Source organism: Cynocephalus volans, chromosome 16 (assembly GCF_027409185.1).
Source record: "Cynocephalus volans isolate mCynVol1 chromosome 16, mCynVol1.pri, whole genome shotgun sequence".
NCBI lineage: Eukaryota > Metazoa > Chordata > Mammalia > Dermoptera > Cynocephalidae > Cynocephalus > Cynocephalus volans.
Window position 1 is genome coordinate 38,966,281 of NC_084475.1, and position 72,089 is coordinate 39,038,369.

Consider the following 72,089-nt stretch of genomic DNA (forward strand, 5'->3'; position numbering starts at 1 on the left):
TGAGGTTCAGAGAGGCTAAGTAACGTACCCCAAATCTTACAGCCAGCAAATGGCCACATAGCAGGGTTACCAACCTGGAGCTGTATGACCCTCAAACACTTAATCTTTTATCTCTTTTAAAATATCCCCCATAATCCACTGATGTCCACTTCTCTGTAAGTTTGTTCGAGCTGTGCCCTCTGCCTAGAATGACCTTCCCTACCTAACCTCTACTCAGTCTTCAAGGCCAAGTGCAGATACTACTTCTTCAGTCCCAACCACTCCATGCAAAATTTGTAATCACAGCACATGATTTTGCTACTAGTCTAGCACCTATCACATATTATTGTAATTATTTGTATGTATTTCTCTCCCACGGGAGGTTTAAAAAACCTTGAGGGCAAAAGTTGCTTCTTATTCACTTTTGAGTTCCCAGCACATAGTAGTACACAGCTTGGCACATAGATTCCCACTCAATAGGTTAACTGGTGGCAGACCTAATGACACATGCCAGTATGCTGTAAATTAAAAGGACCTCTTAAAAAATGACAGTACCAATCCTCCTGTCTTTATTTGGGAGCACATTTTTTGCCTATTTTTATTTGCTTTCTTCATCGGTCTGTTTTAAAGACCCTCAGGGGTGTGAATGCTACAACTTGTTCACCTTCTCTGTTTGTGATTCTTCTAACAGGTCATTCTAGCCCCATTCTTGCATGTTTTCTCTCTCTGAGAACATTCTGCCTTCTCATATTTTCAAAAACACAAAATGGAATTTTCTCAAACTCTGTCTTAAATTTGCACATTTCCTGGATAACTGAACTGTATGTGGCACAAAAATGTATCTCTGGATTCTCACCACAGATATAGGCTTTTTCCATGCCTGTGATAAATGTGATGAACACAAGGGTATATATGGGCCCCACAAGGAAGGAGCAGACTGAAAGAAGGTGCTTGGTATAGCGAGCCCTTCAAACAGAAAAAAATGCATTTGCACTGATTTGTATCTTCAAATCAATTACCAATGCTTTATTTTCCTGTATGAAGAAAAGTAAATGCTTTGATTCTCATTTAACAGATTGGAATATTAAGATACAGAAAGAGTAAATGATTTGGCCTAAACCTTATGGTCCTCGAGTTTGGAATTTAATCCAAAATTTTTACCTTCCAGACTGCACTCAAATGCAAAACCAAATTTTCAGAAAAAGGATTGCTGCTATATTATTTTCTCTATCAAGTTAATCAGGTCATCCCTTTAAATAACTCCTTTTTGCTTTAGGCGTAACATTAATATACAATTATCCTGAAAGCTTGTATGCAAAACAGGCTAATAAAAATATCTGGCTTTTTGTTATTTTTCTGAAGTCTTTACTGAATAGGGATATTCACAGATAATTGGCAGTGCTGTCTGGACAGAGTTACAGCTTCATGGTCTAAAAACATAGCCTGCTTGTCCAAATTCCCATTTCTGAGAGGATAGGCCAGCTGCCAGCTCTTTAAGGGAGAAAAATACACCCTCTTAGAACATGAATCATTATATATCATATAAATCATGTGCACACACAGACGCTTTTTAAATCATTGCTCAAGACTTTCCAAAATATCCCTTCACCACACATAAGGTGCCCATCTTGTCGACGAAGATCAGATGTCCTTTTCTTAACCATGCTATTTACTAATATCATTGCTACATGAGAAGGCTCAAGATGTACTGTAAACAGGGGTGCCAAACAGAGCAGATGACTCAGAACTGATTTTAGAGTGGAGGATACACTTGTAAGTTGAACTTAGTGCCTGCAGCTGGTTATTTGTTGACCCTGTTTTAAAAACAGATTGGTTGACCTTTATGTTTGTAACTAGTTATTTTCTAAATCCCAAATCTGTGAGATAGAGAAAGTGTTTAGAGAAAGACAACCTAATCAATGCTTTTGTCATAGGTGGGCTAGAATGACCATTCTCTGGAAAGGTGAATTGAACATATGAACAAGGACAGGGGTGAGCCCACCAAGCAGAAACATGAGACCAGAGGCAACATGACCTGCCAGAACTGAGGGCAGACATTTGGGTGGCCCCCATCCATGTGGTCACTGAGTGAGGTGGGTGTCTTATTCCTATTCTCAACACTCAAAAGTACTGAGATATTACAAGTGGACAGATAGTTAACAATTGAAATGAAATTAAAATAGTTCCAGAATCTAAAGGCAAAGGAATCCAGATGTCTCAACATACTTCCCTAAAAAGCAAGTTTAAAGTAAAGTACTGAATAAAATATAAAAAGAAAAGGGCTTTGATTTACAAGAATAATTGATTGATTTGCTTTTTAACTGACTTGGGACAACAGATTCCTCAGAATAAGTAGTCATATTTATTTTTCTATGTTATCTAGAAAATGAAAAAGAACTACTGAGTTGAAACAAGAAAGACTGTTTTCCTCTTTATAAAATTTTATGATTTCATTATAAATGTTATGGTAACACTGTCCAAGGATCTCAGAGTTGAACCTGTAGTATTTATAGAAGTCAATTTAACTGGGTGGAACTTCAACTTCCAAAATCATTTTAATATTGGAAGAATATTTGCCTATTTTATACTACATTTTATAGGGTTTGTGGGGTTTTTTGTTTGTTTGTTTTTTTAATAAAGCACTTTGGAAAGAAAATTTGTATGCCTTTTTAGGCTAAAACTGCTTTAAAAAAAACTGAAAAAAAAAAAGTAAATGCAGACAAGCAATTAAAAATAGATACTTTCCTTATTTGAAAAACCACAAACTCTTGTGTGGTTTACCAGTGAAATCAAAATGCATTAAAATTTACAATTTAAATTATCTGTAGGTATCTTGCCCCCACTGTTAGAAAGCCATGGGATAAAATAATGTGATTGTCTGATATCGAAAGCTGCAATTCCACCTAAATACACTGCAACACCCCTGAAATGCTGGGTGCTGAGAACACTGGTTCCTTAGATTAGTTCCTGTGAAAGACCATTGTGCTGGGTTTTTATAGACAGAGAGATGTCTTTTTGTTGGTTCGTTTTTTTGTGGGGTGGAGTGGGGTTGTTGTTTACGAAAGTGGTTAACATTACCTTATTTATTAATACAAATGCCTTTAAAATACAATGAAGTCAGAAAAGATAAAAGGTCAAGTTACAACCATAAACTTAACTCTTCCCACTATCACAGTTCTAGGTAATTGCACATTAAGTGAGATTTTGCTGCTAAATCAAAAAATCCTTGAATCTCCTTATTTTATCCTTCTCAAAGTTCACAAAGTTATATGAAAAGTTGCAGAGAAAAAAGAGAGGATTTTTGACATTTTACTGAATATGTAAAATAGTTTCAATAATTATTTAAGGCAATGTAAAATAACCCACTCAAAAATTAAAATTCCTCAAACTAAGTTAACTCAGCAAATAAATTTGTTTGTTTATAATCTTGGTGTCCAGTCATGTATTAGTCCATTTCTGTTGTTTATAACAAAATATTTGAAACTGGGTAATTTATAAAGGAACAAAATTTATTTCTTAACAGTTTCAGAGGCTGGGAAGTCCGTGGTCCAGGGGAAGCATCTGGTAAGGGCTTTCTTCTGAGTGGGGATTCTCTACGGGGTCCCCTGGCCACCAGAGTGTCACATGGTGAAGATAGCATGAGCAAGAGAGATCTAACCTTCTCCCTTGCCCTTCTTATCGATCCATCAGTACCACAGCCATGACAGCTCAGTAAGCCATCAACCCATTACTCCATGAATCGTTCAACCCATTCATTAGGGTACAGTGAGGACAACCTAATCACTTCTTAAAGGCTCCACTTTTCAAATACCATAATTAGATTTCCTACCTCTTAGCACTGTGACAATGAGGGTCAAGCTTCAATGAGTTTTGGAGGGACATTCAATCCACAGCAAGTCATATAGAAATTTTTAAAATATAAAGATGTAAATATAATGTGATGGTTTTTCTTGATTACAAGATTAATAAGTATACATTATTTCATAAGACAAAACAGAGAAAAATGCTTTTATAGTTTGCTTGGGATCTTATTTCTGAATAATATGTGTATCAATTTGGAGAATTTTTTTTTTTTTTTTTTTTTTTTTGGTAGCTGGCCAGTAAGAATTTTCTATCAACTTTCTGTGACTACAAACGACAATTTAGCTCATTACACGACTCCTCTACATCTCTCAATTTTTAGCAGTTACAAAACTATTTTTAGTTTCTTTATTGTTACCTTTATCATTTAAGTAATTTCCCTAAACTGCTAATTCCTTTTAATTTAAATCCTCGTTTTGGTTTGTGAAATGTCACACATCAAGAAAATACATGCATAGGTGTACTCTGAAGCAAACCTTCCCGGAGTGGCTGCCCAGGTCAGTAGAGCAGTGCCGGCCCCCAGAAAGTCCCTACGTGCCTCTCTAAGACATAACTCACTCCCTTTTCCTTAAAAGTAAAAGTCTTCTGACTTTTGTGGCAATCTCCTCCAGCTTTTCTTTATATTTTGCTTTCATGAATGCATCACTCAACACTCAACTCAATTTGGAATTGCTAGGTAGCAAGGTATGGTATTTTTAATTTAGCGGATAAAGCCAGATTGCTTTCCAAATGGGTTAAACTAGTTTCCACTCCCACCAGCAGTGCATGACAGTGCCAGGCGCTACATTCTTGGCTATCCTTAGCATTTTGGGGTCTTTTTTATTTTAGCCATTCCAATGGGTATGTAGTGGTATCTCTGCAGTTTTATTTTTTTTAAAATGAAACACTTCACAAATTTGCATGTCATCCTTACACAGGGACCGTGCTAATCTTCTCCATATGGTTCCAATTTTAATATACATGCTGCCAAAGCAAGCACCTCTTTGCAGTTTTAATTTGCATTTCTCTGATGAGTAATGAGGTTGAGCACCTTATATGTTTATTAACCTCTTATATATTTGCTATTTAGAAGTGGTTGTTTAATCTATTTGCCCATTTTTCTACTGGGTTGTATGTTCTTATTGAGTTATACAAGTTCTTCATATATTCTGGGTATGGACCCTTTGTTAGCCATAACCAATAACTATTAAATGTGTGTTCCAAATATCTCCAAATCTATGGCTTGCTTTTTACTACTTTATTTTTAATATTCTTAATTTTATTGTAATCAAATTCAGCAATTCTTACCTTTCAGTTTGGTGCTTCTTAATATTCAGTATGTTACAAAATTATTTCCTCATATAGAGATCATGAATCTATTTTTCCATATTATCTTCTAAAGACTTACTAATTTGCCTTTCATATTTAAAGGGTCTATAATTTAGCTGCAATTAATACTTTTTTTTTACAGTGTGAAGGGAGTTAACTTCTTTGTTGTTGTTGTTGGGGTTTTTTTCCCCAGATAGACCATCCTCTTCTACACTGCTCCACAGGGTCGCTTTGTCATCACTATTTCATTTTCACATCAATTTTCAACAGATTCTCTTGACTCCTCATGTTGTAAAATGAGGGTATTTGCAACCTTCCTCCACGTACTTTTCATCTCCCAAAATCTGTCAGCTAGAACTTTAACATCGTTAAAGATGAGAGTGTTTATTTTTTGTTCTTAATCATGATTAACTCCTTCAAGCTTCCTGCATGGGTTTATTTTAAAAGCTGCTAACCAATAAACAAATCTTACATTATTATAGCTATTCAGCACATTATTCTTCACAGAGCTAGAAAGTACTAATAATTACATTTCCTTGCCTACATTTCTGATCTCATAATCCTGTGCCACTAAAAGCAAAATGCACTAGCAACAAGGTTAAATAGAGTCTCCTCTCTTACATGTTACCAGTTGCTAAAAAATAATCATGTTTTAAATTGTTTCATATTTGGAACATGATATTCTGGTAAAGTGTTTTTACTTATCTACAGTTTCTAGTTTTTTGTTTCTTTTTTACCTTGTTATGAGATTCATAAGCTTGTTCTGCCATATTCTAATATCTTACAATTTCTCATTAGCAGCAGCTATTATCTGAAATACATTCCATTTTTTCCTTGAAAATATTCTTCTGTATGTCTGCTGATCTCTATCCTAAATTAGACCAATTTCTTTCTTGGTCTACAGCACAGCTGTCATATATGGACGCTAGTTCATTAATCCCGTAAACTAGCACTACTGTTTGTGCAGCCCTGACAAAAGTTAGATAACTGTAAAGTTAGAGGGAGCACAGCCCACACAAGACCACCTTATTTGTGATATTAATTGCAAGTTGGGGGGGTTCTCCAAACCACCCTCAGTTTTAATAATTTGCCAGAAGGACTCACAGAACTCTGAGCCATTATATGGATGGTTAGGATTTACTGCAGAGAAGGATATAGATTAAGTCAGCCGAGGGAAGACATGCATAAAGTGGAGTCTGGGGAAGGACCAAATACAGAGCTTCCATTGTCCTCTCTCTGTGAAGCCAGGACATGTTACTTTTACAGCACTGATATGTGATGATGAGCACAGACCATTGCCAACCTGGGAAGCTCAGCAGAGCCTCCCTGTTTGGAGTTTTTATTAAGGCTCCATTATGTATTCATGACTGACTGCCCACATGGTTAGTTTTAGTCTCCAGCCCCTCAAGGTGGGACTCAAAGCACCCACCCTAAGTCACACTGTTAACATTTGGTTGGCATAAAGCCCCCCACCCTAAATCACATTTAGGTGGATCAGTGATCCACCCTAAATCACATTGTTGCTGTCTGGCTATCTGAAGGTCCCAGGCAAACAAAGACACTCTCATCAGGCATGACATTCCAGGGTTTTAGAGATGACCTTCCAGAAGCTCAAGGCAAAGGCCAGACTTCTTTTGGGACAAGGTTACATTCTTTAATATCCAATCCCACATCTTCCTCTTTCTTGACTTTCACCCTCATTTTACTGGCATATAACCTCAAGTAAGGATGCGTGGATGTAAATTCCCATCTTAAATCTCTGGTGTTCATATAACCTCAAGTAAGGATGCGTGGATGTAAATTCCCATCTTAAATCTTTGGTGTTTTGAGATTTTACAATGAGGTCCTTAAATATGGGTTGCTTTTCTGTTTTTGTTTTTGTCTTTTTATCCTACTTGGCTTTTGCGGGTCCTTTGAATTTGAAGATCTCCCTCTAGCTCTGAAGATGGTATTTCTTTTTTTCTTTTTTTCTTTTCTTTTCTTTTCTTTTTTCGGTAGCTGGCTGGTGCAAGGATCAAACCCTGGACTTTGGTACTGTCAGCACCATACTCTAACCAACTGAGCTAAGTGGACAGCCCCCAAGATGTTATTTCTTTAACAATTCTCTTCTCTGTCATGAGTGCTTTGTCTTTCTAGAACTGCTACTAGTTGGCTATTGGACACGTTAGACTGATGATCCAGCTCTGAGTCTAAAGCTTCTCCAGGGTTCTTCAGGGCAATTTGGTGACTTCTATCCTTTCAGTCTCCATCTGTCATATTCTGAGGTGCTGCTTCCTCCTCCCTCCTCTCTGGTCCCCTTATAAATCTCTTAGAACATCTCTTTTCTCTCTTCTTAAATGCTCATGACCACCTACAGTGCTCTTCATTTTTGAGAGCTAAGTCTTCTTTTATTCTTCTGAACTTATTTTAAATTAGTCCCTCGAAAGGGGAATAAATAAGTGCTCACCTTGCCATCTCGAACTAGAAGCCACCCCTATGAATTTAAAAGGTATTTTTAAGACAGGTGGCATTCCCTTGTCTGTGTGTTTCCTGTGACTGCATCTGTAGTGTGACAGCAGCCGTGAATGCATTCCCTGAGCCTCAGCAGCACAATTCAGGACAAGAGCATCTTAGGAGAAGTATACCCATAGAGGCTTATAGACACATCTCCCTTCATCATATTACCTGTACACGGTACCCAGGTATGACATATTAAAAAGAAATAATGACCCAAGTGACTTTATATAAAAAATATATTTTCAGAGCTATTTCTGCCTAAAGAGAAACAAGAAATAAAGTAAAAACTCTTGCCAGGTTTCAGATGGCAGCTGTGGTGTAGTAGAAAGGACACTGGTTTGGGCATCAGAAGACCTGGGTTTGTGGCCTGGCTCTGCCGTTGTTGTCTCCATAACTTTGGTTGAGTCACTAAACTCTTCTGAGTCACAAGTTTCTCATGTATAAGCAGAATGATATAATACATGTGTCTCACACTGTTGCAGGGCTGAAGAGAAATAACAGACATGAAAGAACTTTACAGACAGCAAAATAAACAGAAAATAAAACACATTCTCCAAATGACTCCATTCTCCAGGGGAGGTTTTATGCAGAAGTCAACAGAATCCTTCAGAGGAAAATAAAGTTTACATCTCTACAACTGTCTTTCCCAGACAAGAACAAAAAAAAATCAAACAAAAACCACCTGAGTTTCCCATGGGTTCCACCAAATGGATAAACATGCCCATTGAAGATGACCATAAACATAGTCACAGAATCTAAACAAGGTTTATAAAACAAATTCCTAAATCTGTGTTTATTCATTTATTCTCTCCTTCAGCAAATATACATTGAATGCCAAGGATATTCAAAGCATTTTAAGAATTAAAAAACATCAATTAGACTCAATACTTCCACTTTCTCAGAAAGCTTCCTGTTTGTAGGGAGATCATGCAGGCACCCACATTTCCACAGTACAATATTGAGTATACCAAATGATACATGCCTGATACAAACTAATGAGAAAGGTACTTGAGGTAAGCTTTAAAAAATGAGTACGGTTTCAATTGGCTAAGGTAAGTGAAAGGACATTCCAAGAAAAGAGAACTGTGTTCACAAAGGTTATAGATAGGTAAAAGTTATAAAAAGGTTATAGAGAGGTAAAAAGATAAGAAAAAAGCTTCTCTTCTGAGAATTGTGAAAAGCTTGGATTGCCTGAAAAATAGGTTCCACATGGAAGGTATGGGGCATAGGCCGCATTGGAGAGGATGTCTTATAACAGGCTAGTAGCATGTGGATATTATTCTGTAGATAATAGGAAGCTTTTGAGGGTTTTCATTATGTAGATCAGTACATAATAAAATAGGTCTTAATAACAATAATATTTTATTTTGTATTGATCTTTACTCTTTATAAATTGTTTTTACATACATGATCTCATTTGATCCCCATGACAATTTTATGGTGGAAGTGTTACTACTATTTGTTGGTAGAATAAGCTTTAAACCAGACTTAAAAGTCCAGGTCTTCTGATTTTAAATCCAATCTTTTTCTAATCTGTTTCTAGAAGATGCTGCAGAATCTGCTGGCTCTTCATCAGATTGCCCTGAGGGCCAAAAGCACGCAGGCATTTTGAAAATAAAGTTCCAGAGAAACAAAAGCTGTTTCAGGAGGATAATGGAATTCCAGTAGGGTAATTGATGCCCTTTTGTACAGGACCACCATGGTTCTTACAGTTGGTGGAACAGCATATGCCATAACATCAGCTGGCTCCGGCTTCGGTTCCCAAGAAGCAGGATCAACTTCAATCATTCCAGCAATCACTCAGTTCAACTTCATTCAGCTCTCTATGGACCAGTAATTTGATAAATAACTGAGCCCGTTTTGGGGGATCAATATTTATTGACTTGTACTAACTGTGACAATAAAGCAGTCTTTACCGTGAAAAAACAAACAAAAAGTAAATCTACTTCTAGTGACTTGTTGAAGGTGTGTACAAAATACACTAAAGTGAGTAGATCCTGAAGACAAAAGGTCAGCTCCTGAAGAACATCAGAACTGCTGAGACAGAGTTGAAGTTTAGGAGCCAGTGTTTAGCACAATAACCCAAAAATGAAAAAGCTTCTCTCCTAACAAGTTTGACTCTGCCAAGAGGCAGCAGAAACAGGATTATGTAGATAATCTCACATTTATTTAAAACGCCCCCTTTGTTGTGGTACTTAGCTTTGTGCTAGGCACACAGCGTCACCAGATAGGTGACTAGTGCATTCATTCCCCTCAACTGGTCACTGACACTAGCTGTATGTTCACAGGATTGTTGGGGAGTCGCAGAGACCAAACTAGAAGTAGATGCCAAGGACAGGGAGTACCTTATCACTACTACTTGATCTGAACTGTACTAAATGCTCCCAATTGCCTAGTTCAAAACCAGGATCACGCCACTCCAAACAGAATTAAATTTGATGCCTTTCCCAACATGACAACGGTACGTTTGTTTAAATGACAACTGTAGGATTCCCCCAAGGACATGTAGGCCATGGGAAAACTGAACACAGAGCTCACAGCTGTTCATTTCAACAGTCAACAGTAGACAACTGTTAAAAATCCAATTTTTTATTGTTCAAATCTTGAGTGCTGTTGTTTTTTTAATAGCTTCCCTGCTAGTGAATGCCAAGATGATCTCGAATAATAAGGATTTTTCAGGAAAGCTCTTACCTGTGTTAACAAAGAATTGAATTTGATTCAACATCTCTAACACTGAAATATAAAGTGATTAAGATGAAAATTTCTAAAATAGGATTAGATTTAAAGGTTATTTTCTGAAATAGTTAAAACATTTAACTTCTCTTTTCTTTTATGGTCCTGTTTCCCCAACTACCCACTTCCCGCAGTGCCTGTATAGGACTATGTTGAGTCTTTATGAGACTCCAGGGCTGACTCATTTACATAGTTCAGACATTTCTTCCTGCTTACTGAGAAATTATGATCAAAGTGATAAGCAAAGAATTAACCTCCTTTACCCTAATCCCTGAAAATATTGCTTTTCTTTTTCATGTTTTCTGGCATTTGTTTGTTTGTTGTTGCTTAGCTTATGAAACCCTGTCTTTACAAGAAATCTTATGTGGAAGCCCACTACACAAATGCTAAAAACAGAGTTGCTGTAGTTGAAGGAGAGAAGAGGAAAAGAGGTAGGAGGGGAAAGGAGACCGGGTCCTTCACCCTCACCCATGGTATAAATCGTTTTCTGGACACAGAATAAAACTATTGACCTTGAAGGTTTCTTTTGGGGGGTGAGCGGCTGACCAGAATGGGAATTCGAATCTACGACCTTGGTGTTATCAGCCCTTGACCTTGGTGTTATTAGCATCAAGCTCTAACCAACTGACTTAACTGGCCAACCCTTAATCATTGTTTATTTATTTACTTATGTATGTATTTATTTATTTATTTGGAGGCTGACTGGTACGGGGACCCAAATCCTTGACCTTGGTGTTATAAAACTGTGCTCTGACCAACTGAGCTAACTGCCCACCCCCATCCTTGAAGATTTCTGAGGCCACTTAGAATTGGATTCAGAATTTTCAGGATTTAGGAGCATGAAAACCCTGACTTACACTACCCTTCTGTGACTAGTAGAGCAGTGTATTTGACCACTTCATTCATTCATCCTTTCTATGATCGTTCACCTAATGTCTGTGATGTGCCAGCATCGTTCTAAATACCAGGAATATAATAATAAACAAAAAAGACCAATTTTCCACTTTCATGGAGCTTACATGATAGTGAGAGAAGACACTGAAATAAAAATATATGTTTGATGTGATAAGAAAAATGGATGTGAAGAAAAGTAGAATAGAATAAGAGAAGAGTGAACAGGTGTGAGTGTGCTTGTGTCCATGTGTGTGCGTGTGCATACACTTTCACGAGGTGGATCAGGGAAGGTTTCCCTTGTAAGGAAGACCTTCAAGCAGAGAGTAAATTAAGTGAGATACCTGGAACAAGAGTTGTTCCCATGGAAGAAATAATAAGTGCAAAAGTGCTGAAGCAAGAGAGTACTCGGCCTGTTTGAGGAACAGCACAGAACCCTGAGTGGAAGGGACAAAGTCAGCAAGGCTAAGAGCAGCAGGAGGCCAGATCCTCCTCAGCATTGGCCTCCAGGGGCCAGCAGCAAGTTATGCAGTAGATATTCAATAAATATGTGAGATGTTCAACAAACATGAGAATCAGAAAATCCATTGTTTTGGCAAACAGAAGGCATCAAAGAGTGTATCTTATTTCTTAGTTCTTCCATCAAAAAGTTTGAGGTGGCAAATTTTGTAATTTATTTTCTTGATTATAGTTCACAACATTCCTGTCTTTTATGGATAGTGCTGTCTCCCTCCCTTGTGACTCCTGCCTTAGGGACAAAGTATCCTGGTGTTTTCAGGGCCACATCTCCCACCACTTTCCCAGTGTCAGTTTCTGATGTTCTTATTGCTCAGATTACATAGGGTGGTATGTTCCAAAGAAAATGATGACTGGCAAAGGATGAATGCCATTAATAAATTCAATCTCCTGGCACATAAAAATCACTTTTTGTTTTAAATCAGAAAAGAAACAGCTGGCAAGCTGCCAAACCGAAAAAAAGAAAAAGAAAGAAAGAAATTGTTGCAAAATCAAAGGCCTTGCACTATAGCCCTGAGCTTCCTAGGACTTCTGGCAGTAGAGTTTTGGTCAACGACATCACTGGTTCTATCACTTAGTACTACATTAAGTGCAATTTCAGAGCTAAACTGGTATTATGTTTGTTTGTTTGTTTGTTTGTTTGTTTTTTAAAAAGATAATCGGTAAGGGGATCTTAACGCTTATGGTGTTGTCAGCACCACGCTCTCCCAAGTGAGGCCACTGTTAGCATCATTTCTTAGGCTGAGCAGTTTGCAAGTGAGATTGTTTTTACGGCGGGCTTTATAAAGTCTTAGCAAATAGGCCTATGTCTTGTGTTCCTTTCTGTGAGTATGGCACTGCTCCCATTGGTCTCTCTCTTGGCACCAACCATCTGCTAAGAACATGACTGATTCCTGGTTTTCTGATCACCCTTACCATTTGCAACTGAGTTGGGGGGGGGGAAGGTTGTTCTATTCACAACTCCAACTATGTCAAGACTGTCAAACTGTTCAGGAACAAAAAGCAATCTTTGCTTTTAAAAAATTTTATCTTAAAGGGACATTCTATCTTTAGGGAAATGAGGTTAATTCCAGATCATTCACACACACACACACACGCACTCACACATGCACAGACACAGCCTTAAATCTGTGCGACATTGATAATGCAATAGCTTGGACTGCTGGCTGTAGTTGAAACAAGGAAAGGCAGGGTATTTCTTTGCGTCTAAGGATAGATGCAAGACACTGCATTTAAATTGCCTGACATATCACAGCCTTGTAACACCAAGATCAGGGGTTTGGTTCCCTGTACCAGCCACAACACCAATAAATAAATAAATAAATAAATAGCCTGACAAAAGTCTAAAAGTATTGGCACTCTTGCTGCCAGGGAATTTGTGTGGTTAGGTCCCTCTTGAGCACAGTTGGTTCCCTGATATATTAGAATGCAACCTACGCAGTAGGCCTCTTCCCCTTTTAGCCTTTTTTTATTTTTTTTTTTCTGGCTCACAGGGAGTAGTACCCTTGTGACCCTGTGGAGAAGGGAAGTCAGCACCCTTGAACTTGCTATTTATTGGCTGGATTTATCAAAAGATATTCACTTCTGCCGTTCACGTGAAGGTCCTGCTGACATTCTTTGAGGACCACGAGATAGGGGTAGCACCCACCTGCTCCAGCTACATTCTCACCCACCTTTCCTCAAAACAAACAATGCTTGGATAAGGGTGACCAACCAGTTAGGTTTCCCCAGGACTAAGGGATTGACTGGGACATAGGACTTTCAATGCTAAAGCAAGGAAAGTCCTAGGCAAAGCAGAGGAGTTGCTCACCCTCATTTAGACCCCATTAAGTACGGCGCAATTCTTGACTGGAAGCTGTGGACACTGGGTCTTGATAGAGCTTCTCTGCTCCCTTTTAGCACTCAAAGGGTAAGGCCCCAAGGTCCAGGCCTTTGAGATACACCAGGAGGAGCTTTTCTTGCTTTTCCACTCTCAGGGTAACCTCTGGCAATTTCCACATTAGCAAAATGGGGATAATAGTTGTACCTACTTCCTAATTCTCTTATGAGCATTAAGTTAATATTAATATGTGTAAAATGATGACAACAAAGCCTGACACTTAATCAGTGCTTAGCAAACGTTGCCCATTGTTACCACAATCATTAGCTTATGGATAAGAGATAAATGGCACAGCACTTCCCTGCTCTGTGGTTGAGTCTCTTCCAGGGAATCTTTTTTTTTTTTTTTTTTTTTTTTAAAGATGACCAGTAAGGGGACTTGATGTTGTCAGCACCACACTGTACCAAGTGAGCCGAGGGCCGGCCCTCTAGGGAATCTTAAACATTTTGCATGAATTATCTTTTCAAAAGTTAAAAGAGAGAGAGAGAAAAGAAGGAAGAAAAAAAGGAAGGAAAAAAGGAAGGAAGGCAGAAAGCCCAGTTAGCTCAGTTAGTTGGAGCATGCTGATATAACACCAAGGTCAGGGTTTGGATCCCAGTACTGGCTAGCAACCAGCTGCCAAAAAAAAGATTAAAAATTACACGCAATTAAGTCAGTAAGATTTACTTTCTTTATCAAAAATTAGTTCTATCCACAGGGCTAATATCTGAGCAAAGCCCACGTGAAAAAAAATGTTTTTAAAATGCAAATATTTAGTGTTAATGCACTCTGCATTTTCAGGATAAGTAACTGCTCTTAACAACATTGTTTATCATAGCTAAGAAATGCAAATAACCTAAATATCCATCAGTAGGGTAATGATTAAAATAATTATGTTACACCCATACTCTGCAATTTGTTAAAATGAATAAGGTAGATTTATATGCAGGGACATTGAAAGATCCCCAAGGCACACTGTTGCAGAACAATATATATAGCAAAATCCCATCATGAAACAAACAAATCTCAAAGATATCTCTCTCTGTGTGTAAGTATGTGAATGCACAGAACAGGTCTGAAAGGACAGACACATAAACACCTAAGGATTTTCTATGGGGAGAGCAGAAGAATGGGTTGGGGGTGGCTTAAAAAGGAAACTTTTGATGTCAAAAATCATGTGTTGCTTGAAATTTTTACAAGGAGAGTATAGTCATATACTATTAATACTTTGTAATTTTTAAAAAAGCTAATAAAACAGGTATAGGAAAGAATTCCACCCAAAAATTCTTTTGTTATTTTGTTCCTTCTCCTTCTCCCCCAAACATCCGTCCAAAAAGGGAAAACAAATTTTCCATAAGTGCCAAAGTATCCAGATTGCTATAGATAAGGTGTAGAGGGTATAATTCAGTAACTGATAATGAGAATTGACTACAGAAAAGTGTCCACAAAATTACACTCTAGAAAAAATTGAAAGAAATACCTGCACTGTTGAACATGATTTATCAGTAAGTTTTTATTGCTGTTGTTGTTATTGTTGCTGTTGTTTTTATTTTTATTTGATAGGTTTTTTTATTGAAACATAATAGTACATATTTGTGGGGTACAGATTTGAATATCAATACCTCTGTACAACATGTGGTGATCAAGTCAGGATAATTAGTATATTCATGTTTACAAAAGATAATCCATCTTTGTGACCCTTAACCAATTTCTCTCTAATCTCCCTCCCCTCCCCCCTTTCCCACCTCTAATAACCACAGTTCTCCTCTTTTTTTTTGGAAAGTTCAGCGTATTATTCTGATTATTGTGTCTTCCTTCTTTCTTTCTTTCCTTTTGCTTCTTTATTTATTTTTTATCTCCCACTTATGAGAACATGTGGTATTTCTCTTTCTGTTATTTCACCTAACACAATTTTGTCTAAGTTCATGCATGTTGCTGCAAATGGCAGAATTTCATTCTTTTTTTATGGCTGAGTAGTATTCCATTGAGAATATATACCACATTTTCCTCATGTCTGTTGATGGACATTTAAGTTGGTTCCAACTCTTGGCTACTATAAATAGAGCTGCAATAAACATGGGAGTGCAGGTTTCCCTTCAACATAATGATTTCCATTCCTTTGGGTATATACCCAGCAGTGGGATTGCTGGATCATATGATAGTTCTATCTATAGTAATTTGAGGAACCTCCATATTGTAATGCCTGCACTAACTTACAGACCCACCAACAGTGTAGGAGGGTTCCCCTTCCTCTGCATCCTCATCAGCATTTGTTATTCTCTGTCTTTTCGATAATAGCCAGCCTAACTGGGGTGAGATGATATCTCAATTTGGTTTTCATTTGCATTTTTCTAATGCTTAGTAATGCTGAGAATTTTTCTCGTGTGTCTGCTGTCCATTCATATATCTCCCTTTGACAAGTGCCTATTCAGCTCTTTTGCCCATTTTTAAATCAGGTTACTTGTTTTTGTACTATTAAATTATTTGAGTTCTTTGTATATTCTGGATATTAATTCTTTATAAGATGCACAGTTTGCAAATATTTTCTCTCAGTCTGTAGCTTGTCTTTTCACTCTGTTAATTGCTTCTTTTGCTGTGCATAAGCTTTTTAGTTTGATATAATCACATTTGTTTATTTTTTCTTCTGATGCCTGTGCTTTGGGGGTCATATTCACAAAGTCTTTGCCCAGTCCTACATCCTGAATTGTTTCTGCTATGTTTTCTTTTAGGAAATTTATAGTTTCGGGTCTTATATTTAAGTCTTTAATCCATTTTGAGTTGATTTGAGTGTATGGTGAGAGGTACGGATCTAGTTTCATTCTTCTATATATGAATGTCCAGTTTTCCCAGCACCGTTTATTGAAGACTTTTACTCAATGTATGTTCTTGTTGCCTTTGTCAAAGATCAGTTGGCTGTAAGTATGTGGGTTGATTTCTGGGTTCTCTATTCTGTTCCATTGGTCCATGTTTCTGGTTTTATGCCAGTACCATGCTGTTTTGGTCGCTATAGCTTTGTAGTATAAATTTGAAGCTGGGTAGTGTAATGCCTCCAGCTTTATTTTTTTTGCTCAGGATTGATTTGAATATTTGGAGTCTTTTTTTGTTCCATATGAATGTTAGAATTGTTTTTCTATTTCTGTGAGGAACATCATTAGCATTTTGATAGGGATTGCATTGAACCTATAGATTGCTTTAGTAGTATGGACATTTTCACAATGCTAATTTTTCTAGTCTAAAAACATGGAATGTCTTTCCATCTTTTTGTGTCCTCTTTAATTTCTTTTAGCAGTAATTTGTAGTTGTCATTGTAGAGGTCTTTCCTCTCCTTGGTTAAATAGATTCCTGGGTATTTCATTTTTTATTTTATTTTATTTTATTTTATTTTTGAGTATTGTAAATGGGCTTGCTTTCTTGATTTCTTTTTCTGCTAGTTTGTTATTGAAATACAAAAACTCTACTGATTTGGGGGTATAGATTTTGTATTCTACAACTTCACTGAAATCATTTATCAGCTCTAAAAGTTTTTTTGTAAAATCTTTAGGTTTTTCTATATAAAGGATCATGTCATCTGCAAAAAGGGACAGTTCGACTTTGCATTTCCCAATCTGGATGCCCTTTCCTTCTTTATCTTGCCTGATTGCTCTGGCTAGTACTTCCAATACTATGTTAAATAGGAGTGGTAAGAGTGGGCATCCTTGTCCTGTTCCTGTTCTTAAAGGAAAAGCTTTTAGCTTTACCCCATTCAGGATGATATTGGCAGTGGTTTGTTATATATGGCTTTTATTGAATTAAGATACTTTCCTTCTATACCTAATTTGCCAAGAGTCTTTATTATGAAGGGATGTTGAATTTTGTCAAGTGCTTTTTCTGTGTCTATTGAGATTGTCATATGGTTTTTGTTCTTGATTTTGTTAATGTGGTGTATCACATTTATTGACTTGCATATGTTGAACCATTCTTACATCTCTGGGATGAATCCCACTTGATCATAGTGTATAACTTTGTTGATAGATTGCTGTGTTCTGATTGCTAATATTTTGTTGAGAAATTTTGCATCTGTGTTCATCAAAGATATTGGCCTGTAGTTTTCATTTTTTGTTGTATCTTTGTCTGGTTTTGGTATCAGAGTGCTGTTGGCTGGCCTCACAGAATTAGTTTGGGAAAATGGCCTCTGCTTCAATTTTTTGATATCAGTTAAGTTTTAAAAAAATAAAATGTTAGCTTTTTTTTTTTTTTTTTTTTTTTTAAAGATGACCGGTAAGGGGATCTTAACCCTTGACTTGGTGTTGTGAGCACCACGCTCAGCCAGTGAGCGAACCGGCCATCCGTATATGGGATCCGAACCCGGGGCCTTGGTGTTCTCAGCACCGCACTCTCCCGAGTGAGCCACAGGCCGGCCCAATGTTAGCTATTTTTAACCAATATTATCTTAATAGTCATGGAACACATTTAAATGGAACATTAACATTCCAGTTTTCTGAGGTCTTTGCAAACTGGATAAAGGTAATAATCTAGATTAATTCTATCTTTTTTTTTTTTCAGTAGCTGGCCGGAAAGGGGATCCAAACCCATGAACTTGGTGTTATAAGACTGCACTAGATTACTTCTTATATCATGATTTTAGGGAGGTTGGAATGGATTGGCCTTATGAGCAACTCCTTTCACAGTATTAGCACAGAATCTGAATACTGGAGATGTTGTGTAGAAGACTTCTACACTCAGTGGAAGACTGGAAAGGATCCTCTAGTTTTCATTCCAAGTCTAAAATTCTGCAAGTGTCACTGGCTTAAGAAAGGTACTTGCTACATTGGAAATAATTCAAGTTTTGAAGTCAGACTGACCTGAGTTTGACTTTATTCTTAGGTTTTAACTATATGATTTTAGAAATGTTACTACCTTCTGCCTCAGCTTTGCCTCTGGAAAAGAGAATAATATGGGGTGGTTGGTCAGCTCAGTTGGTTAGAGCATGGTATTGATAACACCAAGGCTAAGGGTTTGGCTCCCCTTAGCCTACAGCTAGCCACCAAAAAAAAAAAAACCCACAAAAAAAGCGGATGATCACTATGTTTCAAAGGATAATTGTAAGAATTAGAGATACGGTATATGTAAGCACAAAATAAATACTAGATATTATTTCCATGTAACTCATATAGTTCCTTTAATCCTTATGCAGTTGCATTGTTATATTGGTTTTTCTTTTAAATTAATTTATTATGAATTTCTGTCTTTTTACTCTCTTTAAAAATTCTACCTTAACTATAAGGTCAAATAACCACAAAAGAATGAAACTTTTTAAAACATTAAATTAACTATACATTTACTCATTTAAATAAGCACTCAAAGAAATCATGGTGTCTTATAATTGCCAAGGGCTTTGGAAGTCATCTAATTGAATCTAATTCCTATTGCAGGAAACTTTTATTTCACCTTCTCCTCCTGAAGCTCAAAAAAGAGTGTGCTTTTTAACCTCTTAGCCAGAAAAGGGTAGAGGAAGAAAAGTCCTTCTGAAATGAAGGAACTGGACTAGAATAGAAGCTACAAGTGCACCTGGGGAGTCAGCATCTCTTTCTAGCAGACCCACTGCACCTTGTGGTCTTCGGGTCTCTATGGGCAGCAGGTAAGAAAGCAATCTTCTCCTTTTCTCTGATCTGTTTGGGGAAGGTGGGGGAGAACTGTTATTGTGAGGTTCCTCTGTACCACTGTTGAGCACCTTGTAGTATATGGTTGCAGTCTAGCCCTTACCCTAAGATTATACTCTTTTTGAATCTCTGAAATCTTCTGTGATGTCCATTGAACTCTACTCCTATTCTCTTGTCTGCCGGCCTCCCTCTTCAATTGCCTTCATGAGGTCTTTGAAGACATCACTTTCTGCTATATAATTGGGAAGCTCAGGGCAGCTTTCTCTCAAGCATCAAAGGCTTCAGGAAATCTTCAAACAATGTAGGTTTAGCCTTCAACACGTTTCAGAAACAGCATTATTAAGACCTAATAATGTCTTATTCTTTTCCAATTTTACATTATCTAAGCAGTTAGTAGACAAGCCTAATTCTTTTTTTAAAAACTGTATGAATTGAGAGCTGGCCAGTTAGCTCTGTTGGTTGGAGTGCAGCCTTATAATCTCAAGGTCTACGGGTTTGGATCCCCGTTCTGGCCAGTCGCCAAATAAATAAATAAACTTGGCAAAATGACCCTAAGTCAGGGCTTGTCTGAACCTGAGAGATCCAGGTTTTTGTTGTTTCTTTCAATGAACTTTATATTTTAGAGCAATTTTAGGTTCACAGCAAAATTGAGAGGAAGGTACAGAGATTTCCCATACACCCCCCACTCTCATGTATGCATATTCACCCCATTATCAACAGCCTCCACAGAGTGGTACATTTGTTACAACCAACATTGACACATTATTGTCATCAAAGTCCATAGTTTACATTAGGGCTCATTCTTGGTGTTGTACATTCTTTTGGACAAATTTTATAATGACATGTATTCATTACCACATCCTACAGAATAGTTTATCTTTTCTAAAAATCCTCTGTGTTCCGCCTATTTAATCCTCCTTCCCCTCTAACTCCTGGCAATCACTTGATCTTTTTACTGTTTCCATACTTTTGCATCTTCCAGAATGTCATAGAGTTGGAATTAACAGTATGTAACCTTTTCGGACTGGCTTCTTTCACTTAGTAACATGCATTTGTTTCTTCTATGTCTTTTCATGGCTTGATAACTCATTTCTTTTTTTTTTTTTTTTTTTTTTTTTAAAGATGACCGGTAAGGGGATCTTAACCCTTGACTTGGTGTTGTCAGCACCACGGCGAACCGGCCATCCCTATATGGGATCTGAACCCGGGGCCTTGGTGTTATCAGCACCGCACTCTCCCAAGTGAGCCACGGGCCGGCCCGATAACTCATTTCTTTTTAGCACAAAACAATATTCCATTTTCTAAATGTACCATAGTTTATTTCTCCATTCACCTACTGAATGATATCTTCGTTACTTCCAAGCTTTGGCAATTATGAATAAAGTTGCTATAAAGTTGGTTTTTGTGTGGACATGTCTTCAGCTCCATTGGGTAATGCCAAGGAGTATGATTGCTGAATTGTATGGCCGGAGTATGTCTAATTTTGCAAAAACCACCAAACTGTCCTCCAAAGTAGCTGAACCATTCTGCATTCCCACCAGCAACAAATGAGAGTTCCTTTTGCTCCACATATTTGCCAGCATTTGATGATTTCAGTGCTCTGGATTTTGGTCATTCTAATAGATGTGTAGTATTATCTCATTGTTATTTTGATTTTTATTTCCCTGATGACATATGATGTGGAACATCTTTTCATATGATTATTTGCCATCTGAAAATCTTCTTTGGTGAGGCTAATTAATGTCTTTATTTTTGTCCTGCTTCAATTTGTTTTATCACTTTCAATTTTGTAGAAAAAGTATGATTTTTCTTCACATTTTTCACATTTAGAGCTGGTCATGACGTTGTAAATTACCCTACAAAAAAAAAATTTAAATCAGACATATACCAATAACAAAAGTATTTGCTCTGAAATGCTAAGATTCTAATTTTTTTTGAGGGGGGGAGGCCACTCTCAAGCCACTGATCCACAAGGAATAAATATAAACCCATCTTTATTGCTAGGTCTTCCCACTTATTCACAATTCAACAATGGTAGCAGCTAGCTTTAAATTTCTCATCCAGTGACACAGAATAACATCAGTTTGCAAAAAAATGAAAAGTTTTTTAGTTAAATTGAAAAAAGCTTTTAAGTAAAATTTTAAAACAGATAAATATTTGTAAACAAAAAATTTATAAATCAAGCCTTTGTAAGCTAAGGAATGAGCACAGGTATCAGCTAAATATGTGGAAGTGGATAAAATTACTCTGAGAGAGTGTGTGCAACACAGAGTGAGAGAGCTCAAGGTCTAGACTTAAGGAATGCCAACATTTAGAAGCCGGATGAAGTGGGAACCAGCAAAAGAGGCTTAGAAGGAGTTGCCTGTTAGAGAGCTTCTTCTATTCTTTATTTTTATTTTTTGGCAGCTGGCCTGTACAGGCCCGAACCCATGCCTTGGTATTATAAGGCTGTGTAAGAGCTTCTATTAAGGGTAAGTCACAGTGCTGTGTGAGATGAGTGATATACAAGATAAGGGTGGTTAGGGCTGGCCAGTTGCTCAGTTGGTTAGAGCACAGTGTTATAACACCAAGGTCAAGGGTTCGGATTCCTATACTAGCCAGCTGCCAAAAAAATAAATTAAAAATAAACTAAAAGGAGTAAATGCTCCTGGAGAGGCAGCGAAACACTGAACCAAGGGACAAAAGACTATACTCTTACTAGGTACATGACAATGGACAGAACACATAACTTCCTCTTGAGCATCAGTCAGTCAATTCCTCCACAAAATTGAGAAATGATAATACTTATCTCAATGACCTGTTGTGAAAATTTATCAAATTAATGCACTTGGATATACACTATAAGTGGGAAAACATTAGAACTTCCTTTCCTCCCGGATGACAGCCCAATCTGCCCACTTCTCTCCTGCCAGTACTCTGCCTGAATCCTGACCTCCCTGATGGTATCTACCCGCTTTCTGTGATCTTTCTCTGCTGCCTGATACCTAGGATCTTAGGGCCAATTGCCCCACTGTCCAAACTTTATACCATCCTACTGGCTGGGTTTTGCTCAATCAATGACCCTGTTCCTGACTATCTTCCTGGACCATCCCACCACCCGTGAACCCAGGTTATGATATGATCCAAAGTGTTGTTTCTTAGACAATCCCAGAGCTAACTGCTGAGATTCAGAATACATACTTATCCCACACCTCATTTGTTTATTCAATTACAAAGATTTCTTAGAGTTTTGAGATCAAAGTGTCTCATTTCTTAAAAGGTGATATGCACAGCAACATATATATTCATATTAAATAATCAATTGTCTTCACCTTAAGTTCTCAATTTGTATAAATAATAAACAGTTTTGTTCTTTCACATATTCTCAAAAATTGATTATGGCTATGTTGACAGTATCTTGATTGCGTCAGAAAGTCTTCTGTAATCTGGTAAGATATTCATGCCATTTATCTGAACAACTTTGATCAAGTTGTTCTCAGTGAAAATAAGGATGGCTTTTAAACTACCAAAAAGTATACATAATAGTAAAATTCCTACTTGCTTTATCTGTTTCTTAAAAAAAAATTCAGCCAACCACTTGAGCTGGGTCCAAACACAATCCATTACTGGACTCACTGATACTTTAACTATTATTTAATTATTAATTATTAAAGAGGAAAACATTTTAATTAAATAACTGTATGTTGTACTTTGTTTTGTTTTGTTTTGTTTTTTTCTTTTTAAAAGATGACCCGTAAGGGTATCTTAACCCTTGGCTTGGTGTTGTCAGCACCACGCTCAGCCAGTGAGCTAACCGGCCATCCCTATAAAGGATCTGAACCCATGGCCTTGGTGTTATCAGCACCGCACTCTCCCGAGTGAGCCATGGGCCAGCCCCTTGTATGTTATACTTTGAACTTTTCAATCAGTTGATCTGCTCTAAATACAATGTTATAATCCTTGTGGCAGATCAATTTGAAAATAAAAAAAAAAAAATTGAGTCTCTTTACCTTGATTTTTGAAATTTGGGAAGGGGCTAGGGAAGGAAAGAAAGGAAGGGCACTATCTGAACATCAAATGACACCCAAAAGTTTTTTAAAACCCCAGCAAAGGCTTTGTGCTTCACCAAGTTATACTCAAGCAAAGAGAGAAAATGAATAGTTACCCACGACAGGGTATTACAATAATGCCATAGAAGCAATTCTTGCCTCCATAGTGAGAAGTACATGTCAAGATAAAATAACTCCAAGTCTTTTACATTTTACAGTGGTCTAATAACTTATATTGCTATTTTCAAGGGATGTCAGTTTCCACTTTCTACAAAATTTAATTACATTTGCTTTTCTCCAATTACCAATCCCCTTTCTCGCCTATTTCTATTTTACAGAGAAAAATGTAAGTAAATGGGCAATGACTTCACCTGAGTTCTTAATACAAACTGTTGCAATTTTCTCATAGGTTATCAATTTTAAGGAAATAAGCCTGGCGCCATTGGCAATGGGGATTGTTGGAACTTAGACCCGGGTAATTTTTTAGATCCATTATGATTGGTTATATGCTCCCATAGCATTCTATACCTTTCTCTCAAAATATTTACCAGTTCATAATTACATATTTGAATGATAATATTAACATCTTTGTTCTCCACATGACAGACAGTAAGATCCATGAGAACAGGATAATACCTACTTTTCCCACCAATGTATATCCCAGCACCCAGTTCAGAGGGCACCCGGAAAGTAGTGAATGTGCAAAATATATTATATGAAAAAATATATAGAAATATTAACAGCATTGTTTTCAAGGAGTACTTAGGAAATGGATCGGTGCTAGTCACTTGGTATGTTCCATGTAATGAAATTCCACAAAAGGCACTTTGAACAATTGATTGGTAATACCAAATTTCAAGCACACCCAACTTTTCCTGTTATCTTTTTGACAGAGATTGGTTTCAGGCTTTTTCTGATAACTACAGAGTTAAGTCTTTTTGCATGTTATATCAGAAACATTCCATTATGTATTTTGTGTTTTATAGTTTAGTTTGTCTTTAGAGTCTAGTTGAAAATTTAGAACACCAGAAAACAAAACAAAAACAAAACCACCTTAGAAGCATATCCCTTAATCTGTTATTATACCAGTAATATAGACCAATTTCCTTTTTAAAAAAACAAACAAAAAACCTTTCCCCTTCACATGGTATAAGCCATTTGAAAGAAAGAGGGGTCACCTGATGGTATGGTAGGAGTAAGTCAATAGTTTTCAAACTCAAGCATGCATCAGAATCATCTGAAGGACTTGTTAAACGACAGATAGCTGTGCCAATCCCCAGTTTCTTATTCCATGGTTTGGTGTGGGGTCTGAAAATTTGCAGGAGTATTTCCAACAAGTTCCCAAGGGATGCTAATGCTGCTGGTCTGGGGACCATACTTTGAGAACCTCTAGGAAAGAGTTGCTGAAAGGAAATCTTGCTATGTCTAGGTTCAATACCAGCAACATTCTTAGTTGAAACAGTCTCATACAGACAATTATAAATGGTAGAGAAGATGAATTATCAAAAGGTGCTACATATCACATATTTTATGGAATATATTATTAAAAAACAAGTTTGCCTTATTACCCTTAGATTTTTTTTCCCCCATATGCTTCTTCAGGAATTACCTTGTTTCACTTATAACTAAAATTAGGGGGAAGTGTGGGGGCAGGGATCTGTTATTTTTGTCTTCAGTAATAATCACCTCCTGCTGGGTTCAGATCCTCTTACCCACCAGCCGCAAAAATAATAAAATAATAATCATCATCATCACCTGATTGCTTCATTAGTCATTATTCCTTTATCTTTAGAAATGTACATGATAATTGTACTTATCTCAGTGAATTGCTGTGAGGTTTAAATGAGATCCTAAGTAGAAAATACTTGGCACTGAAAGTGGCCTGTAAATGGTAGCTGCTATGTTTTTACTAATTTATCTAATAATCTCAGGAAATAAATTCCAATGGTTCTAGGATCAGTGACCCAAACTGCTTAAATGTCTAATACACTAATAAATCACAGCAATAACCCTGAAGTGGTTAAAAAATAATAATGTTCAGTTACATTCCAGGTACTCTTACTGCAGCAGAGAACAGTTTGTTTTGGTAATATTGGCACAGGACACCTGAGTAGCATTCCCCCAAATATACAAGATTATGAATAAGAATCACCTGAAGCACAACTTACACATACAGCATTCCTGAGCTCTCAAAACCACATCCGAGGCAGAAGCCTACGAATCTTTAAATGATCACTTCAGGTGATTTTTCTTCTGATTAGTGGCTTTGGAAAACACTGAAGGAGCCTCTCACTACATTCTAATGGTGGCTGATATAAGACCTAAACATCATTTCTATGTACTTATTAGACCATTGTTTACCAGAAAACTTCAGAAATCCCTTCTGCCTCAGTCATTTTGTTCTTTTGAGTTGAACTGAAGTCACTTGGAGAGGTCAGTTGTTACTGGGGTTTTCTGTTTGTGCTTTGGAAAGGTTCTCGATGTTTTAGGCTAACTCACCCTTTCACACCAGTCTGGCCATGGGCCTCATTTCTGAATCGCCTGCCCGATACCTCTCCCTTTTGCACTTCCTCCTCCTCCCGCCTCATCTCCTTTTCTGATCTCCGCCTCAGATCGAACTTGTTTGTCCCTTCGCTGTATTTCTAGAGTAGAACATTTTGTGCTTTCCCAGTTCACGACGCTTTGCTGGAATCGACAATTTCCAGGGATTTTACAGGTTGGCCAAAACAGTGTGTCCAGAACAGCGACGCCAGGGCCGAGGCCTGGCAGCCAGTGGGGCGAGCGTCTCCTGACTGCACGGCCACCCGTGACCTCGGGCGGGCGGGGCAGCGGGGCCACCCTGCTCCTTCCCGGCGGCATCAAGGAGTGCTCAGGCGGGACTTTGGAACTGAAGAGGAGGGTGGGGAAGCTTCGTACACAGAGAAAACCCAGAAGCCATAAGGAAGTTCCTCTTCTCCGGAGGGAGGGGAACAGCTGCCCAGGGCTGGAGACAAAGCGGGACTGAGAGCATCCGAAGGAGAGAGGCTGAGGGCCGACTACTGGGTTAAAAATAGAAACGCATCATCCTCCACAGGACCAGCTCCTTCCAGCTCCACCCAGGGGCCGGCCAGCGGAGCAGTGACTCGGCTCTTGGCGATGGCAGAACCGCCAGGTTCGGCCGCGCCTTCCGGACCCGCGACTGAAGGCCGGGGGCGGGGCCCTAGGCCCGCGACGTCATCGCGCTCGCCGCCGCCGGGGTGTTCGCTGACGCACAGGCCCCGCCCCCTCCCCTCCTTTTCCTCACCGCCCGAGCGCCGGGCGGAGAGCGCGTCAGTCGGCCGGGCCGTGGAGCCGTGTGCATCTTTGCTAGGGGCTCGCTCGCTCCCGGGAGCCGCGCAGCTTCCCTGGAGGTGGCCGAAGCGACGGAGAACGCCGTTATTGGGCCTTCACGGCGCCCAGGCCTCGCCGCCCGCGCTCCGTTCGCTCTCTTAGGCGGCCTCGCCCGCCACGCGTGGAGGTGTGAGGCGACAGGGGGCGAGCGCCCCGAGAAGCGTTAGCCGCCGCGGCCTCCGGTCCTCCCTCCGCCTCCTCCTCGGCCCCCCCCCCGCTTCCCTCCTCCCACCCCCGAGCTCCGGCGGGTCCCGGCCACGCTCGGCGCTGCTGCAGGAACAAAGGAGGACCCCGCGGCGGCGGCGGCGCCACCTCCGCCTGAGGCTTCTACCCGCTCCCGCGGCGGCGGCTCCAGGGCCCCCGGCTCGCCCTTCCTGGAGACCTCGGCCCGGCCTCACCGCACAGGCGTCTCGCGCGAGCCCCGTTCCTGCATCCGGGCTTCTGCAGGGTGAGTGGTGTGGGGCTGGGAGGGGAGTGAAGGGACCGGGATGCCGCGGGTCTCAGGCGAAGCCCGAGCGGGCCGCAGATGGCGACGTCCGGGGGAGGGGAGCCCGCCTGCCAACTCAGGAAGCACAAAGACGGAGGCGTCGTCCTGTCGTCGTCGCTCGAGGCCCGGCTCCCTGCGCCCCGGGTTCACTCGCACACGCACGGTCGGGGGAACAATGCCTGGCGTGTGGCCTCCGCGGGGCCGGCCTCCAGGCCTCAAGCGTCGGTCCCGGCCGCCCTCAGCGGCGGCGTCCGGCGTGGGCAGTCCGACCTGCGGAAACAAAGAGGCCGAGACGGCGGCCGCGCCCGGGCTCCCTGCCTGCTGCACCGTCTAGCTGTCCCTCCCCTCCGGCGAACAGTCCGGGGTCGAGGGTCGGTGCGGGGCGGGTGAGGCGAGCGGCCGGGCCGGCCTGCGGAGCTGCTTGCTGATGTGCATGACTCAGTGGTTTTTGGAGAAGGCCCTGCTAGGTTTCCCTGAGTGAGGCTGTTTCTTGGAGGGGGATGGGAGAACCAGTGGGACTCAAACTTGTCCTAAAATCCGCTGGAACAAGGGGCCGAGGGTGTCTGTCGTCGTGTTTTAGTTTTCCAGACGTCGCTGCATTTTTCCCCCAAGGTGTCTTTCATGGAGGAAATGGAGCGCCTTCCCCTTTGTTCCGCGCACTTAGGCTGGTGAACGTGAAATTTTTTGCTCGCTTTCCCCGCAGTCCGTGGAGTTGTGTTTTGGGGAAAGGGTCAGGTTATTTTTATTGATTGGATGCCTGCTAAGAATATCACCAAAGAGGATATTAAGATAAGCTAGTATATAGGTTACCGAGCCCCTGTTCTTAAACCTGGGATTTGGGTAATTTTCAGACTTCTGAAATCTAAATGAGTTTTATTTTACTCCTTGCTTTTAAGTTGTTTTTTGTTTTCTGCTTTTTTTGCGTGTGTTTTTTTTGTTTGTTTGGCAACGAGCCAATATCAGATGCTTTTTTTAAAAGTAGGATTTAAGAATTCAATTGGTGAAAATATTGCAATTTTATATTTCACGTTTTTTTTCAAATGCCCCCACACCTCAAATTTAAAGATTTGTTGTAGTTTGTTTTCCCTTGTTTTCTGTATCCCAGGCCCGATGGTAAGCCTGGAAAGGAGCCTTTAAAAATCAATCTACTCCATTTGGCAAAGAGGGAACTAAGATCTGGAGAGTAAGGACTTGCCCAAGGTTACTGGCTTAGTTAGTGGCAGATTAGAGATTAGAACTCGGGCCTCAACTCCCAGGTGAGAGGGCGTTCTTGCCATCTTACATTTTGTGCACCTGGAAGAACTACATTCCATGGGTGTAAAAGCCTTTTGTTTATATTTAGGGTTGAAGAATTTTCAGTTACATATCCAGGTTTTTTTTTCTTTTTTTAAAGCTATGAGTTAGAAGCCACAAACTATAAAAATGTGTTCCATTTGTACCTGACAGATCTAAAACATGCATGTTCAAGTTCCTAATAACTTTAAAAACACTAAACAGTAATGGTATTGTATTTTTCTAAAATATCAAGTAGGTGGGAAGTACAGTACCAAATGGCGAACAGTCACATCCCCCGCCCCTAAAATAATTATTGCCATTAAATGTGAGAATTCGTTATACTTTGATGTTCCCTTCACTATGCTTAGGTTTTTTTTAAACAGCCCGACCATTTTGGCTTTGTGGGTGATTAATGATGCATGCCTCTTCTAGATTGAATTTGAGATTGTTCTCTAGTCCTCCCTACACTAGAAAAAAACCCAGCAGCCTTAATAACATTTTGTTTTATTATGTTAGATATATGAACGCTGCATCCTTAGTTCTTGGGGTTGTGTAGGAGTTGGCAGGCTCTGAGATATAAATAGAAGCTGATTTCAGAGGCCCCTGTTGACTAGGCTTTATGTGAGAGCCTCCATCCAGCTCAGCCTGTCACATTGCAGCCTTGTGACAGGCTGAAGCGTTCTCCCATGTGATCTAAGCCTCAGAGAAATATCAAGGCAAGCTATGCACGTGTGATGGTATTTAAAAGCTGGCTTTGTAGGGGGAAAAATCTAAAAGATGGAAAGCTATGTGAAAGATTAATATCCGGGTGTCTCGTGTGTATCAGAGTTGAAGGATATTATGAATTGAAGGTAGATGTGTTCTCTGAAAAAGGAAAGATGGAATTCTCTGTGCATCAAAGTGGGTGAAATCATTAGATGGGTCTCCCATTTTATTTAATATAAACAGATTTGAAGAATCGGATTAAGTAAAATTACTTAATGTGGGTTGATGGGTTGAGTTTAAACTTAGGCCAGTTTGCTTTTAAAGCCAATATCAGATGACACTGGCACTTACTATATAGAAAATGTGAACTAACATAAGTCTTTAACTGGCTTCAAGAAATGGCCCAACAATGAATAGGCCAAAGATTTACATGCTTTGTGCTTGGGTGGTATGCAAATATAAATACATAATTTATTGTTTGAATGTTTTGCTCATACTCAGCATTTAAAAACCCAACTGAAAGTGTTTATTAAACTTCATAAATGATGTTGAAATGTTTACAGTACCCTGTTCCAAAGTGAGTCAGCTAAATTCCACTTACTATTTAAAGAGACAGTATCAACTAAATTAGTACTATTGTTCGATTGAGTTGTAGAACTTGGTCACTCTCCATACCAGCTTGAGTGGCTTAAAATATTTGTCTGGTGTATTTTTGCTTAACAAAAGGAAAGATCACTATCATTTAAATGTTTTAGGGAGGGCCGGCCCCGTAGCACACTCGGGAGAGTGTGGTGCTGATAACACCAAGGCCACGGGTTCGGATCCTATATAGGGATGGCCGGTGCGCTCACTGGTGAGCGTGGTGCTGACAACGCCAAGTTAAGGGTTAAGATCCCCTTACCGGTCATCTTTTTAAAAATAAATAAATAAAATAAATAAAATAAATGTTTTAGGGAATAATTGCTAGGATTTTGGCCAGGTCACAATTGGTTAGCGCCACCTCCACCTCCCTTTTTTCCCCCATAATTTTGGTATAAATAGTTAACACTTGTTAAAACGTTTTTTAATAACTCATTAGGAATGTATTTTAGTATGTGGTAGTTGGGAAAATGACAGTGACCATAAATTTTAGCATGCAGTTTTCCTTTAATCAAATGCTCTCAAATTTGTTTTTTGTACATTTATACATATTTTAAGATGACATGCAAAAACCCTGACTTTTTTTAAAAGTAATTTTTATTAAGTGATGTGCATTTTCTCTTACCCAGAGGAAAACTTATTAGCACATTACTATATTCATGCTAATTTTAACAAGACTTCTGGAAAAGCAGGGCTATATTTGCTGTATAAAGTTCTTTCTGGTAACCTAACATTAAATATTAAACCGTCACTAAAGGTTATGTATTTATATTGCTTTAAGTTACTATATTGAATTTGAGCTTGGTAAGGTTTCATTATTGTCTAGTATCAGGAAGACAAGCACTTGTTAAAATTGATACAGCCTTTGGCTGAGAAATCTGGTTGATAATTTTTGTGTTGCATGTTTCTAGGCACTGGCATTAAAGTACTCTGAAACAGATTTTCACAATTCAAATGTAGAACATGAAGAGTTTCATAAGCAGCTGACCCCTCAATTCTTGGGGGGGGGGGGTGGCCTGCACAGGGATAGAACTGTGGACCTTGGTGTTACCAGCACAATGCTCTAACCAGCTGAACTAACTGGTCAGCCCTAACCCTGAATTCTTAGAGCTTCGCTTGTTGGTGCCAAGGTAGCAGGAAGGGCTACTAGCTCTCTTTTAAAATGTTTTCAGCCAGTGAAGTAAAAATATGATTTGAGATGGTCTGCCTGTAGTGCAGGAGAACAGAAAGTGACTTTAAAAGTACCAGTGTCCCAAAATGATTAAAACATAACTGATATCCAGCAGACCTTTTCAGAAATTGAAACCAGGAATAGTGACAGGTAAAGTAATACATTTTAATATTTAATGATATAATTTTTTTTGGCCCTAAAACAATTCCTTTTATGGCTTTTGTTTTATAAAGGCAGCAAAACATTAGTGGTTATGTCTGCCTGCTCTTTTTAATGATTAACACTTTGGGCTTTTGCTAGAAACAGACTTAGTGTTTGGAAATAACAAAGGTGGTGATTGTATAATACTAGTTTTATTTTGGTGATATGCTAATTTCTGAAATTTTGTTTTGTTTGTAGCAGAAAAATATGGCTCAGGAGACTAACCAGACCCCTGGGCCCATGCTGTGTAGTACAGGATGTGGCTTTTATGGGAATCCTAGGACAAATGGAATGTGTTCTGTTTGCTACAAAGAACATCTCCAGAGGCAGCAAAATAGTGGCAGAATGAGCCCAATGGGTAAGTTGTTTCCAAGGAAAAACACATTCGAAGAACTGGTGAACAGAAAATATAGAACCCAAGAATTGGGGCCTGAGACTGAGAATGCTGAAAGCCATAGGAGAGAAGACCTGACAAGAGCTTGAAATTCAAGCAGCAACCCAAGTACTTGACCTGACTGCATCAGGAATGAATATCTACAAACATCTAGTCTGTTCAGTTTCCCTTTTTGAGGTTTTGTTTCATACTTGTGTTCACTGGACATGACTTACATAGTTTTTGTTTGGATACTCACTTAAGTATAGGATTTGCAGCACGGTGAATGAAAGTGCTTAAATCACTAACCTAATTAAATGCAGGTATTTGTTACTTATTAGTCTTGATACTAAGTGAGTTTTTGTAGTGCTGAATTGTTTCTTACAAATCCTTTTTTGAAATAGGGACAGCTAGTGGTTCCAACAGTCCTACCTCAGATTCTGCATCTGTACAGAGAGCAGACGCTAGCTTAAACAACTGTGAAGGTGCTGCTGGCAGCACATCTGAAAAATCAAGGTAAGAATGAACATTTTAGAGTTTTTGATACTACAAAGAAGAACTTAAGATGTCTGCTATTCATGCAATAATACAGACGTAATATATCAGATGCCCTTGGCTTTGCATGTGTTGCACAGTCAGGTGTTCCACTGTCCTTTAATATTTGACTCTTAGGTCATTAGTAAAGATATATATTACACCCTACTCCATAACCCCCTCAAGGATACTGTGCTGAAAATGCTGTGCTTTTCTTTCCTTGTAATTAAGGTTTAGAGATTACAGAGAGACTGGAGAATATATTACAGTGCCACACAAGGTGTTCTGACAGAGCTGTCCCTTTTGCCCTTAAACACATTACAGGCACAGCTAAAAATCTGTATTTGGTTATAATATAGGTAACCTATACAAATATGCAGCCTTGAATTGATGAGCCATTTATCAAATTGCTTTCTTTATTAACCATTTATGCTGAGCATCCAGTATCCTTTTTAAAATTTAGTTTATCTAGTTCCATTTGATCATGTTGGAAATACTATAATTTAAAAATTGAACTGACAACTTAAAATTTCAAAAATAAGTACCCTTAACATCTTTAAAAATAATTGTTTGCTTGAACTCAAATAGAAATGTGCCTGTGGCTGCCTTGCCCGTAACTCAACAAATGACAGAAATGAGCATTTCAAGAGAGGACAAAATAACTACCCCGAAAACAGAGGTGTCAGAGCCAGGTATGCTTTCTGTTTAATACTAGTTCAGTTCTGAATTTGTTAGTGTGAGAAAGGGTTGGTGGGGGGATTCTTTCCTTCACATCGAAGGACCAAAGAGGAGGGAGAGCTGTAAAGTACAGACCAAGCAAAGAACTATCTTTTAAAGTACCTTGAAGTTAAAATATTCATACTCTTTACTCTCTTCTTTCTTCTCTACCCATCCCCCCACTACCCTCACACCCACAGATGAGCAAAGTTGTAATCTAGAGACTGGATGTGTTAAGAACTTAATGAACTTAAATTTCAGGGCCATAAAGAAAAGTTTTATAATCAAAAACAGTAACAATTCAGTCTTGATACTGTCAGTGTTGGAAGTGTAGAACCCCTATCTTATGTTTTACGGGAGTTTAAAACTCAGTTTGGGAAAGACATTTTGGTTTTCGTCAGATAGTGGCTTTGAGACTGTTTAGCACAACCAGAAGTGCTCTCATGTTGCAGGAAAACTGACTTGCTTGAATTACCTACGTCAGGCCCTTGAAAGAACAATCTGTGTACTTTATATAGTGTGCATAGTTTATTTGATCTTTCATCCTTGATATAGTGACTACATTATAAAACTTGAGGCTTGTTTTTGCTAACACCATAGCCAAGTTTGTGTACTATCTGTCCTATAAAGTCAAATTCTTAAGTTTGGCAGGTGAATCTGAATATTTGGTATTTTCAAATGAGTTCCATACTTCTGTAAAAATTGATCAAATTACTCTGTGTGTGTGTGTGTGTGTGTGTGTGTGTGTACGTGTGTGTGTGTGTGTACGTGTACAAATTTACTCAGACCTTGGAAGAATAGTCTTGGTTTAGATTTATAACTAGTCTCTGCATTTATTATTACTTAATAGGCATTCTGTGGTTCGCTGCTATTTGCCTTTTCTGTATAGTTTTTTTCTTATCCCCCCTTCTTTCTTGTATGTCTTAGGAACCAATTTCGTATTTTTCAAATATAGCCAAGAAAGTGGCTGAACCCCCCCCCCCCCCCCCAATTAATCTTTACCCTCGTACCATCATAGCATCAGGAAAGTTAAGGTTGTCATAGTAGCTTATTAGAAATAAATAGTAGATGGGATATTATTCTCTTAGACTAATATTATGCTGTTGATCCCAGTGGGTACATTGCTAATGTTAAATGAACTATAAATTTGTAAAGTTTTAGAGTAAGCTGTTATTAAACCAGTCAGCTCACTATAGAAGCTTGGATATAAGCTAATAGCATTGGTGCTAACATATTGTTCAGGCAGTAATTAGCATTGCATACATAAATTTGCTATTCTTAATATTTGGATTAACATTACAGCTTAAGTTTATATTTCAGGTGTTGAATTTTACATAAGTAGAAGTAAATTTTGGTATTTGTTTTAAAAAACTAGTAGTAATCTGTAATTTTTGTTCATTAGGACAAATTCTACTAATGTCATAGATGAACTGAAAAATAAAAGCCTTTTTATTTTAGGTGGAGAAAAGGTGGGACTTTTTGTAAATCATATCTCACTGTCCAAATTTGGTACCCATTTTAAATGATAAGTTTCACAAGGGGAAAATAAAACATGTACTTTAAAAACTCATGTTCTCCTTATGGAATCCTTAGAAGTCTAAAATCAAAATTTCACAAGTATTTCCTGGACTATGTTCGTTAATCTTTCAAAAGAAAGTTTTTAAAAAATCAGGTTTTTGTACATATGACAATATGGTACACTTGTGAAAGTGACAAAACAATTATTTTGAAACTTTGGGATTTGAAGTTGATTTAGGGATTTGGGTTTTGTCAAAGTCTGGTTTTATCTATAGGGTCTTTTTTCTATCGGCATAAAACCAAAATGACTTTTATAGCCAAGTATCTCAAAAGTTTGTGAACTTTATTGGGAAATAATGAACTTGAACTACTGTAATTGAGCGGTTTGCATTTAGGAAATTGCATTGTGGTGAAACAGCATATGATCAGCATCTTCAGGGTCTTTTTAACACAGAATTAGGATTTTTGTTTTCTAGTACTAGCTATTAAGAGTGAGTTTAAGGGAGTTTCTCAAGTAAAGTGATCATTTTACAAAATTCAGAGAAGTGAGTATAATGATTGGCAGGAAATTCTTAGATTTGAAAGAAATTCTGATAGTAAAATAGATTCTATTTAAAGTTTATATTTTTAAGAAAAGTTTCATCTTTCTTACTAAGAATCTATTTCTCTTAAATGTTTTCTCTTTTGACTTAGTCAGCCAGTGAACTCTTAACAAATTTCTAATACTGTTTTTCAGTTGTCACTCAGCCCAGTCCATCAGTTTCTCAGCCCAGTGCATCACAAAGTGAAGAGAAAGCTCCTGAGTTGCCCAAACCAAAGAAGAACAGATGTTTCATGTGTAGAAAGAAAGTTGGCCTTACAGGTATTAAAGATCAGATAAGAAAAAGTGTATTTTACTGCCCATAATTAAGGAGCTCTTGGACACTTTCTAAGGGACTGGTTGGTCTTACACATTTTTTTTTTTTTTTAAAGCCTGCCTTTCGGGAATAGAAAATTTCCAAAGAAAAGAGTGGGCAAAGAAGGGGGAGAAGGAGGTGTTGGGGAATGAAATAATTGGGCTTAATTTCCATCTGTCTTCTCGAATCATACGAAACCCTTTATTAACTTCAGGCACTCTGAATTATTTTCCTTTATTGGATTGATAAAAATTAATTCCATTTGATTTCCTTTGTACTCTTGGGGAAAAAGTAGCTGGAACAGTTACACCTCCTTTGAGCTAGGCACAAAATGTTCCAGATGCTTTCCCCACCCCCCCGCACCCCTCAAAAAAAAACTTTCCTTTAGGTCTCCAAGCTTCATTGTTGTCTTTCCCTGGTTTTCACTTGAGGAAACATAACCTAGTTAACATATGGTAGAACTATGTTTTGAATCCAAAGTATCCTGACATTAGAACTTTTGAATTCTACCCTGCATAGTATCTACGGGAGTTGATGGAAGGAGAGCACAGGGTAGAATCAGCTGGCAAATAGCCCATTTTGTTTTCTTTATGTTGTTTGGCTTATCAAGTACTTACCCTCCACAATCCTTATTTGCCCTTGGAGGGCAGGACAAAATATAATTATTTGAATTTTTCACCATGTCAAAGGAAGTTAAAAAGTTCTTTCACAGTGTAAAGTAATAGATTCAGGGAGTTGATTATCTTTTGTGTTGCAGAGCAATGAAATCTGGTTATTTTTCTTTAGTGACTAAGGCTTTTATTGTTGCTTCTTTTAATTTCTGCAAGTTCCCAAGTGACTCTTCCTCTTGTTTGTACAGGATTTGACTGCAGATGTGGAAACTTGTTTTGTGGACTTCACCGTTACTCTGACAAGCACAACTGTCCATATGATTACAAAGCAGAAGCTGCAGCAAAAATCAGAAAAGAGAATCCAGTTGTTGTGGCTGAAAAAATCCAGAGAATATAAATTACCACTTGTGAAGAGACTGAAACTTTGTTTTTATTTTAATATATCGTAGGAAAACATTAAAGAGCAGATGCATGGCCATTTTCCTTTGATGTTCTCCAGAGTTTTACTTTACATTTGTCTGTCGTATAATTGATATTTTAGGATGTTCGCGTGTTTGTTACAGGCAGAATTGGATAGATACAGCCCTACAAAATGTATATGCCCTCCCCTGAATAAAATTGGATGAAAATCTGCACAGCAAATTGAAATACAGATAATAGGGACAAAATTAGTTCCCGTGTGCCAAACAAAATAAATGAAATCTCTGCATGTTTGCAGCATATCTGCCTTTTGGGAATGTAATCAAGGTATAATCTTTGGCTAGTGTTATGTGCCTGTATTTTTTTTTTTTTAATGGTATACCAGAAAAGGACTGGCAGTCTACTTCTACCATCTACCATAGTTAAACTTCACCCTCTTAATTTTCACATGTTCTTTGGAAGCAGGAAGAAAGCTTTAAAAGAGGATCAGACCTTTTTCATGAAACCTATATTTGGTGCCATATGTAAGTCTGATTAAATTGGTCTTCTAAAAGCTGTCAGATAAGACATTCTATGAGGTAAACATCGCAACTGGTTATAAGTAAAACTATCAAGCCAACAACAGGGCCTTGAGATAATCTTTGAAGCTTATTGTGCTGGCCTGCACCAGAAGATGTCTGCATTACTCTTGTTGCTAAAAATGTGTAGTACAGAACTGCACTAGGATTAATTTGTTTACAAGAAGAAATTAAAACTACGTTTGGTTTTCACATACAGCAGCTCTGTTGAATAACATGCATCTGAGTTTTACAAAGGTATCTGAACAGTTAATTTTTCATGTGCATCTTTTGTTGAATGTTTTGGTTCAAGAAAGAATGTTTAAAGCTTTTTAAAGACTTCAGTTCTTAATGTAACTGTACCCTTCTGCATGGAAAATCATAACCAACATGGCTGCAGTAGACTTTTTAGTGGTATCCAGCACCACTTGCGGAGGGCTGCTTTATCATATTGTACTTGGGTGTAGGACTCTAGTGTTCTTGGGTGTATTGCATGGGCTGCATTATCTACAGCATTGTACAATAACAACTAGAAAAGGCAGTATACTTCACTGATGCTTGTCTGGTAATATCACTTCTGTGTTATAATGGAAGGTTTCTTGTGATGTATGAAACTTGTGTTTTTTATATATAAATGAGTATAGTTAGAATAGTGTTGTGATAATGCCTGTTTTCATCTGTAAATAGTTAAGTATGTACACGAGGCACTACTTCTGATTTATTGCAGTGTTCATTCCTAGTTTTTACTTTTATTAAAGCATTCAGTTTTGCTTTCAATTTTATGTACCTTAGTTCTGAGTTAGATCTGCAGATGTGTACAGATAGTTCATATTTATGTATTGCACATAATCATTCTATTCAGCATCAATGCTATATTGTATTATGTAAATAATAAAAGCCATGTACAGAGGGAAACTTCCACTTGTCCATTGGGTTTTTAAGCCATAGTTAGAATCCTAAAAGGGAAAAATTAGAAATGTTACATGTTCAACTTCATAGTTTATGTGGACTTTGCATGGCTATATTGTAAATTTCTTTTTTCCATTACTGTCCTGAACTCAAGGGACTTCAAGTGAGAACCATTGAGATGAGTTTTTTGAAATATAAGTATGGTATGATAGACGACTTTTTTTTTTTTTTTTTTTTTTTTTTTAAAGATAACCGGTAAGGGGATCTCAACCCTTGGCTTGGTGTTGTCAGCACCACGCTCAGCCAGTGAGCAAACCGGCCATCCCTATATAGGATCCGAACCTGTGGCCTTGGCGTTATCAGCACCGCACTCTACCGAGTGAGCCACGGGCCGGCCTAGGATAGACTACTTCTGAAGAGTTGGATAAGCACCTTTAGGATCTGGACAGTCTTAAAACTTGAGAAAGGAACAAAATTTGAGCAATCACGGCCTATCTCCCTTTTCCACGTTTTGCTTTAATAGATGGCTTTTATAAAAACCCTGAAGAGGAAAGTAGACATGACTTTCTGCATACAAAAAAAGTTGTTTTATTTCTGTTTCGGGTTTGTAATGTAGTGACGGATCTGTGGACTTGGTCTTTGCTGGTGTCATGCCAGGTAATAAAGACGAGTAACAGTACATGCCAATTTTGCCCACAGGGTAACAAGCCAAGAGCGGAACCATTGCCTCTCAGTGATGGAGTTTGGGATGGAATACTTACCCTGGTTTACTTTTAACTGATACAGTTCTTTGCATGCTGATACTTTTACTGCCTGTGAGGGCAGATGAGTGTAGATGTTTATATGCTAAGATAAGGTTAGTATCTCCCCAAATACAAAGGGTATTGGGGTATCACAATTGAGTTGAAAATTATGGTATTTAGAAGGGGAGCTTGATGAATTTTCAAGTTTAAAATGAAACATTTATTCCCTCAGCGCTACCTGGCAATAGAATGTGGCTTTTTTTTTTTTTTTTTTTTTTGGTGGCTGGCTGGTACAGGGACGGAACCCTGGACCTTGTCATGTTATCAGCACCACGCTCTAGCCAACTGAGTTAACCAGTCAGCTTGCTTGGTAAGTTTTAAATCTTAATAAGTTTTGAAATCAAAGAGTAGTATGTGAGAGAGAAGACTTGGATGGAAAGGTGATGGCTCCTCAGACCCCACTCATCTGTGAAATTCTCTGAATAGTAGCAAGGGACTGGTAATGTTTCCATGATCACTTTTCACAAACCTTAATTTTGAGTGGATTTCAACTTGAGTTAATTTGTCAGGAACATCCATTGATTGGGGAGAAGGGAATTAAATGTGTAAGTCACCTAGGAAGATTCAATTTTACCCAGATTCTTGCACTCCAACTTCAATGTTTTTCTCAGTCCAGACTGAGTGGGCTTTAACTGGAACGTACACTGAGATATTAAGCATTTTAGGAATATACTGTATTCCCCATTACATAAACAGACAAATTTTTGCATCCGCACCACCCAAGAATTATTTCGTCAGGACAGGCCATGATATGAATTCTCTTTTTCAAATCTAATCTTAAGTGGGTCCAATGTGTAAAACTGGGTTTTCAGATTTGATCTGAGGTGGGCTTCCCAGAGCATGGATTAGTTTGCAAAGGAAAGAGCTCTTTTTGAGCTGTAGGATGTAATGGTTAAGATCACAGATCCTGGAACCAGACTGTTGTCTTGGGAAAGTTACTTTAGGCCCACATTGGACTGCTTCATCTGTTAGTTGACAATGGAAACTACTTCAGGAGTGTGAAAATACAGCACTTAAATAGTAAGTATGGTATTCGTTACTGTTAATTTTTTTTTTTAATTTTATTTTGTCGATATACAATGTGGTTGATTATTGTGGCCTTTTACTGAAACCTCCCTCCCTCCTCCCTCTCCTCCCTCTCACCCAACAATGTCCTTTCTGTTTGCTTATCGTATCAACTTCAAGGAATTGTAGTTATGTCTTCTCCCCCCCCCCCCCCAGTTTTTTGGTTTTGTGTGTGTGTGAATTTATTTATTTATTTTTAGCTCCCACCAATAAGTGAGAATGTGGTATTTCTCTTTCTGTGCCTGACTTGTTTCACTTAATATAATTCTCTCAAGGTCCATCCATGTTGTTGCAAATGGCAGTATTTCATTCGTTTCTATAGCTGAGTAGTATTCCATTGTGTAGATATACCACATTTTCCATATTCACTCATCCGATGATGGACGTTTGGGCTGGTTCCAACTCTTGGCTATTGTAAAGAGTGCTGCGATGAACATTAGGGAACAGGTATACCTTCGACTTGATGATTTCCATTCCTCTGGGTATATTCCCAGCAGTGGGATAGCAGGGTCATATGGTAGATCTATCTGCAATTGTTTGAGGAACCTCCATACCATTTTCCATAGAGGCTGCACCATTTTGCAGTCCCACTGACAATGTATGAGAGTTCCTTTTTCTCCACAACCTCACCAGCATTTATCGTTCAGAGTCTTTTGGATTTTAGCCATCCTAACTGGGGTGAGATGGTATCTCAGTGTAGTTTTGATTTGCATTTCCCGGATGCTGAGTGATGTTGAGCATTTTTTCATGTCTGTTGGCCATTTGTATATCTTCCTTAGAGAAATACCTACTTAGCTCTTTTGTCCATTTTTTAATTGGGTTTCTTTTTTTTTTTTGTAAAGTTGTTTGAGTTCCTTGTATATTCTGGATATTAATCCTTTGTCAGATGTATATTTTGCAAATATTTTCTCCCACTCTGTTGGTTGTCTTTTAACTCTGTTAATTGTTTCTTTTGCTGTGCAGAAGCTCTTTAGTTTGATATAATCCCATCTGTTTATTTTTCCTTTGGTTGCCCATGCTTTTGGGGTCGTATTCATGAAGTCTGTGTCCAGTCCTATTTCCTGAAGTGTTTCTCCTATGTTTTCTTTAAGAAGTTTTAATGTTTCAGGGTGTATATTTAAATCCTTAATCCATTTTGAGTTGATTTTAGTATATGGTGAGAGATATGGGTCTAGTTTCATTCTCCTGCATATGGATATCCATTTATCCCAGCACCATTTGCTGAAGAGGCAGTCTCTTCCCCAGTGTATAGGCTTGGTGCCTTTATCAAAGATCAGATGGCAGTAAGTGTGTGGGTTGATTTCTGGATTCTCTATTCTATTCCATTGATCAGTGTATCTGTTTTTATGCCAGTACTGTTAATTTTAACAGTAATTTCCAGGACTTGACAATCTGAAACCTAATAGGATTTGTTATATTAAGTTGTATAGGGAAAAGGTAAAGAGTTTGCAGATGTTGACATTAAATGAAGTTCTTACCAAGTAAAAATGTCTATCAAGTAATGTAATAATAGGAAGATGTTAAGCATACTACTGTTACAATTTTATTTTTGAATTGGCAATACATTCACATGGTTCAAAAACGAATTTATTGATACACGCTGAGAAGCGAAGGCTCTCATCCCATCTCATACCCTTTGTTCCAAAGACTCACATGCATCTTAGGTATCCGGTTGTTTGATCTTTTCCACATGTAAACATCTGGCTATGTACAAAGACTTAATTTGCCTCATCTGTCTGTTTGAATGCAAAGTTCTTATGTGGTCTTTGTCCATAAATATTAGCTTATAATTTTGAAGAGTGATGGGTATGGTTGCTGGTATGGTTAATTAGAAATAAGATTATGTAGCCTTAAACTACCCAGGAGAGTTTCTGTGGGTATGGCAGCAGGCTTTTAATGAAAAGAAGCTTAAAATTTCACAAAGCAGTTTCTGGTGTTTGTACAATCTGCTTTAAGAACAAGTGTATATATACGGCAGAATGCAAAAGTGTCATTTAGTACAGCTATTTTCATGCACAAATGCTGGGTTTTAATTTACATAAAAGTAAAGCACTGTTTCTGTGTTTTCCCCCAGACTGCATTTCTGTTACAGTCCTGGAAGTAAAAGTTAACATTGTTTTATGGCAGAAGTGTAAGAATTCATTTTGTCTACAATGTGCTATTTTTGTATGGGTACTATTGTTGCTAGGTCATACTTCACATGTGGTACATCATTAACAGCAAGATGAAAAAAGTTATAGATTATTTTCTAGCTGGTTAATCTGTTTTGAATATATTTTTTCCTGATGATTTTGATTAGCACTGTCACCACATAACCTCAGGTTGTACATATCTAAAATGATAACCAAGGCTGTTCAGGAACTGGGATAATCTATAAGTCTACTCAAATTAATAGGAAACCTAATACATTCTTAAATTTTAATCAAGTTCAAAAACTGTTCATAAAATAACATTTCCTTAAGCACTTACCCTTAAGAACTCAGGCATCAGCCAGAAAAATATATAAACTAGCCTAGATGAGCTCAAACACTAGTGTCTAAGAAGTTTACTCAGCCTTTGTTCCATTTTAATCCATGGCAAATGTTTTAAGTTAGCTGGTCCTAAATATGTAATATGCTTTTGCCTTTGTCCCTCTCTATCACTAAAAGTGTGTTCAAATATGCAAATTAGAATGCCATGTAAACGTATAGATTTTCTATTGTGTGGCACCACATCTACTCTTACAGAGCCTCAAACGTTTCTTTCAAGAAAACTCATGCATTCTGGTGATCTGGTTCCATGTCCACCCCTATGAGAAGAGTACTTCCTTACTAGGGTGACATTTCCTGAGGACCCCCACCCCAGACGTAGGCCATTGTAGGTCTTAGTAATAACACCCACATACTAAAAATATTTGGTTTCTAATGTTGTTTTGCACTGATAATTGCTATTGTAAGAGTAATTCTATAGTAAAAAGTTGTAAGACTTAAATAAGAATGGTTAATATGTCACTGCATCCATTAGCCTTAAACATTTGTGTTAGGTTTTAATGCCTGCTATAATTACCCATGTTTAAACAAGTTTCATTTTTGGCCATACTGTGGCTTATTTATTTTGTTGGCATGAAAATTAGATTGTTTTGGATTTCTGGGACAGCAAAACCAGTTCTAGCAGTGACTAGATTGTATCAGATGCCAAAAATTAGGAACATGAGACTACAGAGGTGTAATAAAGCAATGGTATCTGTTAGAAGCAAATGCAAGCAACGGGCATTAAAATATGTGCCTTCATATTCAAGCATAGCCCTTTAGCATTCAAGTGATAGGCATGTTTATTGGGGTCTTTGAAAGAAAGGCTTTTAGGGGCCGGCCCGTGGCTCACTCGGGAGAGTGCGGTGCTGAAAGAAAGGCTTTTAAAACTGACTTGGTTAGCGAGGGTCTGGTAACACCGAGGTCAAGGGTTCAGATCCCAGTACCATCCAACTGCAAAAAAAAAAGTTTTTACTTAATAAATTGGGACCCATGGTAGCATAGCAAGCATCCCATTTATCACAACTGTGGTATCCACTCAGTATAGAAGATACAACCATTATGTAACTCAATACTAAAAGGAAGATTACACTAGTAACACTAAGTTAAAAAAATATACTAGTAAAAAATATGAAGAAAAGGATTACACTGGTAAAGATTCAGGGTGTGAAGTCAAAGGAGAGAAGATTAAAGAATAGGTTTACTTTTATTTGATCTCTTTTGGGATGTATCTTCCATGGTAATTATTTCTAAACTCACATTTTGGTGAGAGTTTTCTTAATACAGGTTTTTCATGATTTTAACAAGATAGTATGAATCCAAAACTACTTTTCATTTTAAGGTCATAATTTTCTTTTTTTTTTTTTTTTTTTTTTACCCTATGGTTCTTAAACACAGTTTCACAATTTACTTGATTTTATACAACACCTACGAAGAACAACCTAATAAAATTAAGCAAGGTCTGGTTTAGGTTTAACAAAATTAAAATGTGTTTAAACAAAACCTAGAAATGGTATGAGTATGCTCCTAGCACGAGAAAGGTGTAGCACTCCAATACTACAATTCGTTTATTTCATTTGTGCTTTTTTAATTACTGCTGTTAAATTGTTTGAGTTGATTATACATGGTTATTCCTATTTGGCTTTGAGGTGATCGAGATAACACATGGGTTTTTATAAAACAACAACAAGATATAGTCACTTTATGAACATAAGAAACAAGATGGTTAGAAATTATTCCTAATCTCTCCAGGCCAGAAACACCACGAATGCTCTAATATCTGACTAAATGCTTACTAAGATATCTCAAACTCTGGTTTTTGTCCAAGCTAGAGGAGTTTTTCCTGACAATTTTCTGGACTGGGGAGGGTATTTTTCAAAGATCCCTACTAAACTCAGAAGGGAATCTAGGAAAATGGGTAAATTAATCCCCATCTTAATACACTGAGATACTAAAGTTATACAAATGATAACATATTATATAAAATCAATTTACCAAAAATAAAAAAGTTTAATCACTTCAAAATACTATCAGTGGTTCTTGTGTCAACAGCTGGTACTTTAAATTTTCTACACCAGTGCTGTCCAACAGAAGTTTAATGCAAGTCGATATGTAATTTTATAGTTTCTAATAGCCCCATTTTAAAAAGTAAAAACTGAGTAAAGTTAATATTAATGTATTTTATTTAGGCCAGTATGTCCAAAATATTATCATTTCAGCATGAAATCAATATAAAAATGTATTGAGATATTTTACATTGTTTTTCTGTACTATTTTCAATTTCTTAGAGCACGTCTCAATTGACTAGCTGCATTTCAAGGGCTCACTAGTCATATGTGGCTATTGGCTACTCTATTACATAACATCACCCTCAACTCTAAGAAAGGCATCTTTAAGGACCCTGAACAATGTCTAGCTAACCAAATCTGCCCAATGATATACTTACAAAGAAACCTCCAGACTGGTTTGAACATAGTACTTGGTACTGATTACAGCATTTCAAACTTTATAGTGAAGTTACTCAATCCCTGCGCCAGCCAGCTGCCAAAAAAAAAAAACAACCCAAAACCAAAAATTACTTTATAGTAAAATTAGTTGTTCAGTAGTATGCATTAGCAAAGCTAAGGATCAATAGCTGCATTTTACAATGAACTAGAGGTATGATATGTAGTAGAAACCAAATGAAACAGGCGTTTTAGTTGTTAACAAGAGGGTTCTCATGGTTTGCTTCTGTGGAAGGCTATGTCATCTCCTGGGAAACCATTGAGAACTGAGAGGAGCAAACCGATTCTTGTATTTGACACTGAGCATCTCCCTATGGCCTAGTTGTGCCGTGTGTGAGCAGGATAAGTGAGGCATACATGGTTTCAGCTTTCAAGATCTTGGACTAGTGCAATAGACACAAATAATCTTCTTAATTACTGAGTTGGCTATGTTGATTCTAGAACTGAGAAAGTAAATTTATTTGAGTTTTGTGAGGATGGGTAGTCAGAATTAATATTGGATACTATTAGGTATAGATCATTATTTGAAACCTCTTCTCCCAGTGACAATGCACCTTACAAAATTCGTAGCTGTTGTAGGTGGGGAGCAAATTTTTCATTCCAGGGTGGGAAGGCAATGGTGGTTAGATACTGACTTTTAAAGTATGTGACTCAAAAACTGTGACTCTGGCCAGATTCTGATTTGTGAAGTGTAACAGTCATTTTTTAATCAACTTAAATTCATTTGGTGGAATGGAAATGAAATCCCACCACTAGCTTTTCTGTAAGTCTGACTGTTCTTCTTAAGTTGGGGTCCATAAATCCTTGAAATTGCATGCAAAATTTGGTGTCTCTGTTTCTTAGAATTTTCAAAGTGATCCGTGACTCAAAAAAAAATTCAGGATCTCAATGACCTTCCTGTGAAGATACTTGAATACTTTAAGGAGGAACTAGGTGTTACACAGGCCAGGAATACCAAATCTGCCTTATTTCTCTGAGATAATATTAAAAGAAAAGTAGTACTTTTTCTCCTTTTGTTAGAGCCAGCAACACTGGTTCCATGAACTGAAGGAGGAAATAAATTGGTGAGTCACAAACATAGTCCTCTGACTGATCCTTTAAAAAGTAACCTTGCCTCGCCATCTTAGTTTGCTTTTTCCTGATATCCCCTTCCTACTCCTCCTCTCAAACACAGACCAGGATCTTATGACATCATGCTTTGCAGATGCATGTATTTGCAGGCCAAGAAATGTGAGTTTCAAGTGTGTTATCTTACATAGTGATTGTCTCAACCTTTTAGGTCCAAATGTCTTGTCATAGCCCTGGCTGAATTGTCAGGGTGCTGTTCTGGGTGGTGGAGAGAAACCAAACCATCTCTATACTGTTATTTCCAAGGCTAAAATAGTAGAGAAGTTAAAATTTAGTCTGAGTCTGTTCAGGACAACAGCACTTTAGTACTGACTGATCCCTCTTCTGGTGTATATTTTCTCCCTGAACCTATATCCCAGCCTGCTATCACTGGAAGGATATTTTAGAATCAATCTTTGAAAATCTTCTAATGCTTATATAATCTCTCTCAAACCATTGATCCAGACATTGAAAATAGAGTTGCCTGAGTCATGCGTAAGAGTGGAAAGGTAGCCTAAATCTTTTAGTGAAGCCATTTTCATACCTGTTGATCACCAAAATCAACTGGAGAGTTAAAAACAAACACACACACACACACACACACACACACACACTTGGGTCTCGATTCATTTTCACTGAATCAGAATATGTAGGAGAATCTGTACGTTTAATAGCACTTCCCTAAGTGATTCTGTTAATTGGCCAGATTTGGAAAGCACTGCTTTGGAATAAACATACTTCTCTCCCACAAACTAGGCCCATACAATAAAAACAGAGGTGAGATTGGACAGTCCATTGGTTCACTTACTTGAACTGTTGTAAATATAGCTTTCTGTATCTATGTATTATCCCATTTCAAAGTGCAGGTGTACATGGTCTCATTAGAAATTTTGTGTTTATTGTTTTCTGTCCACTGGACCACGTTACAGTATTTTGCAAAATACTGACATAGAAGCAAACCCACTTAAATTTTAATCTTATGACTCCTCAATATGTAGCTCAGACTTTTCACCTGAAAAATTCTTCCAAAAAGTAACCACTTATCACATTATTCTTTGAAGGTCAGTGAAACTCAACAGTAAAACTCAAACTCAGATGGGTATTTCACCCATTTTACCTACTTGTTCATGGATACCCTCTGATTTACTATCCCAGAGGGAAAGCTCCTCAAAGCTATAGTCTCACTTCCCCTACTCTGGAGAAGGGTTAAGGAAAGGCAGTGGGAATAAAGAGCCATATTTCTACTGCGTTATGTGAGTTGTCTAGAAAATTTGAGCAAGAAGCTAGGCCAAGGAATTCAAACAGTTACAAGCATACCCACTGTCACCCACTTGTACAACTTCAAAATCTGGTTCAAAAGCATTTTCAGAAAGGTGGGCACCCATTTAATTAAATGTAAGTACATAATTGAAAGATAGATAAAACTATTTAGTTATCACTGAGGTCTTGGCCTCATATCCCCAAATGCAATTCAGGGCCATATGAGCATATACTAAGAAATTTCAAGGCTGGCTGGTTAGTTCCATTGGTTAGAACGCAGTGTTATAACACCAAGATCAAGGGTTCAGATTCCTGCACTGGCCAGCTGCCAAAAAAAAACACAAAAATTTAGAAAAATTATTGGGATGGCTTTTGGGTTCCAAGAGATATAAGACAGTCATCTAGAGAAGTGTGCCCCACCATCTTCCCAGGAACATGGGAAGGTCACTAGGGCTGGAGTGAGGCAGAGGTGACCTTGACTGAAGAGGTTGGGCAACATTGAGTAACTGTCTCCAAGAGAAATGTAGTAGAAAAATCAAGAATTTTGAAATTACATTGGACAGACCTGGGCTCAAGTCTTTGCTGCAGGTTTTCTTTTTTTTTTTTTTTTTCTTTTTGCTTCAGTTTTCATAGCTACGTAGTTTGGAGCAAGTTATTTAATGCCTCTGTTTTCTCAATAGAAAAGTGGGCCTAACAAGACAACTTTACAATGTTCTTATTCCAAGTAATTGAAATAACATCTAGAAAGCTGAGCACAATATTTAGCACAGAGTAGGTACTGATGCTCAAAACTATTTGCACACTTTGCCATCTCATCTTCAACCTGCCCTCCCTGCCCCAAGCTATGTTAGTCTAGTTAAGAAAAATCATAGCTGGAAAGCAGTAGGAGAGCCATCAAACCCAAACTCTCACTGATTATTGAGGAAGCAGGATGGTTCATCTCCCTACTATGGAAGGGAAAGGGTTATAACCATTGATGTAAATGGTGGAGATGAAGCCCCTCTGGTTAATACTTACCTAAGCGAGATAACCTGTGTTGCTAGCACAGGTCATCAGCTGTAGCCCAAGATGGGTAAAGTTAGGGGATCTAGAGGAGATACAGATGTCTGCAAGGTGTTTAGAAGGAGGCCTCTCCTGCAGAGACTTCAGAAAGTGGCTCACATGGTGGCAGGTGCAGACAGAGTAGGCTGAATGACCATGTGCCTGTGATAAGAGTACTCCTTGAGATGAAATGTAATGACTTTAGGACCTGGTGAGGGGTGGCAGGGCTGAGGGGTGGCTGACATGGCTGCCTGCAGATAGTAGCTGACTGACTTATAGTTTTCTCTCCTTGGTGCCTTTTGACCTGAGTATTTCCTAGGTGCTGGGCCATCTTGTAATTTGGTTTTACAGCACCTCAATGGTGACTTGTGTTACATGGGCTACAAAGAACTTCAGTGTAACCTGTTGCTGTAAATGATCTATTGCTGACCCCGCACACATCCGTGAATAGAGTTGAACTAGATTTGACTTTATGTGCCAAATGAGGGCCAACTCATTAGAAAATTCTTTGTCTTTTTTTCTTAGGGAAATGCATCACAGTACATAAATATTTGAATATAATATTTTTTTTTTTTTTTAAAGCACAGGCTTTTATTTATTTATTTATTTTTATTTACTTATTTTCAGTGGGTGGCCAGTACAGGGATCTGAATCCTCAACCTTGGTGTTTAAACACGACAAAAAAATTTTTTTTAATTGGAACATAATTGATTGTACATATCTGTGGGGTATACCATTAAATATCAATGCATGTGTGCCATATGTGATGCTCAAATCAGGATAATTAGTATATTCAACATTACACATTGTAATCATTTTTTGTGGCCCTTTATCAATTTCTTGCTAAACCCCATCCCCATCCCCCTTTCCCATCTCTGATAACCTCATGAACATGAGAAATCTAATGTGGAATTTTCTACCTGAACTACCAAAATTGAACCAATGAGATTCACTGAGTTCACTTTATTTAGTCCATTATGAGACTCCTAGGAATAGAAACCAAGGGGGCAAGGGCCTCGGCCACACCCCTCCCCATGTGCAACCAGCCCAACGATGACCACCAAGCCCCAGCAAGAAGGGACCTGGGTTCCTGAGCTGGTGTGGTGGGGGCGACAAGGGCTTTTGCCACACTCCTGTGACATCTGCACCCAGCCTGGCAATGACCAAGCCATGGCTGGAAGCCCACCCCCCATCTCCCTTGTGGGAATGAGGGGGGGACCACAGGCCTCAATCCCACCCCTCTTCCTTCCTCCTTCCATCCCATTTCCTTCCCCTTTCCCCCTCCTCCTTCCTCCCAACTGCTCTGCAACAACATCCTAGAATGTAAAAAAATAATATCAATAAAATTACATTTTCTTTAAAATAAAATAAAATAAATTTAGTTCTAAAGATATTCCAAAAAATAAAATAAAATAAAAATAAATTTATTAAGTGAACATTTTTCTTTTTCTTTTTTTTTTTTTTACCTACAGCTCCCCTTTTTGTAATGGACTTATGTTTTATATATTTAACAATTCTGACATTGAAATTATTCTATCTGATATTTTTGCATCCACAAATAAATATGAATTGCTTATAACAAATGGAATCTAGTTTCTCCTCAGCACTATTTTATCTCCAACTCATGATTCACATTCTTTTGCTTAGCAAACAGTCATTTCATTGTATTGTTCTTCTTGATTAAAATTAAAAAGACTTTCCTCTTTTAATTACAGCATGGAGTCCTTTGTGAATTTAATAAATTTTATTTGATTTAAAAGAAAGAAAGAAAGAAAGAAATCAACAGTTAACCAGCTCCTTAGCAAAGTTAGGTCATAACAAAACCTTAAAAAATGATGAGTTACACAGTCATGGAGTCAGGACCCCACTGTAGTATTACGATTCTTCCGCAATGAGCTGATAACAATTTGGTCTCACATTTAGCAGATGTAACAAAAAAGGGCAATCCCAAAAGCTGTCAAACAGTTATCAGCATTATTATTTATCTGACTTTATTTCCTAGCACATACACAGGGGTTTGCTGACAGTTTCAATTGCTCATAAAATGGTTTCTAATTGGTGTTTGCTATGGTCTGGATGTTTGTGTCCCCCCAGAATTCACATGTTGAAACCTAACCCCCACCCCCAGTGTTGGTGTCAGGAGGTGGAGCCTTTGGGAGAAGATTAGGTCATGAGGGTGGAGTCCTAATGAATGGGATTTAGTGCCCCTATGAAAGAGATCCCAGAGAGCTACCTTACTCTTACACCATCTAAGGTTACAGGGAGAAGATGGCCCTCAGCAGACACTAAATCTGCTGGAAACTTGATCTGGGACTTCCCAGTCTCCAGAACTGTGAGAAACAAATTTCTGTTATTAATAAGCTACCCAGTCTATGGTATTTTATTATAACAGCCCAAACAGATTAAGACAATGGTATTCCAAGTTGAACATCCCATCTCAAACATATAAAAAAGTTATTTTGTTTGGCATCAAAAACCAACCTGCATTATGAAGAACTGTTTTTTATTTGCTCTTATTTCTCTGATATGAAATGATTTCCAAGAAGTATTGACTGTTTTACACTTTTTAGCTTGTGTATTGTAGTAACATTCTAAAACATAAAGGTCTTAAACACTAAAGCATCAGTGATATTTCCCTTAAGTCTTCTGGATAAACAAATGGGATGTTTCCTGTACTATAGTTTGTATTATGTCAGAAAAATCCTTAATATCTTCAAAGATTACAGTTAAGCAATAGTTTTTGTTTGTTTTTGGTTTTGAGGGTTTTTTTTTTTTTTTTTTCTGACTGGCTGGTGTGGGGATCTGAACCCTTGACCTTGGTGTTACAACACCACGCTCTAACCAACTGAGCTAACAGGCCAGCCCTAATAGGAATCTATTGAAGTGTGTATTTTGACAATTAGAGGGAGAGTCAGAAGTGGTAATACAAGCCTAATCTTTGACATTGTGTGTTTTCTTTTTGGGTTGAGGATTGTAAAGGACAAGAATGTCTTTCCACAGTTGAAGTCAAATATATCTATTTACATGTCTTTCACCTTCACTAGTTTGTAAGCTCCTTCTACCTCTTTGCATCACCAGTGCCTACCAGTGCCTTGGACAAAGTAGGAGTCTATTGATGGTGTCTCTCTTAAAGACCAGTTTCTTTGCAAGTGAAATACAAGTATCCTGGGGCTACTGTAACAAATTACCACAAAATTGGTCCCTTAATAGAAACACAGATTTATTTTCTCACAGTTCTGGAGGCTAGAAGTCTGCAATCAAGGTGTCAGGAGAGTTGGTTTATTCTGGAGGCTCTGAGGGAGGATCCATTCTACACCTCTCTTCTAATGTCTGATGGCCATCCACAGTCCTTGAGGTTCCTTTCTTGTTGCTGCATCACCTCAGTCTTTGCCTTCATCTTCATGGCCTTCCTCCTGTGTGTCTGTGTGTGTCTATATCCAAATCGCCCTTTTCTTTCTCTTCTTATAACGATAGTCATTGGTTTTAGAGCCTACACTAATCCAGTATGATCTCATTTTAATTTGACAACACCTGCAAAGAATATTTCCAAATAAGGTCACATTCACAGGTACTGGGGTTAAGACTTGACATATCTTTCTGAGAGACGCAATTCAACCAGCTGCATAAAGGATACAACAAGGACTAGAATGTGTGACCAAGGAGTCTTCCTTTAACTATTTTAATACAGTGCAGAAAGAACAATTAGGTTGACTATAATCCTGGTATGTTATAAGTGAATATTAGTTACAAAGACATTATTAACAGTATTAGCCACAGATAAAAACTACATCAATGTGTACCATTTCCTTCATATGACAGATTCAATAAAGAAACAAACAGCTCTCTTTGAGAAGTACCATGATGATTATAAAACACTTCATTTCTCATGGTTGTGAGAAATATTGACATTCATTTTCAGTGTTTATACACCACTTTGAAAGATTCAGAGGAAAATGTTTTCTGTCTACGTAGCAGAAAGAATGCTAAGCACTCACCACCGACAAAGATTCTCTCCTTGACCAAACCGTAGTCAGCTCCTCTGAGCTCTTTTTCAAGGAGGCACCATCCTTGGGCCTATTCTCAAGAGCTCAGTTTTAGCAAGAAATCCGCTAAGCTGATTTAGCCATAAGACCTCATCCTCAGTATTTGATCGCCCTCAATATCTGACCAAATTCCTCATCTCTGCCATCCCCCAGGAGGTATCTGATCAATTTAGCCTGCCTTCAGCAAGAATCCAGTCATTGTTTTAGTTAGAATACTCCCTTACCTCTGATGTTTCCTCTTAGTAATTTTTCCTCTTGTTTCCTTTTCCGTCCCATGACCCCTCCACCGTGCCCCTTGGCTATAAATTTTCTTGCTGTATTTGGAATTGAGTCCAATCTCTCTCGGTGACTGCAAACCTCGATTGCACCGTCCACATGTCCACATACCTATTACTATAGTGCTGAATAAAGTCTGCTTTACCATTATACCAAGTGTCATGAATCAGTTTTTCTTCACCTCACCCGGTTCGTCTTCCCCAGCACAGAGCAGGACAATTCCCGGGTTGCCCTGCGGTCAGCCATGTGTCAGAGTCTGACCAACAAACTGTGGGTGGAACAAATGTGCACCACTTCTCAGTTTGGCCCTTAAAACATCCTGCTTGAGCCTCCTCCTTCTGGTTTCTCTGCTAGGGTGACTTTGGGGCCACATTTTCCAATGGCACAGTGATATAGTTTGGATATATTGGTCCCTCCAATGCTCATCTTGAAATCTGATCCCCAAGGTGGCAGTGTTGGGTGGTGTTTGGGTCATGGGAATGGATCCTTCATGAATAGATTAATGCCATCTCTGAGCACAGGGGGGACGTATGCGAGTGAATTCTCACTCTATTTGTTCTCACAAGAGCTGTTGGTTAAAAAGAGCCTGGCATATCTCTCTCTCTCTCTCTCTTGCTTCCTCTTGCCATGTGATCTATTTGCACTTGTGGGATGCCCTGATGTTTTCAGCCATGAGTAGACGCAGCCTGAGGCCCGTGCCACAGGCAGCTGTCGTAGAATCGTAAGCCAAATAAAATTTTTTTCATTACAAATTACCCAGTCTTGGGTATTCTGTTACAGCAACACAAAAATGGACCAGTACACATAGTTACCAGATGGAAAAGGGCTACCTGACCACACCACAGGGTGACGTGAGTGATGGATGAGGTTCTACTGTGTCCCTGCCTTGTGGCACCGCTAGCTGATGCAGACTTTGGATCATGCAAGTTTCTAACATCATCTAACTGCAAGAAAACAGAGTTATGTGTGTTTAAAGCTCCTAGAATCAGGGACTAATCATGATGTATTCATCTTTGTATTCCGCAGCACTTTTCCCAGGGCTAGGCTCATAGTAATGTTTGCTTTTCTTTACATCAGGAATTAATCTCCTTCAAAAATTTGTATTTGTTTCAGCATATACTACTTGTAATGAAAACACATTATTTGACATCTCATTTAACTACTTAAAAGAAAAAAATCAGCAATAACATAAAAACGAAAAACAGTGAGCTCCTCCCATGTGTCAAGCTCTCTGTCATTAAACAGGTACAATATGTTTACTTTAGAGGAAAAGATAGTGACGGCACTCCAAATTTGGGAAACTAGCCAATAAAGTTAGCAGAACATCCTGCATTGTCCGCCAATGAGTTATTGGTTATTTTATCCATAGAAAAAAATACATCCAGGAAACACTTCATCAGTTCATATAATATTCTTAAAAGGAAGAAAAGGCTTCAGTAGCAATAACCTAGCCTAATCTAGAGCAGTGGCTGTGTTATAACCAGCCATACCCAGAACAAAGTAGGAGATTTCACTGCTGGACATCTTCACAAATGCCAAATCCAATTGAGACAACTGGGGGAGGAGGTTTGGTAGGCTGTGCAGCCAGGGAACCTTAACAAATTACTGGAGAAATAAGAACAAATATAACTGACAGATCAGAACAGCATACTCAGATAAGCTAAAAATGAGTCAGGCCTTTAGAATGATGACAACTTTGACAAGCATTTTGTAAGTAACAACAAATGGAAAAGTTTATGCATCCAGATCAACGCAACTGTTCATTAGATGGCCCAAGGGCTTGATGCATTTAACAAATGATGGTTTTGTGTGCCTTTAACTTTCAAATGCATCAATAAATTACTAATATACATAAAACCTCATTTTCATTGTTTTGAAACCTCATTTTCATATTCTTGAAATGAAAAGACTTTCTTAGAGCTCTGCAAACCTTCCAAAGTCCAAGTCCAAAGTTGGTGGAGGTGGGAATAGTTAGTGTTCGCTAAGAATGGCAAAAGTGTGGCAAAGATTTCAAAGACTGCTCCAGCTGCAAACTTTGTCAATTCTTTTGGAAAAATATGAAATAATTCTTATGCCAATTACAGATCATTCTTATCCAGCCCCTACCCCTAACATCTTACCATTTTTAATCTAGTCATCTCATTTAATGCAATTAAGTCAACTTAATTTCTTTCAAAATATTCTAAATAATTCAGAATTGTCTTTATTTAAACAGATTAATGAGGTATTTAAATTTTAGTTTTAATCATATTTTGCTAAGTGTGTACAGGAACTTTAAAAATTAATTTGCATCCCCCTAGCATTCTTTTTTTTTTGTCTTTTTCGTGACCGGCACTCAGCCAGTGAGTGCGCCGGCCATTCCCATATAGGATCCGAACCCGCGGCGGGGAGCGTCACCGCACTCCCAGTGCCGCACTCACCCGAGTGCGCCACGGGCTCGGCCCCCCCCTAGCATTCTAAAGTAATATTACCAGAATTGGGAAATTTCAGAGGGTAACTGGGAGTATAAATGAGAATAATGTGATTCACTGGTCGTGGGGTGGGGGGTGTCAAGACCCTTTGAAGGTTTATGCACCATGTCTGGCCATCTTCTAGAAATAACAGAGGATTTTATTTTTTAAAAAAGAAAACTTTCAGTCAATAGTCAAGATACATTTTTGTTAGAAATCTAGAATTTTGACTATAATTTTGGTTAAGGACTTTAGTCCTTTTTCTCACTCCTTATAAATTACTTAGATGTAATTACATGAACAAAGAGTAGAGACTTCTTATTTTTCCCTTCTTCATGATGATTAGAAAATAAATGGTTCCTTGTTAATTAGCTCGATTTAATCATTCCATAATGTTCAATATACATAACCACCTGAACAGAAGTGACTCCATTTTGTTAAAACTTTGAATTTAAAAACTTGTTCTCTCCTGTAACCCAAACTACATAGCCTGCAGCTAATTGCCAGAACACAATGACTCTTGCTCTCACATTGCTCACAAATAATTAGAGAAAAATTATTGACCTAGATAGCCATTTTTTACTAGCTTACTGACCTCATGTTACTTGGGAATAACCGGAACCGAACCCATGGAGAATGAAGTGTGACTCTGGTCAGCTCCCACCTGGGAAGTTCCTTGACGATTATGTTAAACACTCAACCATGTCTGCATGCCCCTGCTTGGTCACCGTGAATCAACTTTCCACCACAGACCTCTGTAAAACCCTTTGACGAACCCAGGAGAGGCAGGGATGGTCTTTGAGACATAAGTCTATCATTACCCCGGGCCGCCAGCTTCCTGATTAAAGGCTACTTTTCCTTACACCAACACTTTTCTCTCAATATTGGCTATTGAGCAGCCAGCAAACAAACCTTTGGGGACTTGGTAACAAGTCTGGCAACCCAGATGGGACATCTCGCAATAGCCACCTCGGCTGCTGCCGAGAAAGAGGCTGTGGCAGCTCAGATGTGCTGATGATCGTGGCTAGCTGACCCTGCACCTGTGATCTTAGGGACTTTCCCGATGGCCTCCAGATGGGTTTTCTTCTCCCTTTAGAGACATTTCCTGTTCTCCCAGCTGAAGCACCAGCTGGTTTTTTGCTTTCCGTTGGCGAAGGAACTGGAGCCATCTGGATGGGCTGACAAGACTTTCTGACCGGTAAGTCACATCAGCATGCATGCTGAGAGCACCCTGCCCCACTGTTTGAACCCTTTTTGGGTTTGTTTGGACTCACTTGGGTCATCTGTGGTACCATTTTGCTGGGGAGGAAGGGACTCAAAGACTGTAATCTGGTTCCCCAGGATGGGGAGTCCGTTTGCTAGGAGCCTGTCTATTTCTGTTTGTCACTCTGGCTAACCACTCTAATTTTGTCTTGAACTATTGGGAGAGGAAAACTCAGAGTTTTTCTACCAGTCCTTTAACTATTATATGGCAGTTAGTCTGCTGGACTAACACTGATACAGTTTGTCCTTCTGAGTTGGCAGGTACACCTTGTGAGAATTTTGCTGTTTTAGTTAAGTGCCAGCAGACTGCCAGTCAGACCTCCGTTCTTTCCATTAGGGGATGAGGGGAATCTACAGGCTCTCAGTCACTGACAGAGTCATTAAAGCTTCTTTCTCTCTTTGAGGCAAACCAATGGAATGACTCTTGTGTGGATGGGACCTGGTCACAATATGAGACCTAGATTTCAACTCCTCAGGGCACTCACTGGACTCTTGAATCTTGAATTACATCAGTTACAACAGTGTGGGCCAGCCCCAAGTGCTTTAACATTTCCTTTAGGAGTGCTTTTTATTGAAGGAAATGCAATTCCAGGGTGCAGCGACACAATCCAGATCCAGCGGTATTCACATTTTCAAAAAAACAATAACTGGCACTTGGGAAACATCTGAGCCGAGGAAACATCACAGCAGTGTCTATACACTCAGCACCCTCAATCCCGGCTAGGAATGGAAGAATTTGAGCTGAATGGTCCAGTTACAGTTATAATCCCATGATAAAAGGAAAAATGATTTTTTTTTATTATAATACTGCTTGGCCCATGTATATTTTGGACTCGGAAAAGTGCTGGCCTCTAAATGGTTCCCTTAATTACTATACTATCCTCCAATTAGAGTTGTTTGTCAGAGATCAAGAAAATGGGATGAAATTCCCTATATAAAAGCCTTTGTGTTATTACATAGTAAAGACTCCTCACAGGAGGTTCACGGATTATGGTCCAGAGAAAGAGAAAAGAGATATTGAGCTCCTCCTGGATAGTCATCGTCCAGAAGAGAGAGAAGATGAGCAGCACGACGTGCTAACAGCATTAAACCCTCCAAACCCACGGGGTCGTCAGAACGCCGCACACACCAGGGCCTATTCCCACGGCAGCTTTGCCTTCACCACCTCCTCCCCAAAACTTGCCATATGATTTGGAATCTGCCGGGGCTACTTCCCCACCCCAATATGACTCAGGCAATGGAATAGTCTCCCCCTCTAAGACCCGACAGGGCACCCATTTTGGTCCAGGTGTTCCTCTTTATGGGACAGGGCAATTTCCATTTAGACAATACCCAGCTAGAGGTGTCAATATGTAAAGAAGAAAGAAAGCGGTACAGACAGATGATAGAGCAAGATGAAAACTCTGATGAAGAATGAGGAAGCCCAGGGGCTCCCCTGAATTTATCGGAGCCTATAGTTATTTCCTTACAGGACTCCCAGGTGCAATGGACAGTGGGGAACCAAATGATTGCTCAGTATTAAGCACCCAAATGAATAAAAGCATACAACGAATGGTCCACATGGCCAGAGTCACAGAAAAGATCCAACAAAAATCTTTTCTCCAACCTCTAGAATGCCAACTGGGGGGTATGAAACTAAGGCATAGCTTCCTCTACGTGCCAGAATCCCTTTGTTGTGCTGAGAATCTTTGTGTAAATTAAAGGCCCAAGTAATGTTTTCTCCTGAAAAGCAGCAACTCCATGTCCAGGTACCTCCAGGGCAAGCCCTACAGTTGCAGATGGTACCCACCTGCAGGGAAGAAGAGAAGGAAGAACTCGTCCCAGCAGAGATCTACAAAAGAGTGAGTAAGCTTGTTTGGGCAGATGGGGTACCTGGCCATGCCAGAAATGGAGAACCAGTAGCCATTGCATTGAAGGAGGGGCACATGTTCCACATAAGAGACAATACCCACTAAAAGGGAGGCCTTAAAAGACGTCCAACCAGTTTTACTAATCTCCAACAACAAGGACTTAAAACGTCAGTAGAAATCTTGACATTGCTAGGAGCAGTTCTGCTGCCAGTTAAGGCTGCCGTAATGCACTGCCTGGGCCATCAGAGAGATGGTTCCCAAATAACTAAGAGAAACCAAGCAGCCGACAGAGCAGCAAAACAGGCAGCTAAAGAGATGCAGCTACTAGGGGCTCTGATACCTCATGTGGGCTTATGTGACTTTAAACCTCATTAAATAGAGCGAGATGAGGAACGGGCTTGGAATGAGGTTTCACAAATACAAACTCAAGCTCTTTATGGAGGACGAATGCCCATGGGATGATTGTACTGGCTGAAGCCCTAGTATATCCAGTGATAAAACACCTACATAAAGGGACACATTATGGCCATAATGCTTTGTCAGACTTAGTCAGGCCTTACTCAAAAGGACCCCATTTTCAGAAGACTATACAAAGGAAAATGCTAGAAATAATATATGCTAGAAATAATCCCAAGACTGAAAAGCTCCCACCTGAAGGGAATACAATACAAAGGGATATGCCCCTGTGAGGACTGGCAAATAGACTTCAATCAAATGCCCAAAACTACAGAGAATTTTAAATTACTGTTGGTGTTCATGGACACCTTCTCCGCATGGGTAGAAGCCTTACCCCACCCAAACTGAAAAGGCCACAGATGTAGCCAGGTTTTTACTAAAAGAAATAATTCCCAGATTTGGCTTACCCAGCACAATGCAAAGCGACAACAGACCTGCACTTATCTCTGCAGTAACACAGAGGGTGAGTGAAGCGCTACAAATCAAATGGAAACTATACTCGTCATGGAGACCGCAGTACACAGGGAAAACTGAGAAGATGAATCATACTTTGAAAAAGACTTTGGCTAAAATTTGTCAGGAAACTCACCTAAAATGGGATAAAGCATTACCCATTGTCTTGTTCTGTATTGTGTGGTACCTAAAAGTGGACTCAAATTGAGTCCTATTGAAAGAATATACAGGAGACCCTTCCAAGCCTCCACTTCAGGGACTCCCTTTCCAGACATCGAACATGACTTGCACTTGAAAACTTACGTATGACGGTTGTGTCAAACTCTTACCACTCCATATCAGTTTGCCTTTTCCAGGTCAGTTTTTCCAGTGGATGAACCTCTGCACCCCTCCAATCCAGGAGAGCAGTGCTGCTAAAGACATGGCGAGAGCAGAGCCCAGACCACCAACTGACTGAGAAGAGGACAGGGTCCTTACAACGTCTTGACCACTCATACCTCCCCAAAGCCCACCAGTGTTAAACTTGGATTCACCCCACACAGTGAAAAAGGCACCACTGGAAGAACCTAAGCCTGGCCCATGGATTTGTGAACTGTCAGAAGACTTCAAACTTCTATTTGAAAAAGGAAGGCAATTAATACCATGGGTTTTAATAACTTTTTTATTGCTACTCTTAGGTATACCTTTGCTGTGCCAAATGAATGATTCTAAACTTGTTTTTACAATGGGCCTAGCACTAGGCTGATAGGCTGCAGGTAGATTTTTGCTGGATATATGGTCTACTTCCTCTTTCCAGCACTTCGGGCCTACCTTGGTAGTTATCTAATTCCCATCACTGGGCACTTTTAAGCCATACTGCCCCTTTATGCTGGGAACAAAGAAATCATACCTATGACCATTGGCCCAATAATACCCCCAAATTGGGATGGATTAGCCAAACTCTCTGTAAACACGCTATAATTCTAAAAGCCACAGTCCTGATTTGCAACCAACTGGGAGAACAGACCAGGTATCTTGTGGCCAGGCCCTAATAAAACTAATTGGTTGTGCAGATCTAACATGTGGCCATGGTTGCTGTCCATATGGTTGGGAAGATGTACTCTAGGTTTTTCTTGGATACAAGGGCACTGCACTAAAACTAGCCTTAAGCCTGCAAATTACCCCCACCTCAGATACTGCTGGACTCAGTCAGTGTTTCATTAGTATGACCACTTAATCTCTCTTTTTGTGCCCCAAGTAGGGATAGAAGATGTAATCTGGCACATTGAGGCCCCAACTAAATACACCACTCATGCACTTAAGACACTACATGAAATGGCTTTAATTAATTCAGAAATAGGCCTGATAAAAAAGCTGTCTTACAAAATAAAATGTCTTTGGATATGTTAACTACAGCTCAAGGTGGAACTTGTGCTGTAATTAAGGCTAAATGCTGTGTAAACACACACACCCCAGATAACTCAAGTAATATTTCACACACTTTAAAATATATACAATCACAAGTTGTTTCTATATGTGATCCCACTTTATCTCTAACTGATTGTTTCTCTTTCTTGTTTGGAGGAAAAAGACTGTCTTCATTCAAAAAGGTACTAATAATTTTAATAACTATAGTGTTTTTAGGAATTTTGCTGTGTGTACCATGTTTACATGGGAATACAGAAATGGTTGACTCAAAGATGTTTACTCCCTGATCTAAAATTATTATACAGGCCCTGCCGCCACAGAGGACCTGAGGGAGAGGCCCCAACCCAGCAGCCCCTGAGGGAACCTGGGCAGGCAAGACCCCACCCCCAAGAAGCCCTCCCTGCCGCAGAGGCCCTGAGGGGAGCAACAGGCATCCGAGCATCAGAAACACTCCCTGCCACTGTTGCTGACACCAGGGTGGAACGAGTGGACCGTGACCGCCTCCACCACAGCAGTTGCTGCATAAAGACAGCTTGCTGCCAAAACAGCAGCCACTGCTACCTCTTAGGTTCCCTCGTGACCACTTATCAGCATAGACAGAAGGAGTGACACCAGTGGAGCCCAAGGAAAGAGGAAAGAAAAGAGAGAAAACCCATTCAGAGTCACCCATTCAAATCAAGGAATACTAGTATACCCCAGTGCACCTAATAGTGTCAGGGTCAGCTAGTCACGGTGCCAACAGTCTGGCCCAAGAGCACCCACTATAATCTAAGAGTGACTAGACTCCAAGGTGCTATCCCCCAAAATTTGAGAGCTTGCCCCGTCTCCTGATGATCCAACATAGAGTCACCAACCTCAGCAAAGAAATAATAAGTGTCCTAGGAAATAGATCACAGAGGTACTCTCACGCAACTCCAACACCAAACTTGGCCAAAATACCTTTACAAAGAGTACAGTACATCATCTACCTGAATTTAATACTGAAATACTCCCTTCAACCATCAATACAAAACACACTTGCAAGAGAAACTCCCTCTCTGCTAACCCCACTCCAGAGTAACTTCTCTTCCAGATGATTAAACACCAGAGGAGAGTTACTAGAAATATGAAAAAACAAGAAAATATGACACCACCAAAGGAAAATAATACCTCTCAAGTTCTAGATCCCATAGAACAAGAAGTCCATGAAGTGACTGACAAGGAATTTTGAGCAACAGTTCTAAGGAAACTAAATGAGATACAAGAAGACTCAGTTATACAACATGACAAAATGAGAAAAAGTATACAGGATGTGAAAGAGGAAATGCACAAAGAAATTGATGCCCTGAAAAAGAATGTAGCAGAGCTTGTGGAGTTGAAGGATTCATTCAATGAAATAAAAAACACAACAGAGAGTTTCACCAGCAGGCTAGAACAAGCAGAAGAGAGAATTTCTGACACTGAAGATGGCCTGTTCGAAATAACACAGGTGGACAAAAAAAGAAGAAAAAGGCACCAAGAATACACACTGGAAATGAGACTGGCTCTTCAGTAAATGGTGCTGGGAAAACTGGACACCCATTTGTAGAAGAATGAAACTAGACTCATACCTCTCTCCATATACCAAAATCAACTCAAAATGGATAAAAGAATTAAATATACATCCTGAAACAATAAAAATCCTAAAAGAAAACACAGGGGAAACACTTCAGGAAGTAGGATTGGGCATAGACTCTATGAATATGACCCCAAAAGCACAGGCAACCAAAGGAAAAATAAACAAATGGGATTATATCAAACTAAATAGCTTCTGCACAGCAAAAGAAACAATTAACAGAGTGAAAAGACAACCAACAGAATGGGAGAAAATATTTGCAAACTGTGCATCTGACAAAGGATTAATAACCAGAATAATATACAAGGAACTCAAACAACTTAACAGCAAAAAGCAAATAACCCAATTAAAAAATGGTCAAAGGAGCTAAACAGGCATTCCTCAAAGGAAGATATATGAATGGCCAACAGACACATGAAAAAAAGCTCAAGATCACTCAGCATTGGGAAATGCAAATCAAAACCACTTTGAGATACCATCTCACTCCAGTTAGGATGGCTAGTATCCAAAAGACTGAAAATAACAAATACTGGCAAGGATGTGGAGAAAGGGGAACTCTCCTACACTGTTGGTGGGACTGTAAAATGGTGAAGCCATTATGGAAAATGGTTTGGAGTTTCCTCAAAGAACTACAGATAGAACTGCCATATGACCCAGCTATCCCACTACTGGGTATATACCCAGAGAAATGGAAATCATCATGTCAAAAGGATACCTGTACTCCCATGTTTATTGCAGTGCTATTTACAATAGCCAAGAGTTGGAACCAGACCAAATGCCCATCATTGGATGAGTGGATACGGAAAATGTGGTATATCTACACAATGGAATACTACTCTGCTGTAAAAAAGAATGAAATTCTACCATTCACAGCAACATGGATGGACTTAGACAAAATTATATTAAGTGAAATAAGCCAGGCACAGAAAGAGAAATACTGCATGTTTTCACTTATATGTGGGATCTAATAAAGGTAAATAAATAAATATACAAACAAATAAATGGTTGGGGGGAAGAAGACACAACAATCACAATAATTCCTTGAACTGGTTAAGTGAACAGATATGGTGTTGATGGTGTGGGGGGAGGGAGTCAAAGGGAGGGAGGAAAGGGACACAAAAATCAACTACATTGTATATTGATAAAATAAGAAAATAAAAAATAAAAATAAAAAATTATGATACAGAATCCTGTTCCCCAAAAGGGGACCAAAAAAGATTTAAAAAAAGAAAAAAGTCAAAATGTTTCATTCCAAATCCCATCATTGTCTCCATTCAGCTCAAAGCAGTCAGGATTAACTCAATGCCCCTTATTCTACGGAATGAACATTTGACACTGGGAAGTTGGGAACAGCCTAAAGAGAAGTGACTCTATTTTGTTAAATCTTTGAATTTTAAAACTTGTTCTCTCCTGTAACCCAAACCATATAGCATGCAGCTAATTTCCAGAACAAAATAACTCTTGCTCTCACATTGTTCACAAATAATTAGAGAAAAGTTCCTACCCAGATGGCCATTCTTTACTAGCTTACTGACCTGATTATTTGGGAATAACAGGAACTTAACTCATGGAGAATGAAGTATGACACTGGTCAACTCCCACCAGGAAGTTCTTTGATGATTATCTGAAACATTTAAGCATGTCTGCGCATCCTCTCTTGGTCACCATACATCAGCTTTCTGCCACAGACCCCTATAAAACCCTTTGGCAAACCTAGGACAGGCAGAGATGGTCTTTGAGACATAAATAAGGCCACCATTTCCCCAGGCTGCCAGCTTCCTGATTAACGGCTACCTTTCCTTATATCAACTTTTGTCTCTTGATTATTGGCTATTGAGCAGTGAGCAAATGGACCTTTGGGGTTTCAGTAACATATACATATATCAAAACATCACATTATAACCCATAAATATATATACAATTATTATTTGTCAATCAAAAATAACATAAAATAATTTTTAAAGAAATTTTTTTAAAAAGAAAAGAAGTGGTTTCCCAGACCAGACAGAAGTGAGTTGGGCCTCAGGAGCACCTCAGGCTGCTTCCGGGTCTATTGCGAAGAAGCTCTATGACCACAGACGAGTCACTTTTCCTCTAGGACCCTCAGTTTTCCTCACCTGTAAAATGAAGGCTCTGCTTCAGAGAGGATTCAGGTTATTTCCAGCTTTAACATTTGAGGATTCCAGAAAAAGAGAAGGACCCTTGTTCAGAGCCTTATTTCCTCTTACATAGGAAGGAATGAGCCCCCAAACCTCTCTTCCCTCAGCTCTCCTCATGTCTTGGCATGCACTGGTCTCCTTAAATGTCACCCTAAGGCATTCTTCCTGACCACCAATGTCTTTGGTTAGACTTTTCCACGCTATCTACCAACATGAGTCTTTCATTTTGCTTCGAGCTTAACAGTGGGTCAGTTCTGAGTGGGACAACATCTGCACCGTTGTTTCTGGAATGAATAGATACATTGAGCGAGAGGGTGAGAGACGGAGGACCTGGTACCTGCACATGGGTGGAATCAATAGCTTCATCTACCTCATAAGAAGTCCAGGAATCGAAAAAACAAAGGTCACCACAGCCCTGGTTTCTCAACTGAAGTCCCATGCGAGGGCCTGCACTGGGGCTCACTGAGGCTGGAACACACCCATCAAATGGGCTCTGGGGAATGACTACAGCAGAGCCGGGGGAATCACGTTTGAATACCCTGCTTCTTCATCAAGGCCGTGACTTCCTCACACGGTTTGTTTCACTGACAAGTGTTATTTCTCCTCAGACAGAGCTGAGCCCCTAAAATGGGAGAAGCCACTCACACCTGGCTTTCTCCAGAACACCACCTTGTCTACGTCACCTTTCTCTGAAGAGGGCCGCCTGCCTTTCCCTGCATGGACACAGGATGCCACCCTCACCAAGTGACCAAATCCATTTGGTCCCTCCCCAGCAGTGGCTTCTTGGGCTTTTAGCTTAATCACCCTCCTTTTCAGGACCTGGAGTTCTCTCTCCTCTTTTCCCCAGTCACCCCCACAGCAGGGCATCCTCCCTTCTCCCCAGGTCCCCCACACTGGACCACGAGTCTACCCATCAGCTGTCAGTGAGACATCTATTAAAGAGCCCAGTCTCTTTTTTTAATTTTTTAATTTTTTTAAAGATGACCGGTAAGGGGATCTTAACCCTTGACTTGGTGTTGTCAGCACCACACTCTCCCAAGTGAGCAAACCGGCCATCCCTAATAGGGATCCGAACCCGTGGCCTTGGTGTTATCAGCACCGCACTCTCCCGAGTGAGCCACGGGCCAGCCCCTAAATGGCCCAGTCTTGATGTCCTTCTGGTGAAGACAAATGAGAAATAAACTTGCTGTGAAGCAGCTCCTGGTACATTTAAGTGTCTCAATTGCCTTTGCTTTCTTTCTGCTCTGAGACTTGGGCATAGAATGGAGATGGGTTTCAGTGACAGATGGCAGAGGATAATCTTTCATTTTGTCGTAAGATTAACCCTTAGAGGGGCCTGAAGAAGACCCTTCCCTTGGAAAATCGGTGCCTTCATATTTCCTTGCTTTTAACGGGGTAGAAAAAGCTCTTTTCTGATTTTCAAGAAGGAGAGCGTACCTTTCCTTTTAGGCTAAGCCGTCTCACAAGACACTCAGACGGGGCTGCCCTCTCTGTTCTGTTTTATTTACGCTGCCCTGGGTGCCTTGTGCATTTTAATTAATGAAGATTTGACTGTGCTTGAGCCCTTGCAGTAAATAAGAAAACAGGGCTATTAAAGATAATCCAATAAGCAAACTCAGGAAAAGCTGTCTTCCAGTGTCATTTGTTGCTATTTTTAAAGAGAACAGAAGACTGGATGAAATACAATATTAAAATTAATTTTTTAAGGTTGATGAACAGGGACTATAAATGTGACTAAAAAATGCCTTTTTAATCTTATACTGGCTAAGAAATCACATGTTTATATCCAGATGAAGCATTTATTTTATTCTTTGAACAAGTTCGGCCAGAGGGGGTTATGATTTAATGAGTGGAGAATTCTTGTACTAGGTGTGATAGCAAAGCAGATAGAATATCAGCAAGACCAGAGAGCTTCCAACCTTGATCAACACGTGACAAAGAAGCCAAAAAACAAATTATCAATAGGGCAAATCCTGGGTGGTTGGTGATCATTTAAGAGGAAGGGGAGTTGATATGATTTCAAGTATGAAAGAATATAGCTCAAAGAGGAAGAATTTTTCAGGGGAGAAAAACTTAACCTGGTCTTGATGTCTGTGCTAAGTCACAACACACGAAGGTGAAAGCTCTCACATTTGGGTTTGAGACAACACTTGTAAAAGGACACAGTGTTACGTAAAGGAGAATGGGCCTTTATGTGGCTTTACATCAGGGTAATGATGGAGAACATATATAGCCAAACATGGAGACCTGGATTCCATTAAAACCCTGAACAGAGACAAGCCATTTCCGTACATGTCAGCAATCTCTCCTGAGCTACTCTCCTACACTAATTCCAAAGACACTGATTCAAGAGACAGTAGGAAGCAAGAATAATCCTTTTGTAAGGAATAAGGGGGGTGGGGAAGCTGAAAAGAGAGAGGGGGACCAATGTCAAAACCTGGCTCTCTCACACAGGGTGCCATTTCTATGACAGAGTAATTGTTTCCTGTGTTGCAAAGGGTCAGACACTTATCCCAGGTCTGGGGAATATTGGAATCGTTCAAGAGGAGGCAATCAAAGTGACAAAAAATAATAACAAGAAGGGATTTGGGGGGAAATAGAGGGGCTCTAAAAGCTAAAGCATGGGGTTTTCTCCAACAGACTGAGCATCAAACACCTGAAGGCTTTCTCTCCTTTTTTCTTTTTCTGGGGAGTGCCCCAAGACTGAGGACACTCAAACCTCCTCCCATGTAAGTTTTCATTACATAGTTCTCCATTAGAAAAGGTCCTTCTTGGAGCATGACGGGGTTTGTTTTGTTTTATTTGCCTCTAGCAAAATGCAATAAAGTGATATGGTGGAGGACAACATCTTAGCTTGTAAAAAAAATCATCTGCAGGCTCATCTGCGCACACCCCAGATCTTTGCAAATGAGTTTTCAGAGAAATTATTTGGAATCTATAATACCATGGATCAGTTTTGTGATGGGTGAAATTATCTTTTGTGTGCTGTCATAGAGACCTGGCTACCATTTCTCACATTTTCTCTCCTAAAGTCAAAAACTCTCCAAATAACTGATTTACAAATTTTGAGATCCACCGAAGTGGGAACTATCCATACTCATATTTAACAAACTTTAGGTGCTGGTGGCAAAGGTGAAGGAGGCAGCAGTGCAGACCAGCTAGGGAACGGAACGTGACACATACCCACCTCTCAAAAAATAAGTTAAAGAAAGATGACTCTGGAAACACGGAAAGGCTAACCCTGGAGTTACTCATGTAAAGTGTTTAACATGATGTCCATCCCATATAGTAAGTGCTCTATAAATCTTCACTAACAAAAAGGAGTCTTAGGAAAAGCAGTCACAGGGCAAGGATCAGGACAGTCAAGCATGGCCAAATATGGGGAGAAAAGAATTTTGAGAAGGTGGCCATATTCAGTCATCTTAGATGATACAGAATCAATTAAGGTAAGGACTGAGAAAGGGCCTCAAGATCTGTGAGGAGTTCATTGGTGACTTCAAAGATTGCAATAGTAGAATGATTGAAGTTGGAATGAGATCCCGGTGAAGTAGGGGAAAGAATGAACGTTCGTTTTACAGAAATGGGAAGTTACAGGACAAATCAAGGTAAAGTTCCTTAGGACAGAGTGGAATTAAGCAGATGAAGGAAACAGAGGTACTATGGTAACTATGTAAAGACTCAGTGGTATTAAATGAGGGCTAAGGCATATAGTTCTACTCTAAACTCAAGAATGCATAAACTTAGGACTTCTGAAAAAACAAAATCTATATGCTGGATTCATAATTCTGCAATAAATTCACTGCACCACTGATAGGGTTTGGATGTGTCATCCCCCCAAAACTCATGTGGAAATCTGATCCCCAAAGTGGCAGTGTTGGGAGCTATTTGAGCCATGGGGTCAGATCCCTCATTAGCAGATTAATGCTCTCCTTGGAGGGTGGGGGTCATGAGTGAGTTCTCGCTCTATTAGTTCCCAGCAGATCTGGTTGTTTGAATGGAGCCTGGCACCTCCCCTCTCTCTCTCTCTCTCTCTCTCTCTCTCTCTCTCTCTCTACTCTCTCTGCCTCCACCATCTTGCAACGTGAGACACCTGGGTCACTGTCGCCACCACCAGATGGACTTTGGATTTACCAGGCTCAGAAACTGTAAGCAATAAATTTTGTTTTTCTTTATAAATTACCCAGTTCTAAGTATTTTGTTATAAGCAACAGAAACGGACTAATACAACCACCCTAGACAACTAACTCTCCCTGCATCTCAATCTATCAACAAATAAAACCAAACATAAAGAGCATACGGTACCATATTTCATGACCATTACCATAAGAAAAAATTGATATATAATCTGTGTCATGTGGTTGGAAAATGCTTCGAGTGATAGAAGACAGTTGTAAGGAAGTGTTAAGTTTAGTAAAATGAGTGTTGCAATGACTGCTACTTTATGCTACTTTCTACCAATGATATTATACATTCCAGTTTTTCAAATTTCAGATGTTGGAGCTATGGAAAATGGTTAATACAAGAATAGGGAAAAATTGGTATTCTTACCAGTGCGTCATCTTCCAAGCAAAGGAGTGATTCCAGAAATGAAGAGGTCACCACAGAAGCAGCAGAATAATAATGCCTCAATAATCAGTGAAATTACCTTGAGATAATGAATGCTCCCAGGGGACAGCAGGAGAGGAGGATGAGAGGAGATAGGTGATGAAAATGGCCCTAACTAGATTTTTCTGTGACAGGGTTATGAAATAACCTGGACCAGCTGGGTTAGAATGTAGAGTAAAAGATCTTAATTTTGGTAATGTGAAATTGCTCTTTTCAAAAAACATCTTTTATTTGGAAATAATTTTTAAAGGAAAACTTGTATGAGCTTTGGACATTTATTTTTATTTATTCTTATTCTTGCCAACTTACTTTTGGCCTCCATATAGCTACTCAAAAGCTAATGAAGCAGCAAAGTTATACCTAGCAAAGAAGAAATTAAGAGGGAAGGCGGTCAGGCAGTGGGAGGGAAGGAGGTGAGTTAAAGCCTTCATTCAAAGCTTTAATATGCAATTTAGTAGCTGACACTGATACTATTGAGTGCTTACATGTGCCAGTGTCTTCAATGAATATTACCTATGATGGAGATACTATTATTCTCCCCACTTTGCAGATGGGAAAACCAAGACTCAAGGAGGTTGATTCACACAGCTAGTCAGTGAAATGCCAGGATAGTCAGACCTAGGCCCAAGTGCACTCATGCTCTTAGTCACTGTGGTGTCTTGCTTCCCTAAAGAGAAGACCCTATCTGTGGATCACTTTGTATTGCCAGCATTTGCTCCACAGAACCTTCTCCTCTGGAAGGGCCTCGAGGGCCATTGGGCAGTTCGCTCTTCGTGTCTTGTCCAGCAGCAGGCTGATTCTTCCACTGCTGGCATCTCCCCAGTGCTGCCTGAAGTCATATTTCCTCTTATTTATTTTCCTTTTTGCAAACTAGAAGCTATGGATATTAGATGCATTCAAATAGATCAGCTCAAGGAAACAGACTTTCATGAAGACCATATCCCTTAAAAAGGCTAACAGAATGCTTTTTCTCTCCCCTTGGGAATCAGAGAAGGATGGAAGGTAGAAGAGCCAGAGGGAGGGTCCATTGTCCTGACCTGAGAAGTAGGCTATTCTATCCTGTTCAAGAGTGGGTTTGGGGGATAGTAGAAATCCAGTTTGGGGAATTTTATCCCCCAAAAGAAGAAAGTCATTAACCAGCATTTCCCCCTCTTTTAAGGTGTGTGAAATGCAAGGAGAATCATTAAGAACCTGACAGGTAATGCAGTGATTAAGAGGAAAGGACTCGAGTCCGATTGCGTTGGTTCAGTTTTGGTTCCATCCCTCACTAGCCGAGTGAAACTTTGTGCAAATTACTCAGCTTCTCTGGACGCCAGTTTCCTCATCTGTACAAGGGATAGTAATAGTGCCTACTGCATAAGAGTGCTGTCAAAGTTGAGTATAATCTATGTGAAGCTGCACATAATAACTGCTAGATAATTCTTAGGTATTACAATATTAACACACCTTGGGGAAGGCGGAATGAGTGTTGTTTTAGTTTCCTGGGGCTGCTATAGCAAATCACCACAAACTGAGTGGTAGAAATTTATTCCCTCAGTTCTGGAGCCCAGAAGTCGGAAATCAACATGTTCCCAAGGGACCCACTCAGCCTCTGGAGGCTTTAAGGGGGAGTCCTTCCTGGCCTCTCCTAGCTGCTGGGGGCCGTCAGCATTCCTCGTGGCTGCATCACTCCAAACTCTGCCTCCATTTTCACATGACCTTCTCTCTGTCTTGTTTTTTGGTTGGTTTTTGGGGTTTGTTTGTTTGTTTGTTTGTTTGTTTGTTTGTTTGTTTTGGTGGCTGGCCGGTAACAGGGTCCAAACCCTTGACCTTGGTGTTTTAACACCTTGCTCTAAACAACTGAGCTAATCAGCCAGCCCTCTTCTCTGTCTCTTATAAGGACACTTGTTAGTGGATTTAGGGCACACCAGAGTAATCCAGGATGTTCTCTTCTTTAATTTAATTTGATTACATCCACAAAGACCCTTTTTCCAAATAAGTTCACATTCACAGGATCTGGGTATCAGAATATAGATATATCTTTTTAGAGGCTACCATTCAACATACTATAGGTGTTAAGCATACCCTTTCACTTCTCTTTTAATATTTTTAATCTACACTTAGCTGGGTACCCAATGTCCTTATGCTGTTTCCTAACGTGCTGATGGTCCTTCCTTGACTCAAGACACATTCATGAGCATTAACCCTGTGCCATACAGGATATAAAAATAAAACATGCTGGACAACAGAGTAATGCAAATCTGAAATGATTGTGGCCATCAGAGAAAAGTACGGATGAAGACATTTAGAAAATGAGAAGTTACTTTAAAAGGGAGGTAAACAAGGATCCCTAAACCAGCCAGCTGCCAAAAGGAAGTGGGGAGAGGTAGTAACTGAACCAGGTGATGGGTACATATAAACATTAGAGATGGAAAAATAACATTCAAGTAGAAGGAACAGCAGGAGCAAATCTAGAGAAGTGGGATAGCATGGGGTATGTACTTAAAATAGCAAATTGTTGGGCTGGCTGGTTAGCTCAGTTAATTAGAGAGCACTGTTGTAACACTAAGGTCAAGGGTTCGGGTCCCGGCCACTAGCCAAAAACAACAAAGGGAAATAGAATAGCAAATTGTCTTTGCTTTACAACAGGGGTCAACAAACTGTGACCTAGACAGCCCACCATCTGTTTTTGGATGCACCCCAAACTAAAAATGATTTTTATATTTTTAAATTGTTGGGGAAAAAAAGATGAAAAAGAATTTGTGACATGTGAAAACTATATAAAATTCACATTTCAGGATTCATAACTAGAGTTTTATCAAAACAAAAAACAAAAATTTATATTGAAACACATCCACACACTCATTTGTTTACAAACTGTCTGGCTGCTTTCATACAACGATGGCAGGACAGTAACTGTGACAGAGACCACATGGCTGAACAGCCTAAAATATTTATTATCTGGCCCTTATAGAAGAATCATTTGTTTTAGAAGAAGCCTAAGGGTCACAAAGGGAAATAGTGGAAGAAGATGATGTTTTATGGTCCAGTATTTCCATTCAGTCCTTGGTAACACCTGGTGCTCTTGACTTTGCCTGACATTTTTCCACTCATCTAAATTTACCTTTTCTCACTCTTTCAAGGCCTTATCTGGTTATTTGCTAAGTTACCTCTTTAAGCTGTGATTGATTCATAATAGTTTAATGTATAACTTCTTATTTCTCCTAGGTGACATGTTTGGAATTTAGGAAAACTCAAATCAAAAAATTGCCCCCATGGCAGACTGGTGGGGGAGATATTTGCAAAACTGAGCCCATCTTCAACCTTCATGTCACACCATATAGGCAGCCAATTCTTCTACCTACCAATAGCAAATTTAGTAGGTTATTAGTTTACTTATTACTCTTTCAATTGGTTAAGTTAATAGTGAGCCATTTGCTGCAAAATTGCCCCTTAGGGGAGGGAAAAAAATGGCAGGAATTACTTTGCAATAATTGCCAACCACTGAGAGCTGAGTTTCTATGCCCCTTTAGCTAATAAGGCAGCCCTGGGTAGCTATCATGAAGATGAAGATTT

At 39.2% G+C, this 72,089-nt stretch overlaps 1 protein-coding gene, 1 non-coding gene and 1 pseudogene across 3 annotated transcripts; 2 read left to right on the plus strand and 1 right to left on the minus strand.

Annotated features, from left to right (window-relative positions):
• Positions 1-4,712: 4,712 nt before the first annotated feature.
• LOC134365294 (U6 spliceosomal RNA) lies at positions 4,713-4,819 on the minus strand. Its single transcript, XR_010021999.1, has one exon. It is a non-coding gene; the product is annotated as a U6 spliceosomal RNA (small nuclear RNA).
• A 4,371-nt stretch (positions 4,820-9,190) lies between these two features.
• Positions 9,191-9,497, plus strand: LOC134364507 (cytochrome c oxidase subunit 7A2, mitochondrial-like; annotated as a pseudogene).
• A 17,133-nt stretch (positions 9,498-26,630) lies between these two features.
• Positions 26,631-36,288, plus strand: ZFAND5 (zinc finger AN1-type containing 5). Of its 2 annotated transcripts, none has more exons than XM_063080439.1 (6): positions 26,631-27,126; positions 31,355-31,514; positions 31,934-32,045; positions 32,652-32,755; positions 35,035-35,160; positions 36,054-36,288. In XM_063080439.1, exons 2-6 carry the CDS (start codon positions 31,364-31,366, stop codon positions 36,200-36,202), a joined length of 642 nt encoding a protein of 213 aa, XP_062936509.1. In that variant the 5' UTR covers positions 26,631-27,126; positions 31,355-31,363; the 3' UTR covers positions 36,203-36,288. The 2 variants fall into 2 exon arrangements, with proteins under 2 accessions (XP_062936509.1, XP_062936510.1); XM_063080440.1 differs by having other exon boundaries at positions 31,358-31,514.
• Positions 36,289-72,089: the final 35,801 nt, after the last annotated feature.

Bases quoted from the DNA above. Each gene is read 5' to 3' on its own strand.
- ZFAND5 (XM_063080439.1), top strand. From the start codon at position 31,364: ATGGCTCAGGAGACTAACCAGACCCCTGGGCCCATGCTGTGTAGTACA. The intron at 32,046-32,651 runs GTAAGAATGAAC...GAACTCAAATAG, and splicing joins AGCACATCTGAAAAATCAAG to AAATGTGCCTGTGGCTGCCT. The intron at 32,756-35,034 runs GTATGCTTTCTG...ACTGTTTTTCAG, and splicing joins AACAGAGGTGTCAGAGCCAG to TTGTCACTCAGCCCAGTCCA.